Source organism: Monodon monoceros, unplaced genomic scaffold (genome assembly GCF_005190385.1).
Source record: "Monodon monoceros isolate NGI ecotype Baffin Bay Population unplaced genomic scaffold, NGI_Narwhal_1 Super_Scaffold_7, whole genome shotgun sequence".
Lineage (NCBI taxonomy): Eukaryota > Metazoa > Chordata > Mammalia > Artiodactyla > Monodontidae > Monodon > Monodon monoceros.
This window is the reverse complement of record NW_021703784.1, coordinates 38,031,998-38,104,086: the sequence shown is the minus strand read 5'-3', so window position 1 is coordinate 38,104,086 and position 72,089 is coordinate 38,031,998. Positions and strand designations below refer to the sequence as shown.

Genomic DNA, 72,089 nt, shown 5'->3' with positions numbered 1-72,089 from the left:
ACAGGACAATTGGTTTAGAAGGAGGAAGCAGAAACCCCAGACATCAGCCTGGACTGGCGAATCTGGGATAATCTTCTACTCCTTGGAAAGTTCTAAAATCAGGGTGAGAGCCTGTGGTAGGAGGCTCCAAGTCTCTAAGAAGGAGAACACAGACTGCTGTTTCTGACCGGGGTAGAGGGTGAATGACTTAGAAGTACCGGAATCAGGCCTCCAAGGACATCCTCAGGCAAAGAACAAGGGCTTGAGAGAGAAGGTCGTGGTTCACAAGACAGCTGCCGGGGTCAAAGGGAACAGCTGATCAGTCGTTTCAGGGATCGTCTCCCCCTCCATTGCGAGGGACTGTGTTCCTTAACAGTCCTTTACGGAAACCAACGTTAAAAATTATATTGTATTATTTGGTTTATGTAGCAGTCTCAAAAAGACAGAACCGTAGTGGTGGAGAACAGATTAGTGGTTGCCAGGAGTTGGAGGTGGGGCGGAGGATGTGAACACAAAAGGGAAGCCTGAGAGAGTGTTTTGGGGGTGACTAAACTGTTCTATTTATATATTGGATTATGGTGATGGTTGTACGAATCTATGCATGTGTTAAAATTTATGAAATTGTACATCAAAAAGAGTCAATTTTAATGTATGATAATTAAAAATAAAAACAAAAATAGAAAAAAAAGGAATAAAGAAAGAAAGGCGAGCCCTCTGGGCCAGTCGCTCTGTAGTACAGAAGATGAAAATCTAGGTGGACTTCTCCTTCTACAGAGCAGCAGGAGGGGCGGTATTCTGACGCTGATTCCACTTTTCCCTCTTGTGGGAAACTAGCCCCAGCCCAAGGGGAGGTCGGGGAGATCCGCTTCAGCGTCCCCGTCCCGTCAGATTCTCCAGGTGTCTGGGGTACCACTCCACGCACTCCCGCTCCAAGTAGTTCCTGTGCCGCTCCGCCTCACCGGCTGCCTCCCGCTCGCGCGGGTGATGTGAGCCGCCCTGCCCTCCGCGAGCTCAGACCGCGCCGTCGTTCAGGGCGAGGTAACCGGCGCCCTCAGAGGCGTCCTATTCACTGTACCCCGCGGAGGAGGCGCGCAACACGTGACGAATCGCGTCCACCAAACCACTCACGTGTCTGAGACCCTGGCCCCGCCCCCGACCAGCCACGCCCACACAACCCCGCCCACGTTAAGCCCTGCCCACTTAGCCCCGCCCCAAAGCCAGCCTCTCCCGGACCTCTGGGCAGTGATTATAGCCTAAACCAGGGGTCCGCAACCCCTGGGCCGCTGACCGGTCCCGGCCCCCGGCTTGTTAGCAACAGGGCCGCTCAGCAGGAGGTGAGCAGCGGGCTAGCGAAGCTTCATCTGCTGCTCCCCATCGCTCGCATTACCACCGGAACCATCCGCGCTCCCCTGCTCCCCAATGAAAATTTGTCTTACACAAAACCGGTTCCTGGTGCAAAAAAGTTGGGGACTGCTGGCCTAAACTGAAAATGAAACCGGGTGAAAGAAGCCGAGGGCTCCTTCCGGGTGGAAGGGTCTGGGCGGGCGGGTGCCGCAGCCTCCCAGCGAAGCTCGGGGCGACCGCGGTCCATCTGTTGGGATGGGGGTCATGACCTGGAACCAGGCACGGGTCGCTCACAGGCTTCGCTCTGGTTGTAGTAGCCGCGCAGGTGTTCAGGCTCCTGGTGAAATACCAGGGCTCCCGGCCACCGGCTGGGACGCAGTGTTGAAACACTGCAGAGAGTGGGAGCGTGGCGGTGGGGACGCGCTGAGAGCCCCCATCTCCCCACTCCCGCACTGGTGCCGGGGCCGAGGTCTACGCGGCCGGGAGGGGAGGAGAGGGTGAGGGGGGTAGAGAAGAGGGGAAAGGGACAGCGGGACAGAGAGAGGCCGCGACTTTAGGGGTGGGCGAGAGGAGGGGGCGGGACACGGGGGAGGGCCGGGCCCGGGTCCAGGTGGCGGAAGGGTCGGGGCAGAAGAGGCTTTCCCCGGGGTCCTCAGCTCCGGCCAGGCGGTCCCTTAGCTCTCCCTCCACAAATGCCGTTTCTCTCTTGATCCCGCACTCCCGGGTCCGTCCACCCCCTCCCCGTCCCCGAAAGCAGCAAGAGGAAGGGTTAGGGCGCTGTGATCTGGATCCAGGGGGTCTGGGAAGAATCAGTTCCGGCCCGTGCGGACTCTTAACCGAGAATCTCGGTGACCCTGATTGACTTCTCCAGAAATCGGACCCACTATGGGAGTGCGAACTGGGGCAAGATCGCGTACTCTAGCAGGAGGGTCTGACACAGATTGTGAGGGGAAAAAGTGAACCTCCTGGCAGATGCCCCAACACTGAGCTTTCTGTATCTGAAACACTGCTCTCGGATCCTTAGACCCTGAGAGCCACACCCAGGACCTGGTGTTTGCCCCGACCCCTCTCCTGCCTTGAGCATTCTTTGTCACACTGTCTCCCTTAGTCCTGCCCCAGGAGATGACTCATCCATTCTCAAAACATTTTGAATCAATATTATATGTACATAGTCTTAGAATTAGTGAGGACCCTAAGGATAATTTAAAAAAATTTTTTATTGGATTATAGTTGATTTAAAAATGTGTTACAGACCTACTAGAGAATGAACTTGAGGATACAGAGAGGGGGAAGGGTAATCTGGGACAAAGTGAGAGACTGGCATGGACATATATACACTACCAAACGTAAAATAGATAGCCAGTGGGAAGCAGCCGAATAGCACAGGGAGATCAGCTCGGTGCTTTGTGACCACCTAGAGGGGTGGGATAGGGAGGGTGGGAGGGAGGGAGATGCAAGAGGGAAGAGATATGGGGACATATGTATATGTATAGCTGATTCACTTTGTTATAAAGCAGAAACTAACACCATTGTAAAGCAATTATACTCCAATAAAGATGTTTAAAAAATAAATAAAAATAAAATGTGTTAGTTTCAGTTGTACAGCAAAGTGATCCAGTTATACATATACATATATTAATTCTTTTTCAGATTCTTTTCTCATATAGATCATCACATAAGTTTGTTTTCAATATCTGTAAGTATGTTTCTCTTTTGTAAGTAAGTTCATTTGTATCATTCTTAAAAATTAGATTCCACACATGCGTGATATCATATGATATTTGTCTTTCTCTGACTTACTTCACTCAGTATGATAATCTCTAGGTCCATCCATGTTGCTGCTAATGGCATTATTTCATTCTTTTTTATGGCTGAGTAATATTTCATTGTATATATGTACCACATCTTTTTTGTTGTTGTTGTTGCAGTGTGCAACTTGTGGGATTTAGTTCCCTGACCAGGGATTGACCCGTGCCCCCTGCAGTGGAAGTGCAGAACCCTAACCACTGGACTGCCAGGGAATTCCCAGTACCACATCTCTTTTTTTTTTATCCATTCCTCTGCTGATGGACATTTAGGTTGCTTCCATGTCTCGGCTATTGTAGATAGTGCTGAAGTGAACATTGGGGTGCAGGTACATTTTCTAATTATGGTTTTCTCTGGATATATGTCCAGTAGTGGGATTGCTGGATCATATGGTAGTACCCTAAGCATAAGTTTGTTTATGTAGGTTTTATCAAGCAATATTTACCATACTAGGAATAAAACAGTTTTTAAAATTTTTGTTAATTTATTTAGAATGGTATTAATGACCTATTACATGATTTTTTGAGAGATCTATCCTTTATTGTAATATTTGTAATAAAACATAATTGCAGGGACTTCCCTGGTGGTCCAGTGGTTAAGACTCCACGCTTCCATTGCAGGGGGCATGGGTTCGATCTCTGGTTGGGGAACTGAGATCCCATATGCCACATGGCACAGCCAAGAAATAAAATAAAGGTGTATTTTTAAAATAATTGCATTTAACACGGAAATGTGACTTAACTGCCTTTTGTAATATTAACTGACGGTGTAATTGTAATGACGTAGTTGAACTGCTGTTTATGCTTCTGCCTTATGAATGCCAGGCAAAAAGAGTAGAGAACATTTGCCATAAACGTATTTATTCTGAAGGAAAAGCAAAGGTATGCTAATTAGGCATCTGGCGTCAGCTGTCCACTTTGATACTTGCTGCCCTGTTGATCCAAAATGTAGTATTTCTGCAAATATTTTTCCGACTACTTTAAGCATGTCCCAGGTAGTACAGTGGGAACCAGTCACAAAACCATCAGTAAATATTCATCTTTAGTCTTTTGACACTGATTTTTTTTTTTTTTTTGCAGTAACCTCCTATTTCTTTTAAGATTGTCATCTCCTCTCCATAGCTAGCTGCCTTCTGTCTTTGCCTATGGTGAACACTGTTCCAGATTTTTGTAAAATACCTTTTTTTTTGGCTGAACGGTTGTCAATTGTTTGGACTTAACTCAGTGATTGATTCACAGATTCAGGAGAGTTAATGGAACTATACTTTACTCTCTCCATTTACCACTCCTTCCCTCAAATAGGAGTTTTAATTTGAAGATGACAATTAAATGTGACTCAGCTTCTCTAACTGAGCCCGAGACAGAGATTTCTCACTGACCCTGGGCCATGGATCTTGAGTCAAATCACAAACTCATACTGTTCTCATGACAGTGTACCAGGAAGCCACAATCAATCATTAAAAATCATTTTGCCATTTTTGCTTTGAAGTGAATGATAAACATTTTGTGTTTCTATTGTATGTTAAATAGTCTGCTTGGAGTTTTGTGTATATTATTTCTAATCCTCACAAGGTAGATTGTAATTTTCCATCATTCAGTTTTGGAAATTGAAGCTCTAAAGTTTAAGTAACTTAAGTTCAGATTGTTCTTTATGAACTCTAAAACAGCTCTACCTGACCCTGAAGTCCCTTTTGTTCCACTAAGCGAGCCAGTTTGTCTTAAAGGGCTGGGTCTGGGGCAGCTGTGGGCCCAGGGGGTCTCAAGGCAGCAAGCCTGCTGATGGGTGGGGCTGTGTCCCTGCCTAGCTAGCTGCTTGGCTGGAGGGATCCTAGTACTGGTGCCAACAGGTTGGTGAGGGTTGCGGGGTAGATCCCAGTGCTAATAAGCTAGGGAGAGGATTCCAAAATGGCACCTGCCGGCACCAGTGTCCACGTGGTAGAACACGCTCCCCAAAATGGCTGCTGCCAGTGTCTATGTCCCCAGGGTGAGCTCCAGTTGCCTCTTGCCTCTCTGAGAGGCCTTCCAAGATCAGCAGGTGGGTCTGATCCAGGTTCGTTTCAAATTACTGCTTCTGCACTGGGTCCAGGAGCTGTGAGATTTGGTGTGTGCTCTGTAAGAGTAGATTCTCTATTTCCCACAGCCCTACGGATCTCCTAAAATAAGCGCTGCTGGCCTTAAAGCCAAACATTATTGGGGCTCCTCTTACTAGTTCAGGACCCCCAGACCGGGGAGCCTGATGTGGGGCCTGGACCCGTTGCTGCTTCGGGAGAAACTCTGCAGTTGTAATTATCCTTCAATTTGTGGGTCACCCACCCGTGGGTATGGTTCTTGACTATATCATGACTCTACCTTGCCTACCTGTCTTGTTGGGGTTCCTTCTTTGTATTTTTAGTTGTAGAAGATCTTTTTGGCTAGTCTTCTGGTTTTTTCTCATCAACAGTTTCTCTGTAAATAGTTGTCATTTTGGCGTGCCTGCGGGAGGAGGTGAGCTGAAGGTCTTCTTCCTCCACCATCTTGCATCTTGGCCACTCCTCAACCGGGCTCCTTCTTCTTCTTCTTTTTTTTTTTTTTTCACCTTCTGACTGCACTGCGGCAGCTGGGATCTTAGTTCCCCGACCAGGGATCGAACCCATGCCCCCTGCAGTGGAAGCATGGAGTCTTAACACCTTGACTGCCAGGAAAGTCCCAACAGGGCTCCTTCTTAATGAATTTATTTGCAACAGGAGTTGAGCATTTCTGTCTTCTCCTTCTGTACTGAGCCGTGGGGTGATGGCCGGTTAGGAACTGTTTCTTTCTTTGCTACCATCCCATTGAATTCATGAACGCAAGCTCCACTGGTCACCAGATGAAGGCAATCAAGGGGCATCCCTTGGGCAGCAGCCCCTCCCCCCAAACTGGGCACCAGACACATGTACAAGCTTCCCTCTGAGAGATTCTGGCACTCTGGAGCACAGCGGAGGATCGGGCCTGCCCTCCGAGGTCTCTGGATAGAATTCCAGTCAGCCCTTAGATGTGTGTTTAATTAGAAGACTGGTCCTCAGGCCACAGCTGTGAAGATGAGCTAACAGGGCTCTTCCATGGGCTCCTGAGTCCGTTGCCTCTCTGCTGAGTCCTGGGAGTGGTAGCTGGCTAAGAACTGTCTGCATTTATTATAGTCCTATGGGGTCCATGAGCATAAGCCCCACTGGCCACCAGGACCAGGCAATCTAGAAGTGTCCCCTGGGCAGCAGCCACAAAAGTGGGACTCCAGACAACAAGCTCCTCTCTGGGAGATACCAGCAGGCTGGAGTGAGACAGAGGGAGAGCACAAATATGGCACCCAGCAGCCTCTGTCCCTGAAGAACCCTTCGGTATCCTCCAGGTGTGTGCCAAACCAGAATCCTGCCCCTCAGGCCAAAGCTCCAGGATGAGCAAATAGGCCTCTTTCACAGAAAGACTGAGGCTGTGTTTCAGTAAGCTGTCTGTGCTATGCCCTGCTGGTGGTAGCTGGCTAAGAACTGTCCCTCTGTTGTACCAGTCTCATGGGACCCACAAACGGAAGCCCCACTGGCCACCAGAGCCAGGCCATCAAAGAGCCACAGCCACAGAAACCCAGGCAACAGACAAGGGTACAGGCTCTTTTCTGGGAGGTACTGTGAGCTGGAGCAGGGCAGAGGGAGAGCGCAAATATGGCACCCACCAATCTCTGTCTTTGGAGACTGTTTCAGTAGGCCCCTAGATGTATGTTAAATTAGATGACTGTCCCTCAGGCTAACGGTGTAAGTTAAGCAAATAAGTGCCTTTCACAGAAAGTCTGGGCACTTTTCAGTCAGCTGCCTCTGTGCTGGGCCCTGGGGTGGGTGAATCTGCATAGGCAAGTCCTGTAGACTGTTTCTCAGTTCACCATTGCCTTGTAGGTCTCATGGTATTCAAAGCTAGCTATTTTAGGGGTTTGTCTTTCAGGTCTAGCTCTTAAAAATTGGGGTACCAGATGTGGGGTTCAAAGCCTTTACTCCTCAGGGAGAGACTTGAGTTTGTGAGAGTTCCCTCCCAATTGTAGGTAGCCGTGCCAGGGGTGGGGTAACGTCAAGGGTGTGTCTCAGCCTCTCCTGACTCCTTTAGTGTGGGAATTTCCTAGTTTGCCCGATGCGTAGAAGTCACTCAGCAGCTAGTTTGGGTTTTGGTGGTTGTTTTTTCAGAGTTAATTGTTCCATATATAGCTGTAGATTTGGAGTGTCCATACGAGGAGGTGAGCTCAGGATCCACCTACGTGGTCATTTTGAACCAGAACCTATAGTCTTGATAATATCTCTTTGTTTTTTTTGTTGAGAACAGAAGGATAGTTATTTGTGTTCCATGAGGGCAAGTTGTTTTTCCGTTTCTGCTTGTTATGCCCTTTGTCACCTATTAACATTTTTGCAGACTGTGCTTTCTTTATTTTATATTTCTGTTTTCTTCTGTAACAAACCTTCAAAATTTTAAAAGCCACACTCCAATTCAAGTATTTCAACAAATATTTATTGATCATTTACTGGGTTCAAGGAATTGTGTTAAGTTCAGGGTGGGATTAGAGGCCAGGCTGGTTCCTGTGCTGAAGGAACTCATGATTTAATAACTTTGAGGAACTTCCCTGGTGGCACAGTGGTTGAGTCCACCTGCCAATGCAGGGACATGGGTTCGAGCCCTGATCTGGAAAGATCCCACATGCCGCAGAGCAACTAAGCCCATGCGCCACAACTACTGAGCCTGCTCCCTAGAGCCTGCAAGCCACTGCTGAGCCCGTGTGCCACAACTACTGAAGCCTGCGAGCCTAGAGCCCGTGCACCGCAACAAGAGAAGCCCCTGCTTGCGGCAACTAGAGAAAGCCCGCACGCAGCAATGAAGACCCAACACAGCCAAAAATATATAAATAAATAATAACTTTGAAAAGATAAGCTTACCAATAACTATTGTGGTCAGTGCTGAAAGAAAGGTACAAAATGCTAAAGAAGTCAAAGAATGAAAAATGTTTTCTTGGATGTGCAGGAAGCTTTCAAGAAGTAAGAGATATTTGAGTTGGGTTTGAAAAAATAAGGTACCACTATACGTATTTTAATTAGGAAGGGATTTATCTTTTGCGTGTGTGTGTGTGTGTGTGTGTATTTCTTAATTTATTATTTTTAATTAGAAAGGGATTTAATTCAGGAATGTTGGACATGCTGAAACAGTATGTTCTATATCCTTCTGGCATGAGTCCTGGAATAATGCAGAACTGGCCCAGTAAGACACTTACTGCCTCTGGGCCACCACTGGGCTTGTGCTTTCTTGACTCTGGAACCCACTGCCATACAGCAGCCCTAGATACCAGGAAACCAGAGAAAAGGGCAACAGATAAAGTAGCCCTAACTACCCTGACAAAGTCTAGGGTATGGTTGGAAAAAAGAGTCCATGCCAGGGAAACTAATTACAAAAGTCTTTGAAGAACCCATGTCAAAACCAGATGCTATGTGGCTGTATTATATGGGCATAGTGACTCAGGTGAGCAGGGCCTACTCCCCTGGGCTGTTGTTTGTGGGCAGATCTGAATATGATTGTGTCATAACTCTTAGCTCCTTTCCTCATGTACCTGTTATTAGCTGGCCTGGGAGAGCTAACTCAAGGGAAGAAGGGATACCACCTCTACAGTAGTCATGTGCCTCTTTTAAATTCTCATTTCTAGCCACAAGGTAAGGAGTATTTCTCCAGTGGCCAATGCTTCTAAAGGAAAGATGGGTCTGTCATGGTCAGAGTATGGAAGACAAACAGCTGGTTCCAATTAGTCATGGTTTTTACCACCCCTTCCAGGGCGGCTAGGCCAATCTAGGATCTCAATTTGTGCCTGGGACTTATTTTTCAATACTGCAAATGATATAACCTTGTCTAGTTCATACTTGTCTTTAACAGAGATACCTGTTTGGTTGTTAAAACCCTATTAAAGCATAGGGAGAGGAGTGACATCAGCATCACATGGTTTGACTTGTTCCCTTCTTCTCTGCCCTTTGATTTACAACTAATGGGGCATCTATAACTGAACAAAAGTGTGTCTGCACGGTAAAGCAGGACACCACCTGCACATCCAAAAGTGGGTAGATAGGACCTCAGAGGGGGCTGCGAATCCAAGAGAGTCGGTAAGCCTGCCCCATCCCACTTACCACGATTAGGAAAATGGGAGCCTGGAGAGTGCAAAGCTGGGCAGACACCACAGGAGACAGAGAATTTGTGGAGGTCCAGCCTGCCTGATGGGAGAAACTAGCATGCTATCAGAGTGGGAAAGGGATGAGTTTGGAGGCAGAGGAGAGGGAGGACATGGCCAAGGCAGCCCCCTTCCTGAGGGTGACACTGCAACACACTGGACAACTGAGCAGTTGCAGCGGCTACCTCTCCAGCAGAGGAGATGGAAAGCAAAAGTGGTGAGTGACAGACTGCTCTGCTAACCTGGTTGCAGCTGGAGGGACCCATTTCTCTCCAGCAGCACCCAGATTTCTGAGGAGGGACCTCTGTGACTTGGGGGAGGGAGAGGAAAGAGGAAGGAGGCAGACAAGAATATCAAAGGGCATTGAAGGAACACATTTCCTGTTGTATGCTTGGGACCTTCAGCTGGTTGTCAACTATGGACCTCTGGGAGTCCTCCACTCAAGGATTCCCCCTGTGAGGGCTATGGACACCCCCAAAGCCCCAGATGCTAAGCCCACACCTCTCCCCAGTCTGCTGCCAGCTTCTTGTGTGTGCCCTTGATTGCAGCCCTGAGAAACAGCTCCAGTAGAAGAAATCAAAAACTTCAGCAACTTCGCCACCTTCTGGAATACAAAAGAAAGGTTTCTAATTGTCAGCCTATTGAACTGTAAAAACCAAAGTAAATAAATACTTAACTAAGGACAGAGTCCGCTACTTCAAGTGTGAAAGCAGAAGTGCATATTATCAAACACTATGAAAAATAAAGGAAATATGATTTCACAAAAAGAAAATGATAATTCTCCAGCAACCAAATTCAAAGGCACAGAACATTGCTTTCTAAATGATGAATAAATTCATAATTTATGAAGAAATTCAACCAGCTACAAGAAAACTCAGGCAATTCAATGAACCCAGGAATAAAATCATTGAACAGGAATTCTTTACCTAAGAGATTGAAATTATAAAAAAGAACCAAACAGAGATCTTGGGGCTGAAGAATTCAATGCATGAGATAAAAGATGCATTAGAGAGCATAGGCAACAGGGCAGATCAGATGGAAGAAAGAATAAGTGACTTGGAGGATAGGAATTTAGAAATAATTCAGTCAGAAGAGGCTAAGACTTTTAAAAAGTGAAGAAGCTCTACAAGTTATAAAATTTAATTGGAAAGACAAATATAAGAATAATTAGCATACCAGAAGGAGAAGAGAGGAAGAAGGGTGCAGAAAGTTTATTTAGAGATGAGAATTTTCCAAACCTCGGGAAGGAAATGGAAATACAAGTCCATGAAGTTCATAGAACACCCTATTGTCGCAATGTAAAAAGACCTTTTCCAAGACACGTTATAATGAAACTGTCAAAAATTAATGATAAAGAATGCATCTTAAAGGCAGCCTTGGAAGAAAAGAAAGCAACCTACAAAGGATCCCCTATTAGACTATCAGTGGATTTCTCAGAAGAAACTCTCCTGAGGCCAGGAAAGAGTGGAATGACATGTTCATAGTGTTGAAACAGAATAGTTGCCAGCTAAGAATACTTTATCTGGCAAAGTTGTCCTTCATATACGAAGAAGAAAGAAAGGTTTTCCCAGACAAACAAAAGCTGAGGGAGCTCACCACCACTAGACCTGCCTCACAAGAAATGCTGAAAGGTGTCCTTCAGGCTGAAATGAAAAGATGATAATTAGTGACATAAAAACATAGGAAAGTAAAAAATACTCTGGTAAAGGTGAAAAATAAAAAGTCAAAATTAGAAAATTGTAACTATATTAGAATGGTGTTTTCATCACTTTATTATAGTAAAAGGTTAAAGGAGAAGAGCATTAAAAATAACTATAGTTACCATAATTTGTTAATTAAATCACAGTATAAAAAGAGGTAAATTGTGGCATCAAAAATATAAAGGGAGAGGAATAAAAGGGCGGAATTTTATAGGAGAATGAAGATAAGTTACTGTCAGCATAAAATGGACTACTTTATCTATCTATGAGGTGTTTTTTGTAATCCTCATGGTGACCATAAAGCTAAAATCTAGAATAAAGTCACAAAACATAAAAAGAGGGGAGTCTGAGCACATAACCATAGAAAAGCACCAATTTACACAGGTAGACAGAAACAGAGGGAAGAAAGGAACAATAGAGATACAAAATAACCAGAAGGCAAATGATAAGATGGCAATAGTAAGGCCTTATATATCAATAATCACTCTAAAGGTAAATGGGTTGAATTCACCAATCAAAAGGCACAGAGTGGCTGGATGGATTAAAAACAAAACAACCCACCCCCAAAAGAAAAAAACCAAGACCCAACTATATGCTACTTACAGGAGACTCATTTCAGCTCTAAAATCACATATAGGCCCAAAGTGAAGGGATGGAAGATATTCCATGTAAGTGGAAACCAAAAGAAAGCAGGGGTAGCCATATTTATGTCAGACAAAGTAGACTTTAAGCCTAAAATGACAACAAGAGACAAAGAGGATCATTATAATATGATAAGGGGTCAAACTTCAAGAAGATATAACAATCGTAAATATTATATATGCACCCAATATCAAAGCAACAAAATATATTAAGCAAATACTAACAGATCTAAAGGGATAAATAGACAACAATACAATACCCCACTGTCACCCCACCATTGAAGGACACTTCAATACCCCACTGTCAGCAATAGATCGATCATCCAGACAGAAAATCAACAAGGAAATGTTGGAATTGAAACATACTTTGGAGCAAATGGACTTAGATATATAGAGAACAACTTTATATTGTTGTTCTATTTATAATATAGTGTGTATTCTGAACACACATTCTTCTCAAGAGCACATGGAACATTCTACAGGATAGATCATATGATAGGACACAAAGCAAATCTGGGCAAATTTAAGATTGAAATCATACCAACTATCTTTTTTGACAACAATGGTATGAAACCAGACATCATCAACAAGGAGAAGGCTGGAAAATCTACAAATATGTGGAAACTAAATAACACACTTGAATAACCAATGGGTCAAAGAAGAAATCAAAAGGGAAATAAAAATTATCTCAAAAGAAATGAAAATAGAAACACAACATAGCAAAACATGGGATGCAGCAAATGCAGTTCTGAGAGGAAAGTTGATAGCAATAAATGCATATATTAAGACATTAGAAATACCTCAAATAAACAACCTAACTTTACACCTAAAGGAACTAGAAAAAAAGCACAAATTAAGCTCAAATTTAGCAGAAGGAAGGAAATAATAAAGACCAGAGTGAAGATAAATGAAGTAAAGGTCAGAAAAGCAATAGAAAGGACCAACAAAAGTAAGAGCCGGTTTTTCAAAAAGATAAACAAAATTGATCAACCTTTAGCTAGACTGACTAAGAAAAAGAGAGAAAACTCAAATAAAATTAGAAATGAAAAAGGAGACATTACAACTGATACTACAGAAATACATAGGATCAAAAGAGACTACTAAGAACAATTATAAGTCAACAAATTAGATAACCTAGAAGAAATGGATAAATTTCTAGAAATACACAACTTACCAAGACTGAATCAGGAAGAAAAAGAAAATCTGAACATATTCAATAACTAGTAACAAGATTCAATCAATAATGAATATCTCCCAACAGAGAAAACCAGGGCCAGAGGGCTTCCCTGGAAAATTCTACCAAATATTTAAAGAAGAATTATATACGAATCCTTCTCAAACTCTTCTATAAAATTGAGAAGGAGGGAACATTTCCAAACTCATTCTATGAGGCCAGCATTACCCTGATACCAAAGCCAGATAAGGAAACCACAAGAAAAGAAATCTATAAACCAAAATCCCTGATCAATATAAATGCAAAATTTTTCAAAAAAATATTAGCAAACTAAATTCAAGACACATTAAAAGGATTATACACCATGACCAAGAGGAATGTATCCCTGGGATGGTTCAACATATGCAAAATGATAAATGTAGCACATCACATTAATAAAAGGAAAGATAAAAATCACATGAGCATCTCAATAGATGCAGAAAAAACATTTGATAAAATATTTATAACATCCTTTCATGACAAAAATCCTTAACAGATTGGGTATAGAAGGAACATACCTCAATATAATAAAGGCCATATATGACAAATCCACAGCTAACATTACACTCAATGAAGAAAAATTGAAAGCCTTTCCTCTAAGATCAGGAACAAGACAAGGATGCCCATTCTCACCACTCTTATTCAATATAGTACTGGAAGTCCTAGTAGAGCTATTAGATAATACAAAGAAATAAAATACAGCTAAATCAGAAAATAAGAAAAAATTATCACTATTTGCAGATGATATGATTTTTACATAGAAAATTCCAAAGACAACAAAAGAACGGTTGGAACTGAAATCAACAATTTCGGTAAAGTTGAAGAATACAAAATCAACATACAGAAATCAGTTGCATTTCCATACACAAATGATGAAACATCTGAAAAAGAAATCAAATTATCCCATTTATAATTACAATCAAAAACAATAAAATACTTAGGAATAAGTTTAACCAAGGAAGGGAAAGACGTATACAACAAAATCTACAAGACTTTGCTGAAAGAAATTGAAGAAGCCACAAATGGAAAAACATCCTCTGTTCATGGATCAGAAGAATTAATATTGTTAAAATGTTTATACTGCCCAAAGCCATCTATACATTCAACACAATCCCTATCAAAATACCAATGGCTTTTATCACAGAAATAGAAAAAGTAACCCTAAAATTTGTATGGAACCACAAAAGACCTCAAATAGCAAGAGCACTCCAGAGGAAAAGAACAAAGCCAGAGGTATCACACTTCCTGATTTCAAACAATATTACGTGTGAAGCCATAGTAATAAAAGCTGTGTGGTACTGGTACAAAAAAACATATGTGACTACATCAAGCTTAAGATCTCTGCACAGCAAAAGAAACAATTAACAAAATGAAAAGTCACCCATGGGAGAAGATTTTTGCAAATCATATTTGGATAAGGGGTTAACATCCAAAATATATAAAGAAACCATACAACTCAATAACAAAAAAGCAAACAATCTGATTGAAAAATGGGCAGAAGAACTAAATAGACATTTTTCCAAAGAAGACAGGCAAATAGCCAATGAGTACATGAGAAGAGGCTCAACACCACAAATCATGAGGGAAATGCAAATCAAAACCACAGTGAGATATCACTTCACACTTGTTAGAATGGCTATCATCAAGAAGACAAGAGATAACAGTTGGTGAAGATGTGGAGAAAAGGGAATGCTTGTATGCTGTTGGTGGAAATGTAAATTGGTTCAACCACTATGAAAAACAATATGGAGGTTACTCAAAAAATTAAAAATAGATCTGCCATATAATCAAGCAATCCCATTTCTGAGTATATACTCAAAGGAGATGAAAACAGGACATCAAGGAGATACATGTATTCCCATGTTTCTTGCAAAATTATTTACAGTAGTTAAGATATGGAAACAACCTAACTGCCCGTCAATGGATGGATAGATAAAGAAGATGTGGCATATGTATACAATGGAATATTATTCAGCCTTGAGAAAGGAGGACATCCTGCCATTTGCAAAAACATGGATGGGCCTTGAGCACATTATGCTAAGCAAGATAAGTCAGACAGAGAAAGACAAGTACCATATGACATCACATACATAGAATCTATAAAAGGCCAGACCCATAAAAACAAAGATGAAAATGGTGGTTATCATGGTAAGGGGATTGAAGAATAGGATAGATGGTGTTTAAGGGTACAAACTGATAACAAGTAGTAAATAGCCAGAGAGATATAATGTACAGTATAGTGAATATAGACAATAATATTGCATTATAATCATCAAACTTGCTAAAAGACTAGAACTTAAGTATTCCAACTAGTAAAAAGAAAAAAATAATTGTGTAATGTGATAGAAGTGCTAATTATCATTACAATGACAATCATATTACAATATACAAATGTATCAAATTAACATGTTGTACACCTTAAATATGCACAATGTTACATATCAAATATATTTCAGTAAAAATATATTAAAACCACAAAAGCAAAGAAAGAATGGAAGACAAAAGTAGGAACAAAGAATAAGTGCAATGAAAAGAAAACAGTAATGAATATGGTAGATATTAATCCAACTATGTTAATAATCACTTTGAACATCAATGGGCTAAAGCATCAACTAAAAACAGAGATGGTCAGAGAAGATCAAAAAATGAGATCCAACTATATATATATATATATATATATATATATATATATATATATACTGTCTACAAGAAACCCATTTTAAATATAAAGACACATATAGATTAAAAGTTAAATGAGTGGAGAAAATTATACCATGCTAACATTAATTAAAAGAAAGCAAGAGTAACTGTACTAATTTAAGACAGAGCAGACTTTAAAGCAAGGAAAGTTATTAGGGTTAAAGCAGGGCGTTATGTAACGATAAAAGGGTCAGTTCTCCAAGAAGACACAGCAAGCCTTAATGTGTATGCACCTAATAACAGACCATTAAATTACATAAGGCAAAAACTGATAGAACTGCAGGGAGAAATAAAGGAATCCACTTTCATAGTTAGAGACTTCAACATCCATCTCTCAAAAATGGACAGATAGCAGGTTGAAAATCATAAGGATATAGTTGAACTCAATAACACTATCAATCAACTGTATATAATCGACATCTATGGACTACTTCATCCAATAACAGGAAAATACACATTCTTCTCAAGCTCTCATGGAGCATTCACCAAGATAGACCACATTCTGGGCCATGAAACTCACCTTAACAAATTAAAAATAATAGAAGTCATACAATGTCTGCTCTCCAACCACAATGGGAATAAAGTAGAAATCAGTAGCAGAAAGATTAACTGGAAAATCTCCAAATACATGGAGATTAGACAACACACTTCTAAATAATACACAGGTAAAGGAACAAATCCCAAGAGAAATGAAAAAAACATTTGAACTAAATAAAAATGAAAATACAACTCACCAAGATTGCAGGATTCAGTGAAAGCAGTGCTGGAGGGAAATCTATAGCATTGAATGCATATATTAGAAAAGGAGAAAGATGTAAAATCAATCGTTTAAATTTCCACCTAAGGAAACTAGAAAAAGAATAGCAAATTATATCCAAAATAAGCAGAAGAAAAGAAATTAGAGCAGAAATCAATGAAATTGAAAGCAGGAAATCAATAGAGAAAATCAACAAAACCAAAAAGTTTCCATAATTAAATAAAATAAGCAGACATACCTGCACTCACACAGAAGGGACTACTGCAAAGGAAATCTGACCCGGAAGACCTGCGTCTACCCTTGGCTGTTGATCTTGGGTATGGGATCCACCTTCATCCACCTTCTGCACACTTCTGGTGGGGATTGGGAGCCAGGGGCCATCCATAACCCTCCTGATGTAGTGCCTGAGTAGGCCTCCACATCAAATCACTCAACTTGGCAAATGCATATGGATGTGACAGCAGGGCTGCCTTATGCATTAGATGCAGTAGGCACAGTGTCTAAGGCCCACAGTACTTTGGGGGGTGGGGCACAAGAAAATGTTTGATTTCTTTTAAATTAGAAAAGGAAACAATTTTTTTGTTCCAAGAAAATGTTCTAATATATAATATTAATCTTTATATCATCTAACTTATAAGATATAATTTTTAATATTTTTAACTGAAAAAGGAGCCCACCAAGTGAAGGTGCTTATGACCAAGGAAAGTCAAAATGGCAGCCTGCAGTCATTGGGGTGAGTTTTCTTGCTGAAGATGGAAGAATTTTCCCATGGAATGAGTGCTTGGGTGAGGAAGGTGTAAAGGTAATGGCTAGAGAACTAGGGGAGAAACTAGGAAATAGAGAAGCTCTCCACTGTAAACATTTTTCTTTTGTTTTATCTTGTACATGTGGGTAAATAATCGTAAATCCTTCCTGGAGCACAATGGGACTACACACAGATAAACAGAAACACCTCTGCAGCATGGAATACTTAGTGCTTGTAAGTTCATGTCTCCAGAAGGAGTTAATTGACCTTTAGAGCATTTACTGTAGAGCAGGAGGTAGATAAAATGTTTGGGGATGATTTCCTTCACAATGGCTAAGCAGTTAACATGGATAATGGGAATTTTTCTTTCTCTCGATATTTTAATAACATATTTCTTACAATTTGTTGAGAGAGAGAGAGAAAAAGAGAGACTGTTCACATCACAGATAAAAGAAGACTGAGGCGTAATAACAAAATGCAATGTATTATCCTGTCCTAACTGTACTTTGGACATGAAAAAATGTTTTAAAGGACATTTGGGGACAGTTGTCAAAAGTAACTATTGACTGTAGGTTAGACAACAGTGTTTTATCCACGTTAAATTTTGTAACTGGATTGTGCTTATATGAGAAATGGAAGATATTCTTTTTCTTTTGCCCCGAAAGACATTTATTTTTCTATCACATTTCAATAATAGCTTGGTTGTGAAAGTACAAAAATGAAGTTCTTTTCTTTCAAAACAATATCTATTGTTTTCTTGCATTCAAGTTACGGTTACAAAATCTGATGTTACTTTTACACTTACTTTTTAAAAAAAAAAATAGGGGTATGGTTGCTTTAAAATGTTGTGCTAGTTTCTTTTGTACAACGAAGTGAATCAGCTATATGTATACATATATCCCCTTCTTCTTGGATCTCCCTCCCACCCCCTTATCCCACCCATCTAGGTCACCACAGAGCATCGAGCTGAGCTCCCTGTACTATACAGCAGGCTCCCACTAGTTATCTGTTTTACACATGGATGTGTATATATGTCAATCCCAATCTCCCAATTAATCCCACTCCCCCTCTTCTCCCCACCTGTCTGTTCTCTACGTCTGCATCTCTATTCCTACCCTGCAAATAGGTTCATCTGTACCATTTTTCTAGATTCCACATATATGTGTTAATAGGCGATATTTGTTTTTTTCTTTCTGACTTAACTTCATTCTGTATGACAGGCCCATCCATGTCTCTATGACCCAGTTTCATTCCCTTTTATGACTGAGTAATATTCCATTGTATATATGTACCACCTCTTCTTTATCTATTCATCTGTCGATGGACATTTATGTGGCTTCCGTGTCCTGGCTATGTAAACAGTGCTACAATGAACATTGGGGGTGCACGTGTCTTTTTGAATTATGGTTTTCTCTGAGTATGTGCCTAGTAGTGGGATTGTTGGATCATATGGTAGTTCGACTTTTAGATTTTTAAGGAACCTCCATACTGTTCTCCATAATGACTGTATCAATTTACATTCCCACCAACAGTGCAAGAAGGTTCCCTTTTCTCCACACCCTCTCCAGAACTTATTGTTTGTAGATATTTTGATGATGGCCATTCTGACCAGTGTGAGGTGATACCTCATTGTAGTTTTGATTTGCATTTCTCTAAGGATTAGTGATGTTGAGCATCCTTTCATGTATTTGTTGGCAATCTGTGTATCTTCTTTGGAGAAATGTCTATTTAGGTCTTCTGCCCATTTTCGGATTGGGTTGTTTGTTTTTTTGATATTGAGCTGCATGAGCCGTTTGTATATTTTGGAGATTAATCCCTTGTCAGTTGCTTCATTTGCAATATTTTCTCTTCATTTGCAAGTATTTCTGGTGGCATCTTTAGGATTCTCTATGTATAGTATCATTCATCTGCAAACAATGACAGTTTTCCTTCTTCTTTTCCAATCTGTATTCCTTTTATTTCTTTTTGTCCTCTGATTGCCGTGGCTAGGACTTCCAAAACTATCTTGAATAATAGTGGTGAGAGTGGGCATCCTTGTCTTGTTCCTGATCTTAGAGGAAATGCTTTCAGTTTTTCATCACTGAGAATGATGTTTGCTGTGGGTTTGTCGTATATGGCCTTTATTATGTTGAGGTAGGTTCCCTCTATGCCCACCTTCTGGAGAGTTTTTTTCATAAATGGGTGTTGAATTTTGTCAAAAGGTTTTTCTGAATCTATTGAGATGATTGTATGGTTTCTATTCTTTAATTTGTTAATATGGTGTATCACATTGATAGATTTGCATATATTGAAGAATTTTTGCATCTCTGGGATAAATCCCACTTGATCATGGTGTGTGATTCTTTTAATGTGCTGCTGGATTCTCTTTGCTAGTATTTTGTTGAGGATTTTTGCATCTATGTTCTTCAGTGATATTGGTCTGTAATTTTCTTTTTTGTGTGCTATCTTTGTTTGGTTTTGGTATCAGGGTGATGGTGGCCTAGTAGAATGAGCTTGGGAGTGTTCCTTCCTCTGCAACTTTTTGGAAGAGTTTGAGAAGGATAGGTGTTAGCTGTTCTCTAAATGTTTGACAAAATTCACCTGCAAAGCCATCTGGTCCTGGACTTTTGTTTGTTGGAAGATTTTTAATCACAGTTTCAATTCCATTACTTGTGATTGGTCTGTTTATATTTTCTATTTCTTCCTGGTTCAGTCTTGGAAGGTTGTACCTTTCTAAGAAGTTGTCCATGTCTTCCAGGTTATCCACTTTATTGGCATATAATTGCTTGTAGTAGTCTCTTATGATCCTTTGTATTTCTCTGGTATACACTGTAATTTCTTTTTCATTTTTAATATTATTGATTTGAATCCTCTCTCTTTTTTTCTTGATGAGTCTGGCTAAAGGCTTATCAATTTTGTTTATCTTCTCAAAGAACTAGCTTTTAGTTTCATTGATCTTTGCTATTGTTTTCTTCATTTCTATTTCATTTATTTCTGCTCTGATTTTTACGATTTCTTTCCCTCTACTAACTTTGGGTTTTGTTTGTTCTTCTTTCTCTAGTTGCTTTGGGTGTAAGGTTTGGCTGTTTGAGATTTTTCTTATTTCTGGAGGTAGAATTGAACTGCTATAAACTTCCCTCTTAGGACTGCTTTTGCTGCATCCCATAGGTTTTCAGTTGTTGTGTTTTAATTGGCATTAGTTTCTATGTATTTTTTTATTTCTTCTTTGATTTCCTCAGTGATCTCTTGGTTATTTATTAGCATAGTATTTAGCCTCAATGTGTTTGTGTTTTTTACAGTTCTTTTCCTGTAATTGATTTCTAATCTCACGCTGTTGTGGTCAGAAAAGATGCTTGATATGATTTCAATTTTCTTAAATTTACCAAGGCTTGATTTGTGACCCAAGATGTGATCTATGCTGGAGAATGTTCTGTATGCACTTGAGGAGAAAGTGTATTCTGCTGCTTTTAGATGGACTGTCCTGTAAATATCAATTAAGACTCTATGGTCTATTGTGTCATTTCAGGCTTGTGTTTCCTTATTTATTCTCTGTCTGGATTATCTGTCCATTAGTATAAGTGGTGTGTTCAAGTCCCACACTATTATTGTGTTCCTGTCAATTTCCCCTTTTATGGCTGGTAGCATTTGCCTTATATCTTGAGGTGCTCCTATGTTGGGTGCATAAATATTTATAATTGTTATGTCTTCTTCTTGTATCGATCCCTTCATCATTATGTAGTGTCCTTCCTTGTCTCTTATAACAGTTTTTTTTTTTTTTTTTTTTTGCGGTATGCGGGCCTCTCACTGTTGTGGCCTCTCCCGTTGCGGAGCACAGGCTCCGGACGTGCAGGCTCAGTAGCCATGGCTCACGGGCCCAGCCGCTCCGCGGCATGTGGGATCTTCCCAGACCGGGGCACGAACCCGTGTCCCCTGCATCGGCAGGCGGACTCCCAACAACTGCGCCACCAGGGAAGCCCTATAACAGTCTTTATTTTAAAGTCTATTTTGTCTGATATGAGTATTGTTACTCCAGCTTCCTTTTGATTTCCATTTTCATGGAATATCTTTTTCCATCCCCTCACTTTCAGTCTGTATGTGTCTCTAGGTCTGAAGTGGACAGCATATATATGGGTCTTGTTTTTGTATCCATTCAGCCAGTCTGTGTCTTTTGATTGGAGCATTTAATCCATTTACATTTAAGGTAATTATTGATATGTATGTTTCTATTACCATTTTCTTTATTATTTTGGGGTTGTTTTTGTAGGTCTTTTTCTTCTCTTGTGTTTCCCACCTAGAGAAGTTTCTTCAGCATTTGTGGTAAAGTTGGTTTGGTGGTGCTGAATTCTCTTAGCTTTTGCTTGTCTGTAAAGCTTTTGATTTCTCTGTCAAATGTGAATGAGATCCTTTCTGGGTTGAGTAATCTTGATTGCAGGTATTTCCCTTTCATTACTTTAAATATATCCTGCCACTCCCTTGTGGCATGCAGAGTGTCTGCTAAAAAATCAGCTGATAACCTTATAGGGATTCCCTTGTATGTTATTTTTTGCTTTTCCCTTGCTGCTTTTAATATTTTTTCCTTGAGTTGAATTTTTGTTGGTTTGATTAGTATGTGTCTTGGCGTGTTTCTCCTTGGGCTTATCCTGTATCAGGCTCTCTGTGCTTCCTGGACTTGGGTGACTATTTCCTTTCCCATGTTAGGGAAGTTTTCAACTATAATCTCTTCAAATATTTTCTCAGACCATTCCTCTGTCTCTTCTTCTTCTGGGATCTCCATAATTTGAACATCAGTGTATTTAATGTTGTCTTGGAGGTCTCTGAGACTGTCCTCACTTCTTTTCATTCTTTCTTCTTTCTTCTGCTCCTCGGCAGTTATTTCCACCATTCTATCTTCCAGCTCATTTATTCGTTCTTCTGTCTCAGTTATTTGCTATTGATTCCTTCTATTGTATTTTTCATTGCAGTTATTGTGTTGTTCATCCCTGTTTCTTTAGTGCTTCTAGGTCCTTGTTAAACATTTCTTGTATTTTCTCAATCCGTGCCTCCATTCTGTTTTTGAAATTTTGGATCATCTTTTCTATCATTACTCTGAATTCTTTGTCAGGTAGGTTGCCTAGTTCCTCTTCATTTATTTGGTCTTGTAAGTTTTTACCTTGCTCCTTTGTCTGTAGCATAATTTTGGTCATCTCATTTTTTTTTTTTTTTTTGATGGGTGAGGCTGTGTTCCTGTCTTGCTGGTTGCTTGGCCTGAGGCGTCCAGCACTGGAGTCTGTAGGCAGTTGCGTGGAGCCGGGTCTTGGTGCTGAGATGAGGACCTCCAGGAGACCTCACCCAATTAATATTCCCTGGGACCTGAAGTTCTCTGTTAGTCCAGAGGTTTGGGACTTGCTGCGCCCACCACAGGTGCTCAATCTCGACCCCTGGCCTGGGAACCAAGACTCTGCAAGCCATGCAGCATGGCAGAAAAAAACAAAAACAAAAAAAGCAACAGGGGCTTCCCTGGTGGTGCAGTGGTTAAGAATCCACCTGCTAATGCAGGGACACGGGTTCAAGCCCTGGTCCAGCAAGATCCCACATGCCACAGAGCAACTAAGTCCATGTGCCACAACTACTGAGCCTGTGCTCTAGAGCCCGTGAGCCACAGCTACTGAGTCCACGTGCCACAACTACTGAAGCCTGCTCACCTAGAGCCCGTGCTCTGCACCAAGAAGCCACTGCAATGAGAAGCCCACGCACCGCAATGAAGAGTAGCCCCTGCTCGACGCAACTAAAGAAAGCCCATGTGCAGCAATGAAGACCCAATGCAGCCAAAAAATAAATAAATAAATACATAAATACATAAATAAAAAATTAGAAATAGTGCCATTAATTTAAAAAAAGCGATAAACAGAAAAGATCAGAACAATAATGAAGAATAAAAAATAAAATAAAATTAGAAAAATAAATAATATATTAGAAAAAATAACAATAAAAATGAAACAGCGGGGTGGGATAGGGAGGGAGACGCAAGAGGGAAGAGCTATGGGAACATATGTGTATATATATAACTGATTCATTTTGTTGTGAAGCAGAAACTAACACACAATTGTAAAGCAATTATACTCCAATAAAGATGTTAAAAAAAAAATGAAACAACAAAACAAAACCAAAAAATAAATAAGGAAAATAAAATAAAGAAAATTTTAAAATAAAAATAAATAAATAAAATTTAAAAATAAAAGAAAAAAATTTTTTTATTAAAAATATAAAAAATTCCCTGGTGCTCGTCTATCTGTGTCCTTGACTCCATGGTGAGCTACAGCTTACCCCCGCCTCCCCAGTAGTCCTCCAAGACCTCTAGGTAGGTCTCTGGACCCGCTTGTCAGCCCCACCTCTGCCTGTGTTCCTCTTGCCAGTGTCTGTCCCTTGAGCTGGCCCAGAGCACACATGTCTGAGTAGGCCAGCTGGGGTGCAGGCTTCCACAGGTGCACCCACAGGGATCGGCACAGCCAGAGGAGGCCTTGGAGGGGAGTGGAACTCAGAGGCTTTGGCAGAGGTGGGTCTCAGGCCTGGGACCACACAGCTGGAAGAGGCTTTGATGCAGGTGGGGGTGGGGCTCAGGTCCGGAAACTGCTTGGCTGGAAGAGGCTTTGTCGGGGTGGCACTCAGGCTGTTGGAAACCCTGCGGCTCATGGAGGCCTTGTGAGGGGCGGTACTCAGTTCCACTGGGATCCATGTGGCTAGAAGAGACCCCGGCTGGGGCAGGGTTCAGGCCTGGGAGCCGTGTGGCTGGAGGGGGCCCTGGGGGTGGGGTTTCAGGTCCAAGACAGCAGCTGGCTTGCCAGGGCCAAAGCGGGTGGCTGAGATGCTGGCTGCATGTCCCTCAGATCCCCTGAAAGTCCCTCTCCGTCCCTGCTGATCCCCTCACTGTGGGATTCCCTCCAAGCGTGGGAACCTCTGCCCTCCTCCAGCCCCACTCAAGGGTGCCGGTCCCACCCTGCCTACACTTTTCTTCCTCCCCACGCACTAGTTGGTCGTGTGGGGATCCCTCCTGTCCCCTTAGGTGTCCAAGGTCTCCCACCACTGCCTAGTAGGTGCCCTAGTTGTGAGGAGATGCAAACTCTGCATCCTCCTACCCCGCCATCTTTCGGAAGATATTGTTATTCTTAACAAATGCACACTAAAATATTAGGGGGTCAAAGGGTATTATGTGTACAACTTTTTTGTAAATGGGTCATGTGTATATATGTGTGTGTGTGTGTATGTGTACACGAAGAGAAAATAATAAAGCATATATGTCAAAATATTAACCTGTGAATCTTGGTGAAACGTTCTTTATGCTGGTCTTGCAAATTTCTGTAAATGTGATATATTTCAAAATAAAAAGTTAAAAAATGAGACTGTTCAAAATTAATCCAGTAAGTATTGCTGAAATAAGGTCCAAAGAAGACAACACACTGATGCACTAATTTCACAGGTTCAGCCATCTACACCTGTGCCTGGGAAATTAGTTTTGTACTAGCAGGAGCCACAGATAAACCACTGAACAAATAAATTAGCTGATCTGAACATGTCTGCACTTATAAGTTGTCATTATTTAGTGTTTTCCTAATAAAAATCATTTAAAAAAATTAAGGTACAACCACAGGACTGAATAACTGATTTTACAGCTGACTTGGAGGATGAGTTTAGGTAAATATTTTAATTTATTTTTCATCATTGATAAAATTCAAATACCCATGCTTAGGTCCACAGTGGGCATGAAATATGTTTTAAGTGAGTGAATACTATATTCTCTCACTGAACTAGACTAGCCTAGCTTCCCTCCAAACAGAACCTTAGATAGCGGCTTGCATGCTGGTAGTTTATTTTGGAAAGTGATTGCAAGAAACAGTGGAGAGGGAGTGGGAAGAGTGAAAGAGAGAAGGATGATGTCAACTCAAGAATGCATTACCGGGGCTTCCCTGGTGGCGCAGTGGTTGAGAGTCCGCCTGCCGATGCAGGGTCCACGGGTTCATGCCCCGGTCCGGGAAGATCCCACATGCCGCGGAGCGGCTGGGCCTGTGAGCCATGGCCGCTGAGCCTGCGCGTCCGGAGCCTGTGCTCCACATCGGGAGAGGCCACAACAGTGAGAGGCCCGCGTACCACAAAAAAAAAAAAAAAAAAGAATGCATTACCGAGGTGATCACCACTGTGACATCTGATACTTGATCCCACTCAGACCCTCTGTGAAGCCGTAGAATGCACCACAAAACAGTTTGCTCAATGGATGGAGGAGGGAGTATTTATCCACCATCTTCCACGCCACATTGGCTAAGCATTGCCCCATGATATGTCAACTCCTTTGCACTTCTAGGTTTGCGCATGTGTCGGAATGGCTAAGTGGGTTCCTCTGGGCATGTATCCTGCAGCAGCAGAGATGCCTCAGGACAGAAGCGAGAGAGGTATGGTGCAGCGGAGGTTATGCTGTGTGCAGATGATCACCACAGAAACAGCTGGAGTTAAAAGGTGGGCAGAGGAGAACGTGAAGGGTGGCACAAGACCAGAGTTGTCTGTGCCTAGAACATCATGGCCAGTATGTGTACGTGAAGGGATCTGACACAAATATGAAACATGGCAAAAATTGTAGTAAGTGAAGTTTTGTAAAATGTGTCCATCACACATTCTTATGATAAAAATGTCAAAGCAGGCAGTTAGCTAGATATGAGCAGAGAAAGGGGATATGGGCCAAATGGCAGGAACCCACACATCTTGTAAACAACGGGGGTCCTTGGGGAGGCAAAGAAGAGCAGGAATCTCCAGACTGACAGGGAACCACACATTTTGGGGTGATAAATGTCTGGGAGGCAGACAAAGGAAGGTGAGAAAAGGTGGGAATCTCTGGCTTCCAAATGTAACCTTTTGCTCATTATGCTCTCATTACAATAAAATTAGCCTTGCAGGTAAGAAGTACCCATTGAGCACCTCCACCATGACACTTCCGATCAAGACTAAATAAGGACAAAAATCCCTCCCCATCTCAGGAAGGTGGAGCTGAGATAAAAATCAGGGAATATGACTCCCAAAACCTTCCCTCCCCAATGAATATTTCACCTCTTCTTTTCTACACCCCACATAACCAGCTTAAAGAAACTCAGGTCAGCTACTCACCTGAGTTTGCCTGCTCTCCCCTTGAGAGCATACTATCACCTAAATAAATCCTCACTTTGCTTTCTTGACCTCCCTGTCTCATCTCTGAATTCTTTCTGCCATGAGACAAGAATGTACCCTCTGGTATTGATAATAACTAATTATCCAATTTTTATTACATGCCAAACACTACACTGTCATTATTATTATTTCACTTAACCCTTGAAACAAGCCTGAGAGGTAGCCATATCAAAGTGGTTCTTAATCTGGGGCAATTTGCCCTCCAGGAGACATTTGGCAGTATCTACAGACATTTTTGGTCCTCACAAGGAGAAGAGATACTGGTGTCTACTGAGTAGAGGCCAAGATTACTGCTAAACATCCTATAATGTATAGGACAGACCCCATCAAATAGCAAATTATCAGGCCCAAAATGTGAATAGTGCCAACGTTGAGAAATCCTGGCATAACTTTATCCCCATTTTACAGTTGAAGAAACTGAGGCTAAATGAAATTAAGTACATTTTCTTGAGTCAGAAAGCTAGTAGGTGATGGAGTTGGGATGTAAATTCTAGTCTGTCTGACCCTAAAGCCCATGTATGCTTGTAACCATGCCATACATTCCCTATTACAGGGAATACATAAGTGCCTTTAAAAATCATATGTGCAGGGTACAGTGTGAATGATTTTTATGTCACATATAGTAATTATAACAGGGAGTTGAAAATGCAGTTAACGATTGGAAATAACTGATATTTCTGATTTCATAATGAGTTAGTATTTGGAAAATTGAAAGGATTTGACTGTTTGAAGTTGCCTACATGTGTTCTCAGCATTTCTCATCACTCTTAGTGTTCTCACATCAGTACAAGTCAAATTTACCAGGAGGTGGTCAATTTGGAAAACATGAGGTAAAGATTAGTTTTATATTCAGAAACAAAGCACAGATTTTCAAAAGTAGATTCCTTGTCCAGATTCTGTTTTCCACCTGCCCTACTTTTTAGCATGCAGTTTATGATCATTCAGAACTGTCAGGCTCATTCGTTTTCAAAGAAATGTGTTATTCATTAGAGTGGCTTCACTGAGCCAAGTCCAAGACTGGCCATCTCTGTCCAAGGCCATCATACCTCTTGCACTTGCCAGCCCTCAGGGATAATGATTTCCCAAGACAACCGAATAAAAGAGTATTCTGATGGGAAATAAATAGAAAGAAGAGCATGGCACTTTACACAGGACTGGGGCTTTTTTCTATAGTACAGGCTGTATCTAAAGTCAGGCAGATCACATTTTTGGAGGGAGATGAGTAAGAGATGAGGGGATATGATGTGGGCTTTAAGGTAGATAGACCAGAGTTGGAATCCCAGCTCTGCCACACAAACTGTAGTGCCTTGGGCGAGTCACTTAAGTGACTCAAGAATTTCAGCTATCACAGTCACTTTCAACATTGTACAGGAAAACTTGATCAACATGATAAGACAAGAAAAAGAAATAAGAATAAAAGGGATGAGATAAAATTACTATTATTTGTAGATGATATAATCATCTACATGCAAACTCAATGAAATCAAAGGACAAGCTATATGAACTAAGGAGTTCAGAAAATTTGATAAACAGTATCAACTTACAAAAATCAATATCATGTATCTATATTAATAATAATTAGAAAATATAATGAAAACAAGATATACTTCAAAATACTAATAAAACTATAAATTTCTATCAATTAAACAATACACAAGACTTTTATGAAAAAATTAAACTCTATTAAAGGACATAAAGAGAAACTTGAATAAATGAAGAACTATAACACTGTAAGAGAGGCAGTTCTTCCCAAACTAATTTATATATTCCATACAATGCCAACTAGAAATTAAGGAGTTTTAAAGAAACTTGACAAACTTATTTTAAAAATTTATATGGAAGAATACAGTTGGCAAAAAATAAATGAATTGAAAAAATCAAAGAATAAAGACTTGCCCCACCAGATTTTAGGAGTAATATAAAGAAATAGCAATTACAAGTGGTAAAGTACTGGTGCAGAGCAGATATAGATAAGTAGAATAGAACTAGAAAGCACAAAATTAGATCTAGGTATATATGAGAATTTGTGATTTGCTGGTCGTGGCTGCACAAACCATTATATACATTTTAATAGATGACATTCGGGGAAATCGGCTCACTATAGGGAGATAAAGTTAGATCCCTACCTCACATTCTACATATCATATAAATATATATATATATAAATATAAATAAACTCGAAGGATACAAGATAGCTAATGTGAATAGTAAACTTATAAAGTTAATAAAAGAAAATGTCATATAACATCCTTGTAAATTTAGGGCAGGGAAAATTTTTTTTCAAGAAAACCCCAAAAAGCACAAACCATAAAATTAAAAATTAGTAGATTTGACTCCATCAAAATTGACTTTTGATTAGATAAAGACCTTCAAAGTTAAAATTAATAATTCATAAATAGGGAGTAGATATTTGCTATGTTAAGAAAAAAAATTCTTCCAAATCACAAGAAAAACATGAGAAATCCAATTTAAAACAGCAACGGATATAAACAGATAATTCACGGAACAACAACAACAAAAACGCCACATCTATCACATATATGAAGAGGTGGTTACCCTTTTGTGTTTTCTTTGGCATTCATGCACATTTTAAAATAAATTCTCCCCATCCCCCAGTAGGTGAGTCAGATATTTCCCAGAAACAGCATTTACATGACATATTCAGAGACATCTAGAAGCCAGGAGTAGAAGTGAGCAGATAATACAGACAAACGGTAACAGTGTGATGCAACCTTAAATACACATATGATGGGCAAAAACTAGAAAGCTGGATAATTCCAAATATGGCGGGGGCTGTGGATGAAAAGAGAAGTCTGGCCGCAGCCCTCACACCGCCTCCCGCCCACGTGCTCCCCCCGCCCCTACCACGGGACCCTGGTGGGCTGTGCGCTTGGCTCCACCCACTCGTGCGCCTCGGCTGCCATTCCAGCCCAGGACCCAGAGAGCCGCTACTTCCACCGCTTCTGTCGCAGCCTTGTCATCTGGGTACCGGTGACAAAATACCCTCGTTGAGACTTGGCTGCCTTTGAAGTCACTCTGGGCGCATCTGGAACATGAGCGGCCGGGCCCGAGCGAGGGCGCGAGGCATGGCCCTCAGCCCCAGCGCCGCGGAGGTGGGGCGCGTCCAGGCCTCGCCGTTGGTGCGTAGAAAGCTTAGCAGCTGGCATTGTCTCGCTCATTCCTACCTCTGTTTCCTTCGTGGACACTGCCTTCCTCGGCAGATATCTCTTCCTCTCTGCTACGAAGTAGTGGCTTATCTTCTCTTTGAACTTTGAGTCCTTCCAGGGTTTCTCACATTTTTTTTCCCCTGTTGGGGAGCTTATCTGAGTAAGATATTAATATAGATATTTCGGTCAGTGAAAAGTGTTGAAAATGGGAGGCAAGTATATCATTAAGTTTTAATTACTTCTTTCGTTTGTAAGTCTCCTCGTGAAAATGGCTGTCCCTTCAAAGGTACCATTATGTGGTATATAATCTAATATGATTTGTCTCGCTAATTTATATATAAAAAGAAATAATCTCAGACACAAATGAAGTTTAGAATCAACCACTGTTTCTTGAGCAACCACTGTGCATAGGGCTCCTTATTAGACTTAGACAACTAGGTTGAATTGAGTGGCAAACCAGCAATTTTTGAGTGATGTTACATTTAGTATTTGGAGCAATACTTAGCAAAAACTCAGTATTTGGAGCAATATCTTAGACCAGAAGTGTTCAAGTGAGTAGTCTATGCCTTTACTCTCATAGAGAGGTCTTCTCTTGGTATCATCCATTTTTTTTTAGCAGGCTGATTTATACCTTCTTGAACAGAGAAGTAATTACCCTGAAGAGAAAATATTAATGGTTCCCTTCACCTGTTTTGTGAACTTTTGTTGGAGCAGTTTATTCAGGAGAGTCATCATCTGAGCTGGTGGCCCAGATCCTCTGGGCTCAGTTTATTTTCTTGCTACAAGTATGTTCACATCAGAGGCCCCATGTCTGAAGGCTACAGGAGCATGAGGTCTGCGATCACCTGTACCACCTTCCAGAGGAGCTCTGATGAGCTCCTCGGGTGCAAGGATCACACCTCTGCCTCTTTCCACCTCCAGGGGCTAAGGGCTGTATCTGGCTCACAGTTGGCACTGAAATCAAAGATTGATGAATGGGGAGAACCGTAGCTCGTCCTTATCTTTATTCTGAATTGGGCAATCTTTTCTCCTCTCTCAAGCATCTTACCTGCCAACATTTTCTTTTCCTAGCTCACGGTAATCAAATGACATAGGACGTGATACCATTCTCATCTTGTGATAAAGTTTTGGTTTATGACTTAACATCTTAAATCTGACCAAATATTTTTTCCCCATTTTAGCCTCTGTCTGTTGCTCTTAGTGACAGTGAAGCATCTTCTAGCAGTGACCACGTGGGAACCAGCAGGATTTCACAGAAATGTAAGTGCAGCTCTGTCGGTTCCATCCAGTTCCATCCCATCTGAATGGAATAGGAGTGACTCTACTAAGCCTTTCAGCAGCAGACTCACTTCTTGAGCATCTTATCTTCCTTTTTTGAAGGATCCCCCTGTGTTTGTTGTGTTTCTTTGGGACTTCCAAACACAGAATCTGCCACTGAATTTCCTGATGGTGCTTAGCAGTTGGGAACCCCCAGATATTAGGAAACCAGTTTTTCTGATTCTGTCTGTTTACTGAATAATTTTGAAAACGTATTTTTAAATTCTTTGTGACACGTAAATGCCAATACCATTGCCTTTCAGGGATGGTAGTAACCTCACATGCCTGTTGCCCCTTCTCTCTTCTTCCTTCCCCGCCCACGGTAGACCTCACCATTTGGCGGTGGCTCTCTTACCTGCAAATCCAGGTTTGGCCTCAAGATACTTGTCCACGTGCTAGTCCAAGTAGGCCCTACCACACAGTATAATTTGGCATGCCCGATGCACTAATTTGCTAGGGCTGCCGTGACAAAGTACCACAGACTGGGTGGCTTAAACAGTAGAAATGTCCTATAATTCCAGCCCTACTGCCACCATTCAAGTGTTATTCCAACTTTTCTTTGGGAATTTCCTTCGCATCTGCTGTGCCTTCTTGTGACTAGCAAGTGATGGAAACTCTTTATCCTTTGAGGGTAGACTGATTTTTTTTTTTATTTTTAAAAATTGTGGTAAAATAGGTATAATATAAAGTTGACCATTTTAACAGTGTTTAAGTGTACAGTCCAGTGGCATTGAGCACATTCACATTGCTGTGCAACCATCACCACCATCCGTCTCTAGAACAGTTTTTCATCTTACAAAATTGAAACTCTGTACCCATTAAACAAGAACTCCTCATTTGCCCCTCCACCCCCAGACTCTGGGAACTACCGTTACATGGTAGAGTGAATTTTTAGAAACCATCAAACATCTTTTGAAACCAAGAGCAGTAAATGATACGGACAATCTAGTGAGAATAATCGAATTTTTAAAAAATTAAATAAATTTTGTGATTTTCCTGGGAGACTCCAACTCCACTGAGAAGGGTATGGACAGCAGTTTTGGGCAAGTGGGTAGCGCCATTTGGGGTAGTTGCATACGGTGACTGTATCAAAGGACAGTGGTCAAGTCAGTGTCCTAGAGGTTTGTCATACTATTAGCCACATTACTTTGTAGTAATAATTCTGTAATATAAAATTTATATTTTCACATTTCAAAGTGCCAAAGTTGTATCCGAAAAATTAGCATCTTTTTGTACTCATTTAAAAAAGAAAATAGTCATCAGGAAACAGATTTTAATTTCCCATTTTCTAGAACCTAACAGTAAGTGACACGTCCCAAGGTGATGTGCTGACTTTCCTTCTCAGGGGAATGATGTAGCATAAACACTGATGGCAGTGTATGGGCATTTCTCTTCTTGTGATTGAGAAGGGGGAAAGGTTCAGCCCCAATCTGTACAGAAGTTGATGTGGCCAATCTTAGTCTGTAATTCTTTGGGTGTTACACAAGAGCTACAGGAGGGAGACCAGCCCTCCATAAATGGGTGTGGAGTGGGATATAGGGAGATAGAGCTTTCTCCTTAGCCAAGAGGAGAATCAGGTCAGCCCCAAATGTTATGAGGTAGGACTAACTCAGAGTCTGTTATTTCTAACAAAACATGCCATGCTTCCTTCACAGTTTTCAGTTTTCAGGCTGCAGACTTCTGTACAGTCATGACTGTTTTCAGCAGTGTGGGCCAGTTTTATTAAAAGCTACAAAAATCTGAGCTTTGGTTCTAGATGCATCTTTTTTCCTGGCTGCGCCGAGCGGCATGTGGGATCTTAGTTCCCTGACCAGGCATTGAACCTGGTGACCTTGACAGTGAGAGCTCGGAGTCCTAACCACTGGACTGCCAGGGAATTCCCTCTAGATGTTTTTTTTGTGTGTGCGGTACGCGGGCCTCTCAGTGTTGTGGCCTCTCCCGTTGCGGAGCACAGGCTCCGGATGCGCAGGCTCAGCGGCCATGGCTCACGGGCCCAGCCGCTCCGTGGCATGCGGGATCTTCCCAGACCGGGGCACGAACCCATGTCCCCTGCATCGGCAGGCGGACTCTCAACCACTGCACCACCAGGGAAGCCCTAGATGCATTTTTGATATGATAGTTGTAAACGATATCACTAGCATGAAATGTTATTGATGTATGTAATATTAATAATATATAACATTTTGGTGTTCTCTTCATATTTTAGGTGAAGGTGGTCTATCTTCTGGTGATGCTGGATGTACCTTCAAGGAAAGAGTTGGGAAAATCAGACGAGAGATGATGGATTTGAGTGTCTGTACCAGAGAGAAATTGGCCCATGTGAGAGACTGCAAAAGAGGTACCCAGTCTTCATGTTACTTATTTTTAAATTTTTATTTACTTATTTATTTGGCCATGCCATGCTGCTTGTGGGATCTTAGTTTCCCGACCAGGGATTGAACCCAGACCCCCTGCAGTGGAAGCACAGAGTCCTAACCACTGGACTGCCAGGGAATTTCTTACTTTTTTTTTTAATGTTACCAAATTTTGCTTAAGAAATTTTAATTTAAATTTAATAAAATATACAAGTTCATATATTGCCTTAAAAGATATGTATTGAACATCTGCTATATTCAAGCATTATCTAGGCACTAGTTGCTTTAGCCTTAATTCTCTTTCATTAATAGGAAGAGTAGCATTTTCTCCAGAACTACATTTCACTTGTTGAAAACCTTTTCTCCTTACACCTGAGGTAGGGGTCAGCAAAGATGCTTTGTCTCTTTCCCAACCTTTTTCCTATATGGGGAATAACCTTTCTGGACTTCAGGTCTAAAAAGAAAAATGTAGCCTCTTTGGGGAATTCTTTAGGGAGATTCTGGGCTTACCCCTGAAATTTAACCTAGGATTGCATGTGTATTTTCAGGAAAAGTAGGCCTATTGTTTTCATAGGATTCTCAGAAGGCTTTGTAACTCCCTCTAAAAGTTAAGACTCACTGATGCAGGTCAGTCTTTTTCAAACTCTTTCAAACCATGCAGCAAAAATAAGTACATAAATTGTTCTCCAGCATACACACACTACACAAATGCAACTGAAACAAAGTTTCATGAAACAATGCTTGCCCTTCCTATGGGCAGCACACTCCGATCCATTCTATTGTATTCTAGTCTTTCTATGAAACGTGACGGTTCACCTCACTTACTTTCATAACTGCAGCACTAATGGGTCATGATTGCAGTTGGAACACACTGTTGTAAGTGGTCTTAAAGGGTATTGCCAGCTCTGATATTCTAGATGACTTCTCTTTGTCCATTAATATGAGCAGCTAAAATATGTTGCCATGTCCTCTGGGAGAACAAAAAAAAAAAACCCTTTTCTTTAATTAAAATAGCACAAAGATTCCTTGTTCCTACTGGATATTTTCACGTCAATGAAAAAACTATTGCCTGCCTTATCAGTACACAAAAGATGTTGCAGCCATGAAGCCGCTGCAGCCGCTCCCACGGTGAGCCCTGAGGGAACTCAGGATGGAGACAAACGGGGCGCCGGCTGCCAAGTCTTCAGTCACAGCAGCCACCCTCCAGTGATGCACCCTAAGGAGACTCAGGGTGGGAAAGAACAGGATACTGGCCCCAGATAGCTGAGGTGCATATCAGAGGAATGACTTCAGTGAGCCCAGACTCTTGCATCTTCCTGAACATAGAAAAGCGCTAAATTCATTAACTCGAGACATATGGTTTTACTTAATTAAAAGTAATCTTATGATGTTCCGGTCTTCGTTGCAAAAACTCCTATATATCCTGGCTCTTCCCTTACCTCTTGGGAGCAGTCCCTCAGAACTGAGCTGCTGTGTCCTGGGCTTAAGCCCTCAGTTTTGTCCGCTGAATAAAACGTAACTCTTACCTTTTAGGTTGTGCATTATTTCTCAGTATATACACAGGTCAAAACTGAGGGAATACTACGTAAGGTATACATGATACTTTTTCTTCCTCACCACCTCAGGGCTCATGTTTCCACCTCCTCCACCAGAAAGGCAAATAGTGACTATTTGATAATTCTTTCCTATAAGATGAACACTGGATGATTCCCTCCAAGGAGAGGTGAGAAGTACTTCCTTTGTGCCCTCCTAGAGTCTGTCCTGGATGCAGTTTATGCCATCCTGGGCACTGACCAGCTACATCGTGGCCATCTCTGAATTTGTCCTGTAGAGTTTGAAGAGGTGAATAAAAATTCTGTAGGGGATGGAATTCCTGGAAGCCCACATGGCCTCCCTGTGCCTGCAAAAAACAGAAGCCCAGAGCCCTGTCTGTTCTCACACAGGGAAGATGTAAAATTTTTTCTTCCATCCCCAGTCGCCCCCTTATCTCTGGGGGGGCCTTTGCTGGGACCTACAGAGCCATCTAATCACTGAATGAAGTGATTTCAGAATTTTCCAAAGTATGGTGAACTTTTGATTATCTGGATTTCCAAGAGGATGGGGGTTGTATTCATGATAAAAACTGGAGAGTTTCTTTATAATCTGAGAGCACCATAATTCCAGAGCAGCATCTGAAACTTACTGAACTAAACTTGGGTCCCTTCCCCCATGCTCAGTAAAGCCAATCTACTGACATTGGGCTGTGGTGAAGGAAAGTGCAGCGTTTATTGTGAGGCGCTGTACGAGGAGTCTAGGACGGCTAGTGCTCAAAAAGCCCAAACTTCCCGAAGGGTTTCAGCAAAGCATGTTTAAAGGCAAAGTGAAAGAGGGGCGCCCCAGGGTCTGTGATCAGCTCCTGCACAATTCTCTGGTTGGTTGATGGTGAGGTAACGGGTTAATATTATCAATCCTTAGGTGCCAGTAGGTCTGGAGGGAGCTCATGGTCATCAAGTAGTTAATTTCTTCCATTTGGTAGGGGTTTTAGCATCTGTAAAACAATTCAGGAAATGTACACTAGATACTATTACCTACATACTTCAGCAAGGAGCTAAAGCAGAGGATATGGGGGAGGCCCCATGGGGTCCTGCTTGGTTACAAAATGCTTACTTGATCGATTTGAGAATCAGCTGGAAGGCAAGCTTTGGAAGGGGTCCTGGGGTAGTTGAATTCAGATGTTTCTTTTCTCCCCAAAACAAGAATGTCAGTGTCTGCTCTCAGGTTCTTATGAGGCCTGCCTTACACAGGATCCTTTTGCTTGCAGGGCTCCAAAGGTTATCAGGCAGCTGGTTACTAGAGCTTACCTTGTGTCACTGAACAAGAATCCTTGCTTTCTAGCAACAATTATGCATATGCAAATAAATTTTTTGAATGCTGTGATTAATATGAACACGGTGGGTTTTTTTTGTTTTTTTGGTTAAAACATGTTTTTTCTTTGTTTTCTTCAGGTTCCAGTGGAATACCTGTGAAACTGGTCACAAATCTTTTTAATTTAGACTTGCCCCAGGACTGGCAGCTATACCAATATCATGTGACATACAGTCCAGATATAGAATCTAGAAGGCTGAGAATTGCTCTGCTGTATAGTCACACGGAACTTTCCAACAAAGCAAAAGCATTTGATGGTGTCATCCTTTTTCTCTCGCAAAAGCTAGATGAAAAGGTATGGTACTTTTAATTTTTTAATACACACATGTGTGCACATATTTATACTCCTTCATGTAGATTTTAGAGGTTAGCTGATTTTCATGACAGTTGGAATGAGTATGTCACTCACTCCTTTTCTCTTTCCTATTCCCATGCCTGAGAGCGAAAGACTTCTTAATTAAGACCTCATCAGGATTGATTTCTTAATTAAGAAGCTGATGGTCTGGCATTTAAAAAAGAAGAGCTGTAATACAAACACTGCTTTTTCAACCACTTTTTTAAAGGCAAAGTGTCCTTGAAATAGGAATCCTTTTCAACTTTGCCCAAATAGGCAAGAGTTTAAGTAACAGGGACTTCCCTGGTGGTCCAGTGGTTAAGACTCCGAGCCCCCCACGCAGGGGGCAGGGGTTTGATCCCTGGTTGGAGAATCCCACATGCTGCAGGGTGTGGCCAAAAAAAAAAAAAAAAGTTTAAAAAACACCATTTAGCCTATGGCCTAAGAGCTTTAAATTTACTCTACATTTTTTTGCTCCTGCACATTGTGTCCACGTGTCCAAAGAACTTTACATCAATCCTGATTCTAAAACTGTCATTTCTTTCATGACTTGTTCCATCATATGAAATAGGAGTTATTTATGTCAATCTTAAGGATATGTTTAATGGTTATGACCATTGGATATGGCAATTGCAAGATTCATAGCCCTTTATTTTATTATTTTTTTACGCCTTCCACATTTTTAGCCCTAAAATCAAGGTATTGTTATTGAGGTTTTTATCATACGCTTTGTTCTAAAGCAGTATGAAAATTATGAGAAAGAACTGGTTTCTGTATGAAAAATTAAAACAGAGTATTGGATTAAAACTTGACGCTTCTATCCCTTGGAAAGCTTAATTTTTTTTTTTTTTTAAGTTCAGCATTTTGAACACCAAGAGCATAAATGTAAATTTCTAGATTCCATGTGTATCTTTGTTAATTTCCTCAAGAAGTATGTTTCTGAGCACTCTTGGAACCTTTTTCCTTTTATGAGACTGTGAGATTTATAGGAGCTACTTGAGTGTTTATTTCATCTGAATATGGAGTTTAAAAATTACACCATATGATTAAATTTAAGGACTTGGAAAATCTGGATCTGTAAACTTAGAAACATTTTTATTCGTCATGAGTCCTTATTGATCCCTCAATATTTTGTCCTATGACTAGATGTTGATAGCATGCTAATATGGCCTCTCATACTTAAATGATATATTTCAAGGGCATTACTATCATTAAAGATCTTGTTCTTCTAAATACATTTGTAGTAACAGTTTGGAAATTTGGATATATTAAAATCATATAGCCCCCTTGAATGGTCCAGCTTTCTTCAATTTTACCTAATGAAAATGGAGGAATTTTACTCTACAGATGCTAGGAATAAGTGAATATTACTCATTTCTCATTCAAAGTGAGCATGTAGTATACGCCACACATCTTCTTATTGTCGGGCATGGAGTCTAATGAGGATGCAGGGAGTAAATAGATGGTGAAAACGTGGTGTCACAGATCAGACCTGTTGCTTCTGTCTTCCAGACACAGGGGATACTAGATTTAGACAGAAGAGTCTATCAACATATGACCTGCCACAGTAATGACAGTAAAAATGAGATAGTAAAAAGAAACTGTCCTAACAAAGGTTGCTAGTCTCATCTTTTTCTTCTGGTCTTAATACTGCCTCAGGCTTAATCCTGTGCTCCCATCCATCCCCTACACACTTTATAGGATGCTTATTTTCATGGAAAGAGCCCCTCCACTGATTCACTCATTGCACCCCCAAATAGTGCAGTTCTAGAAGTCCTGTTCTGCTGCCTCCTGGCCTTCCACTGTCTTTCAGACCCCATCTGTGCATCTGTGGCCACGACCCAGGTTGCTGTCACCGGTCACATCTATTTGCCACTCTCATGCATTCCTTCTGCACTTATAAAGAGCCTACTGTGTACCAGGCAGGGCGCTGGCACCTTGGAGGAAACCAGGATAAATAAAACAAGGTTCTTGTTGTCAAAAACATTTCAATTTAGTACTGAAGTTATTTACAAATAAATTCAGTGCAAGATAGAATGACATAAGCGGCATAATAATAATTAGTGGTTTTGTTATGCTAGCATTTATCGAGCATTTACGAGGCGTTAGGTGCTCTGCTTGGTTGTTCTCTGGATTAGCCCCAGCACAGCTCTCTTGAGATGAGCAGATCTATGTTTTATGTCCCACCTACCACTGGACTGCATTTGATGAGCACTTACTCTGCCAGGCTGCTGTATGCATGAACTCATTTAATCCTCTCATCACCCCTGGAGCCTTAGAGAGGTGAAGTGTCTTACCCAAGGTCTTCAAAAAGAGGTGATGAAAGGAAAGGTTATTCCCAGCAGGGCACTTCAGTGGGAATGGTCATTAATTTATCTCCTGGGCAGGATTTGAATTAATGAAGGGGGAGATTGGGGAGGACCAGAGGAGCAAAGGCACAAAGATGGGAAGTGAAAGGCATAGTTTAGAAACTTCTGGTTGTTCAGGCTTAGCTGGGAAGACTTGCAAGTTATGGCTCCAAAGGTAGGGCGAACTTTGAATGTCCTGCTGAGGAACAGGAACTGTCCTCCGTGGAGCACTGAAGCCTTTGAGAGAGAGTTTCCATAGAGCCATGTTACATTTCAGTGCCTCTGATCACATCCTATTGAATGGCTGACAGAACAAAGTGGGACGATTAATAAAGTGCCGCTGGAATAATCTGGGCAGGCTGTCGAAAGAACTCGAACGAGGTACAAAGCACTGCTACGGATAGGGATAAGATCCATGAATTATCCTATTTAATCTTCATTATCCTGGTCTCACTCCCACGTTAGAGATGGGAAAAGGTCTTAAAGAGCTGCAGTAACTTGCTCCGCATCATGCCGGCTGCAAGAGGCAGAGAACCAGGGTCTGTGCAGCTGCCCATCACGTGCTCTTGGGCTCGGTGGTAAATATTGGTATTGGAACAGCTGATGTCGCTGGTGTCGAAGGGCGAAGACTTGCCAACCCGTTAAGATAAGTGGATGGAGAGGAGGAAGCGAAAGCGCACTCTGAGAGTGAGGGTGTGGGATGCACAACAGGCGGGAAGCGAGGAGGAGTGGTGTTTGGTGGGGGAAGCGCAGGGGGTGCTGCCGATTTTGCTCTTTGGTGGCTGTTAGGAATGGGGTTCCTGAATAAAGCTCTGAGTGGGGACCGTCTGCTGCCAGCCACTCATCCCAGCATGCTTTGTGGGCTTACGCCTTTGTCCTGAGATCCTGGCAGCAGTCTGAGTGCTGCTCCCCCATCTCCTGCCCATTAGACTTCTAGATGTTGATAAGCTCTTCCTGCAACTCGCCACCTCTGACTTCTCTACAGTTTTATCTGAAGCAAGAAATGCCTCAGTGAAATATTTCATCCCCTGTGAAAGGATGCATTTCTGTTTGTTTCCCTGAAGTGAACTATCCCTGCCCTACATTCTTGGTTCAACCTAAAAGCCATTAAAACGACACTTTCATCATGGAACGTAGGGGTAAAATACATAAATGCCTGCTAATAAACTGACCTCTTGTAATTCCTTACCCTTCTGAAAAACCCTTGATCATAGATTTTTACTGACTGATTTGTCGTTTTTTATTCCAGAAATCTATCCTGAGCCCTCCCTGATCTGAAGAGCTTTAAATGTAGTTAGGCATCTGGTATAAAGACCTGTTCATGCGTTCATTATAATTGTTAGAACGTTGTTCCAGATTATAAGAACCCTAGGGATTTCTCTAGACCTTACAAAAGTTAATAAAATCAGATTTCATATCTGTTTAAACTTTCACCATTTTCTCCTCTCTCTTTCCACATTTATGTTTCCCTCTCGTCTGTTCCCTATCCTTTGCCTTCTTCTTCTCTGTTCCTCTGTTTTTTTGAATGAACTTTTGAAGAGGCTTCCCTCTGAAATCCATGAACCCAGGATGGGCAGGAAAGTTCATTAGTAGGCTTCTGGGCATCCATGAACATCTGAAAATGGGTACATTATATACATTGTTGCTGTATATACACATGTGACATTTTCTTTGGAGAATGTCTGTAACTTTGATCAGACTCTCAAAGTAGGTTGTGACCTGTCTTCCCACTCCCACTCCCCAAAAAGGTCAAGAACCGCTGCTCTGGATTCTCTTTGGATTGAATGTTTGAACTCCGAGGCCGGTTTTGATTCTCTATTAAGAAGTTCGAGAGGAAAGAGATGTGTTGCTTTTCTGGTATTAGCAAAATACAGCGAGAAAAACCTTCCAAACGTAACATAATCATTAGATTATTACATTACTAACACCTGCAGTTTTGTTTTTGTTAATGCCTATTAAGTTGGGACGGCTTTAGCATATCCACATTCTGTGCACTTGAGGATAATCCGTAGAGTGCATTTTAAGTACTTCTTTTTTCAGGTCATGGAATTGTCAAGTGAAACTCGAAGAGGTGAGACTGTAAAGATGACTATCACTCTGACGAGGGAGCTGCCGGCAAGTTCTCCCGTGTGCATGCAGGTCTTCAGTATCATCTTCAAGAAGTAAAGTGCCTTAAGTGTGAATCTAATTTAGGCTAATGATGTTTGTCATCGTAGAGCCTGGATATTAAAAGTATTAACCATTTTGTAGGCAGTGTGCCAGCAGCAATGTCATCTTTAGGGAAATTTCCCATATCCTTTCATGTACTTGTGCAATAATACACACCACAGTCCATCACGGCCTCAGACTGGCACCTCTGTTACTATCCAGTATCATCTGCATGGAGACAAAGGACTCAAGGGTTGTGATGTCTCAGTGGCTGCAGGGCAGGTGTCTCTTCCCTTTTCTTCTTTTTCTGTGCCCACTCGCAGCCTCCACCGCCAGACTTAAAAGAGGCGTGTGTCTGGGTTAGTAAACTGAAGGACTGGTTTTTCTCCTGGCTGATTGATTTTAGGTGTGAAAGGCCATCACCATTTGCTTTCTGCTGTCACTTGCCTCTCAGCCCCCTCTCCGTCCCCATGTGTCCCTGGGGGCAGAAGGAAGGTTGTCACCAAGCTTCTCGGTGTTCTTCAAACTGACCTGAGGATCACTTGCTTCCGTGTCATCTTGGATGTTGGGTGGGACTTGACAAAATGCAGATTCCCTAGCGCCTCACTGGACCTAGTGAATAGAATTTCATGAGTGGGGCCTGAAAATCCACATTTTTAGCAAGCTTCCCAGATGACACGTGGGAGCACGAAAGCTTGAGAACCACCGTTTTCCCTGCTATGGGTGTGGATCACTAGCATGATGTGTTAAAAACCTAAGATTTGAGCCCTTCACTCAACAGTGGCCTCTGGACAGGATGAGGACAGGGGAGTTTGGGGTTTTGCTGAGTAGGGCACGTAAAGGAACTTTCATCACACAGATAACATTGTTTTCTGATTCTAGTCAGACATCTTGCCGAGCATCTTTAGATCATATCTGGGCCTCAGCTCAGCACTGTAAAATGCCCTTCAGCAGCCAGTCTTGCATGTGCCCCCCTGATAGGGGACTATTTTAAGTCAGCTGACGTTTGCAAGGTGCTTTGCAGTGACAAAGCTCTTCGTGTGGTGTTAGAGCTTCCTTGATCCTTACTCGAGAGCCCTGAGGCAGGTGTGATTAAAATCCCCATTTTACAGATGAGGGGACTGAGGCTCAGATGACATTGGACAGCCAAAAATCATACAGTTGGGACCCCTGTTTTCGGACTTGAAACTCTCCTGTTTCCCCCGTGCATGGGGCAGCCTCAGATCAGTGATGTGTCACTTTACAAAGGTGACCAGGATTAGTTGCTGAAGAGACAACCTTGTCATTTGGTAGCGCTGGGAAGCCTGAATAGCCCCGTTAGCAACAGCCTCCTCGGGAATGTAACTTGGTGCAGCCGCTATGGAGAACAGTATGGAGGTTCCTTAAAACACTAAAAATAGAATTACCATATGACCCAGCAGTTCTACTCCTGGGTATATATGTGGAGAAAACTCTAATTCGAAAAGAGACAAGCACCCCAATGTTCATAGAAGCACTATTTACAATAGCCAAGACATGGAAGCAACCTAAATGTCCATCGAGAGATGAATGGATAAAGATGTGGTACATATATACAACGGAGTAGTACTCAGCCATAAAAAAGAAAGAAATAATGCCATCTGCAGCAACATGGATGGACCTGGAGACGATCATACTCAGTGAAGCAAGCCAGGCAGAGAGAGACAAATATCATACGGTGTTGCTTATATGTGGAATCGGAAAAAATGATACGAGTGAACTTATTTACAAGACAGAAATAGACCCACAGACATAGGAAACAAATTTATGGTTACCAAAGGGGATGCGGGGGGAGAGAGAAATTAGGAGTTTGGGATTAACATATACACACTACGATATGTAAAATAAACAACAAGGACCTACTGTATGGCACAGGGAACTATATTCAATATCTTGTAATAACCTATAATAGAAAAGAATCTGAAAAAGAATAGATATAACTGAATCACTTTGTTGTACACCTGAAACTAACACAACATTGTAAATTAGCTATACAAAAAATAAGAAAGAGGCCAGAAGAGCCTGTGGACATGGCTTTTCTCACCTCATCCACACCAACCAGAATGTTACAGTCACAGTCATAACTGGAAAGTGACCACCTCCTTATTGCAGTTAAACCCAGAAAGGTAGAACTAATTTCAATTGTGTCATTCCCAAACATGAAGTGATAGTTCTTGTATATACACTCATATGTATATTTAGCAGCTAAACCTTCCAGTATTATAACAATAAGAGTTCTGGACTTTTCTACTATTTTTCTTTCAGCATGCGTACAAACTTGGAAGTATAGTGTTATCAACGGTTGTTTAACAGATTTTAAAAATATATACTTGCAGGATCTTAAAAAAGTTGTCCATGTACCAGATTGGACGGAACTTCTATAAGCCTTCGGAGCCAGTGGAAATTCCCCAGCACAAGTAGGTTTGTTTATGTTTTCTGTTACTCTGAAATTGTTATAATGTGAACAGCATAATTTATGATGCAATATTATACCCTTATGCCTCCTATGAGAGATTCTGTGGTATGAAAAATAATGGATTTTTTAAATTTTCAAGTTCTTTATAGAATGGTGAATGTCAGAAGCTAGCAGCCTGTTTTCTTATATTAGTGTGCTAGGTCATTATCATAAATCCTAGAAGGAATTCAGAAACTGAGTTTTCTGTGTATGACAAGTTGTAATGAGAGCAGAATAAGCTCTATTATGTTATACCACATAGCTGGGACTCTGTAATCTTGCTGATAGAATGTTAACACAGCCAGGGTGGTTGATTGGAAATTATTGGGTAAGCAGATGTCAGACACACAGGCCGGCTAAGCTGCCCTAGTGAACTGTTAGGAACACTCGCAGAGTTTTTACCCTAAACTGGGAGGTAGATGCTGCAGGGAATGTGATCGGCTGTGTCTTGAACTGGTTGTTACTCAGCTCTCCAAAATAAGTAGCTGTGCCAAAGACAGAGGCAGCCAGTAACCCAAAGACAGACATGAAACAGATGGAGAAGTTCGGACAGTCCCTGCCTTACAATATTTCAATTTACAATATTTCGACTTTATGATGACATGCAAGCCGTGCACATTCAGTAGAAACCATACCTCAAATTGTGAACTTTGACCTTTCCCCGGGCTAGCGGATGTGGAGATGATACTCGCTGGTGAGGCTGGGCGGCGGCAGCCACGGCTCCCAGGCAGCCACCCAATCTCGAGGGTAAACGACCGACACACTTACAACCATGCTGGACCCGCACAATCATTCTCTTTTTCACTTTCAGTACAGTATCCAATAAATGACATGAGATATTCAACACTTTCTTATAAAATAGGCTTTGTGTTTGATAATTTTGCCCGTCAGCTAAAGTAAGTGTCCTGAGCACGTTTAAGTTGGCTAGGCTGTGATGTTCGGTAGGTTAGGTGTATTAAATGCATTTTCTACTGAGGATATTTTCAACTTATGGTGGGTTTATCAAGATGAAAACCCATCATAAGTTGAGGGAGATCTGTACAGAAAAGATAGAAAGTGGAGGCAGGGAGTTTGGCTTCTGCCGGGTAGAGGAAAAGGGCAGGGTTTCTGTATGTTAATTCAGTGTGTCTGAGTGGTCTGTCTAAAGCATCCTATTCATTCACCCCCGTCACTTATCTCTCCACCTGGATTAGAAATCCTCGTGGGCCCAGTGTTGTGCTGAACTAGAGCTGGTCCTAGTGCATATGCTTGTCCTGAAAGCTGGCATGAGTATCACAGCAAATGAAGTCCACAAAATATAAACTGAAATGATTTTTAAAAAATATTTGTCTTTTCTTTCATGCCGTTTCCATAACGTTTTCTTATTCAAGACTTCAGACTATGATATTCATAAATGTGGAAAGGGGATGTAGCCACTGCTCCAGTTTTCCTTGTATGTCTGTACGTGATATGACTTAGATTATTTCTTAATCTCATTATTAAGTGTAGTCATTGTCTTCACCATTGAGTCAGTGTGCTTTTCTGAACCTAGATGTTTTCATGCTGGGATGGATCCCCCATAAACATTTTAATCCTACAGCTGTACTCTCAACCAGAGGCGATTTTGCTCCCCAGGGGGACATTTGGCAATGTCTGGAGATATTTTTGGTGGTCACAGTTTGGGGGCTGATACTGGCATCTAGTGGGTGGAGGCCCGGGGTATTGCTAAACATCCTGCAATGCACACGAGAGCCCCTGACAAAGAATTTTCCAGTCCAAATGTCAGTAGTATCAAGGTCAAAACAATGCAGCTCTACAGGAATGTATTTTATCCTAAATATATGTTTAAAGACACTCCAGCTGGAAATAACTGAAGTGTTAAGGCAGCCACTGAAAGAAATCAGATTAAAGAAAAATTGTTTCATGAAATCTAGAGAATTGAAATGTAAAGTTGCCATTTTAAAATGTTTATTGTTTTCCTGATATAACATTTAAAACATTTAAAAAATTTTTATTTATTAAAATTTATTTATTTATTTATTTATTTTGAAGATTGTCCCTTTGGCCTGGGTTTGCCATTTCTGTGTCACATTTTGAAAGCAGGCTCCTGTTTGGTGCTGACGTGAGTTATAAAATACTCAGGAATGAGACTGTTCTAGAATTCATGACGGATCTCTGCCACAAAACTGGCATGTCCTGCTTTACCCAGACGTGTGAGAAACAGCTGATTGGGCTCATTGTCATTACAAGGTAAAAGCCTGCATTTAAATAGACTCTTCTCTAGAGAATGCATTATGTATGCCGTGTGGGAACAGGGCACTGGCCTGAGCCCAGACCTGATCAGTCTACTGACCTGTTATAGACCTGACCGTTCTCAATTGTCTAGAGTGCAGGCTTCCTCGAGGGGCATGCTTGGTGGTCCACAGTCTGACCTGGTCCTTCCTTACCTCCTGCTGTACCCTCTCCCCTAACCGCCAGTGGTCTGCATTTTGCTGCTCCAGCCCCTCTGTCTGGTTCCCCCACCCCCATTTCTGCCTTTTAGATTTCTGCTCCCACAAAGTCCAGCTCAAACGTTACTGCTTTTCTGAAGCTTCCACCTTCCACCTGTCCATTCAGTTGGAATTATTCAGTTCCCGCCCCTGTGGTGCTCCCCAAACCCAGTGCTTTTTTTTCTTTCTTTCTTTCTTTTTTTTTTTGGCCACACCATGCGGCTTGTAGGATCTTAGTTCCCGGTCGGGGATTTGAACCCGCGCCCTCGGCAATGGAGGCTCGGAGTCCTAACCACTGGACCGCCAGGCAATTCCCAAAGTCCAGTGTTTGTAAGCCACCTCTTTAGAGCCATTTTATTTCATTTTATTACATCACAGTGTAAACAAGCAGGACCCTATGGGGCCTTCCCAGGCAGACCTCTGCCCCATATCCTCTTTTTTAGCTCCTCTCTGAAGTACCCAGATAACAGTATCTGATGCACATTTCCTTCACTACAACCCGACGTGTCAGTAGACTGGCTTTACTGTGCATGGGCGAGCAGACCCAAGTTTGATTCAGTAACAACAGGACAGAACATCAGGTCCGTGTCTCATCTCTGCTATAAGATTATGAGGCCGTTAAGGCTGAGACCTTTCAAGTCTCTAGGTTTGTCTGTGTATACATTTGTCATCAATGCACATTTAAACTGAATGGGACATGGGCAGTTAGGTGACTTCGTGAGGACCAAAAAGCCCTGCCTATGCAGCTGCTGGTCCAGGGACACTTCTTTTAGAGGACGCACTAGTCTTCTCCTAGTCTGGCTTGGAATTTCCACTTGAAGTTGTTTTTCTGGGTTACAGAGTAGAGAGGTGGTGCGGATTGAATTCCACGCTGCCCCCTTATTCTCCTGTCGTGATCTTCATGGATTAAGTTATCACACTATTTCAAAGTCACCCTGCAAGGTACCCAGAGCCCAGAAGAAACCTGACAAGGAGGTTTCTGTCCCAAGGCTGCGGTGGCATGAGAGAATGTTCCAGGCCACACGGTACCTGATGAAGGGGAGAAAGAGCTTAGAAAGATCTTAGCCGACCTGCTTTGCAGTTTTGCCCAGGGCCAGTCCTAGATGGGAGATGAAGCAGGCTTCCAGAATTGGGTGGTCCATCAGCCTGCTTGGGGTGCTTTTTATCAGAAGCGCTAGTTGGGAGTTCAGAAAATCTTAGTGGCACCAGAAGCTGATGGGAAAGTTTTGAGCCATGCTTCAGCCTTTGAACATTTAGGAATGATTTACCTGAAGTGGCAGTGTATCTCAGTGAGAAAAGCACGTGGTGGTCTAATGACTCTCCCACTGGTAGAGGTCCTCCTGTGAACGGAAGAGTTAATTAATGCTCTTCTCAGATAAGAGCTGATCCTTTTTTTTTTTTAAAGTGGCTATTCTTGAGTTACTATCTTTCATAATTTCTGAAATTCTTGAGAATAATACTTTGAATTAAAAGTATAGTGAAGGGCTTCCCTGGTGGCGCAGTGGTTGAGAGTCAGCCTGCTGATGCAGGGGACACGGGTTCGTGCCCCGGTCCGGGAAGATCCCACATGCCGTGGAGCGGCTGGGCCCGTGAGCCATGGCCGCTGGGCCTGCGCGTCCGGAGCCTGTGCTCCGCAACAGGAGAGGCCCGCGTAACACACACACACACACACACACACAAATAAAAAGTATAGTGAAAGAGCCACTTACCTTGTAGGATTTGGGAAAAGAACTTAAAGATTTCTTGCCTTTACCAGATACAATAACAAAACCTATCGCATCGATGACATTGACTGGTCAGTGAAGCCCACGCACACCTTCCAGAAGCGGGATGGCACCGAGATCACCTATGTGGATTACTACAAGCAGGTGGGACTTGTCCTCCTTCATCCTCATCTCCCTTCTGCTTAGCTCAGAAGAGGGTCCCTGTTCCTTTCCAATCCAACAAGTCCCCCAGTCTGTCGGGCTGAGTCTGCCTCTGACATAATTTTCTGACCTGTCCCTTCCCCTCCATCTCCACCGTTCCTGTATTGGCTCAGACCCTCCTCCTGTCTCCTGTGGTCCTTCCTGTAGTCTGAGTTACCTCCTTTAAAACATATCTGATAATGTCACTTCCCCGCTCTCTGTTGCTTTAGTCAGATCTAAGCTCCTGGGCAGAATTCCCCAGGTCCTTTATGATCTGGCCACTCCCTGCCTCTTGAGTCTCATCACTTACCATCCCCTGTTTCTTCTTGGGTTCTGCTGTGCCCACCATTCATGGTTCCTCGAGTCAGTTACCCCCCTGTGCATTTTCACATATGTTGCTTCCTCTTCCTTGATGCCCACTCATAGCCAGCTGGTCACTGAACACCCTTCAGTACTCAGCTCAGCAGGCAACTCTTAAGGGAGCCCTAGGACGCTCTCCCCTGGGTCCCCTCCCTGCACTTAGCTGCAGCCGACTATCACAGAAAGGACATGAATGGTCTGACTCCCCTCCTCAACGCTGAGCTCTTGATTTCTGGATGCCCAGGGTAGCATTTAGTAGGTACTCAAACATTTATTGATGGACTCTCCTGCTGACTCTGGGAGCTTGATTCACAGTGATGACAATTTCCTCATCCCCACCATCCAACTTCGGTTCCTTTCAGAGGTGCCTTCTCTTTAATGTGCAGTCGTATTTCAGTCTCCAAAATCTCACTGTTTTAACAACAAAAACAGGAAGCAAAAACCCTGCCTTGACCTTTCTATACCTTCAGGAAAAGCGATCTCTTTTTCCTCCTTAGCTCATTTCTTTAGAAGGTTGTCTAAACTAGCTCCAAGCACCTCTTCAGTTCTTCCTTCCTGAAGCCTCAGTAGTCTGGTACCCGGTTCTGCTGCTATGGAAATAGCTCTCCAAGGTCAAATTCAGCTACTGTTCTTATTCGGAGGGGCTTTTGGTGGCTTTGGACACTAGTAACCACTCCCACTGAGCTGAACTCCTCCTCTTCCTTGGCCCCTCCGCACATCCCTGGTGGTTCTCTGCTAGGTTTCAGGTGGTTCTTTCTCAGCCTCTTTTGACATCTTCCTTCTTCATTTCCCCCAGACATTAAATGCTATTATTCACCATGGTCCCCTTGCAGAGGATCTTTGCTTCATATTTTGAGATTGTTCAAATATGGTATTTTTGCCTTGCCCTCATTCCTAAATTATATCCTCATGTCCGTTTCAGACTGTATTTGCATGAATATCCTGCAGGCATCTCACACTAACATAATTCAAACTGAATTCATTGTCTTTCCCACTTCCCTCTCTCCTTGGGAATTCTGCCTCTCAGGAAGACATTTTGGTCCTTCCTCATCTTTACCGCCACCTCCTCGTTCGGTTGTGTAAGCGCTGAATCGTCCACGCAGAGCTTTTAGTCCAGTTCCTGCAGGTGATGAGCACTTCCTTTCTTCAACTGTAGCATCACACAGTTTGACCTCATCTCCCACGGCACTCCCACCATGCACCCCATGCTGCCATCACCCCAGTCTACTTGCTGTCACTCAGCCTTCGCTCATGTTCAAGAGACATTGGCATAAAGCCTCACTGTACCTTTCCTCTTCAAGGTCAATGTCATCTCGTTAGTGAAGTCCTCTCTGACTTTGCTCCCTGTCACACTCACAGAAGAGCTAGCTGTTCTCTTCCGTGAGCACGTGTAGAACATTCCACATTGCTTCCAGAACACGTCTTCCTTAGAGAACACGGATGGCATTTGACATTTGGCAAAGCGTCTTGTGCAGAAAATGTGCTCCATAAGTGTTCGTTTATGAGACACAAAGTTTGTTAAACTTTTTTTTTTCTGCACAGTTAAATTCATTTTTCTTTGATGTATTTTAGGACCCGTGACATTTTGAAAAGGGAATCATGATAAAATCCCACTCACTTTCCTGTGTAATGAGTTGTGGTTCACTGCATATATATTAGGGAGAAAAGAAAGAAAATGGTGTCAATTTCTAGAATGTCCTCCTCTCTCTCCTAGGAAAGGAATGCTAAATTATTATGCAGTCAACTTTCAAAGTGGAAGACACCTTGATATTGACCTTTATATTTCTCTATTTTATCTTACCATGAAAAATATTTTCAAACGCTAAGAAAATTGGGGCACAGGAGAGAGTAAAGTTCAGCTGATGACGCAGCTTAGTGGGTAGACTTCTGGCCATGTTCCAGGTAAATGGAATATCCTCTTCCTGGAACATGTCCCAGTTTTGCTTGAGCTGTTCCTGGAACTTGTAATACTCCCACGTTTTCTTCAAGGTTCTCTCTTGGATTCTACTTCCTTCACGAAGCCTTCCCTGATTTACCAGCCAGAAATTGTTTTCACTACCACCCTGTTCCCTACTCCTCGCGAGGGACCCAGCCCTGAGTGGCGTAACAAGCAGAGGTTCGCAGGTCTTAAGGGATGAATCCTGGCTGTGCTAATGTACAGTTATGGGACCTTGGGAAAGTTACTTAATTTCTGATGCTGTTTCCTCATCAGCGAAGGGGATGATGATAGTATTTGACTCATCGTGGTTAAGATTAAAGGAGGAAATGAATTAATTTACCAAACAGAAATAGACTCACAAACATAGAAAACAAACTTACAGTCACCAAAGGGGAAAGGGTGGGGGATAAATGAGGAGTTTGGGATTAACATATACACACTACTATATATAAAATAGATAAACAACAAGGACCTATTGTATAGCACAGGGAACTATACTCAATATCTTGTAGCAACCTATAATGGAAAAGAATCTGAAAGAGAATACATACGTGTGTGTGTGTGTGTGTGTGTGTGTGTTTGTATAACTATCACTTTTCTGTACACCAGAAACTAACACAACATTGTAAATCAACTACACTTCAATTAAAAAAAAACATAGTACACATCCATTAAAAAAAGACTAAATGAGGGAAAATATAAGTGCTTAGCATATATTATTTGTGCTACTTGTCTACTTTGCTTTGTAGATAATGTAGTTGTGTGTAAACGTAGGAACTGTGCCTCTTTTATCTTTGTATCCCCCGCTGTTCCTGGAATATAGCAAGCACGAGATGTGAATTAATGAAGTCACATATAAAAACTCTCTGTGAAGCCTTCTCCAAGCTTTTCAGCCATAGCATTGTTGCAATGATCACATTTCCTGAATTGTTTTTAATGACTTAAAGTCCTAATTGAATAGAGAAGCACTCACTGCTAGCTTCCTTAATTATAATTATTGATGTCAGTGTCATATAGTCGCCAGGCAGTTGGTAAATTATAATTCCAGTTGTTCTGTCATCAGTATTGAGTAAGTTATACTGGGAATGAGTGTTCATTGGAAACTTTGCCGTTGGAAGGTAAATGAACTCGTGGCAAGGTGAGAATGTTGAAATTCAAGTTTACAAAGGGAAAGGGGGTGGGGTAGGAACTAATGATTGCTGAGGACTCATTATAAACCAGACGCCACGCTAGTGGTTTACATGGGACACCTCTGAGCTACCGTTCTCCTCATGTCATAGATGAGGAAAGGTAAGTAACTTCCCCAGTGTCACAGTCCACGTACGTATTGATAGAAGAGCTGCGGATCAGATTTACATTTGTTGGAGTTCAAAGCTGTTTCCCTATAACATCATGCTGTCCTAGGAGTGAAGGACAGTTGTGCCCTTTTGGGAAATCTGAGATTGACTCAATATAACCCTTGCCTCCAACTTGTGTATAGGTATTTTCAAAATGAACACAGGCACTTAGAACCGGTTAGTTATGCATGGGGCAGTCTGCCTCAGTCTCCAACGGTGGAAATGCTGCAGTAGGGTCATGGCATTATGGATGGAGCCAGCTGAAGGCTATTCTGTCTCTGGATGAAACTCAGAAGAGAGCAAGGAAATGAATGAAAAAAACCCAACAGTATTGCATTATAAAAGATAATAGAATCATGAAACTGACCCTGAGATATAAGAGATAGGTCCTAGGAAGGAAGTAGAAATGAGTACGTAACCATAGGGATTAGTAGGAACTTTCTTTCCTCTATTGAACGGATTTGCTTATCTATTCATTTGGGGATTACCTTGCTGCTCATAAGCAAGGATGCTCGTTTTACAGTGTTTCCATATTAACTTTTCCCTCATTAATCTTGCATCCTACAGCAATATGATATTACCTTATCTGACCTAAACCAGCCAGTGCTTGTTAGTCTGTTGAAAAGCAAGAGAAATGATGACGCTGAGGTTCGGATGGCCCACCTGATCCCCGAGCTCTGCTTTCTAACAGGTGATGTTTATGTTTTTATACTCTGTCAGGCTCTCAGTCACAGATTCCTGATGCTTTGCGGTGGGTAGAACCTCCTTAAGTTAGCTGAGTGCCGGAGGGCTAATTTAACCCATGGAGGATGAGCCTTAAGTTATTTATTTCATCACAGAGGAAGTGGAAGGGTAGAGTGCTCGTTGGAAATTGCTCAGCACGGTGAAAGCTATCTATTTCCTTTATCTCGTGTATTCTATTTGTTAATTTGATGTTAAAATGGTCCCCAGATGTTTTCCTAAAACCAAGCTGTTCTTCCGCACTTTTTGAACTTCACTAGGCTAAGAAGCCACACGATTTACTTTTCTTCAGGTATATTCTTTGAGTGGTGCCAAAATGCTCCTTATTTTCTTTTTGCATAAGCTTCCAGAAGGTAATCTTCGCTCTCTAGTAGAAGCTGAATAACTGTCTCAGGTGCTTTTAATCATGCTCGTCTGATCACCAGGGTGAGACTAAGGGTGGACTTCCTACTTTTTACACTTTGTATTGCTCGGATCAGTTATCATGTGTATGTATTTCTTTTGTGATTAGAAAAGTTAACAAGGACATCATCCCTGCAGGGAGGGATGCCCGTTCTTAGTGGTACTAATGACATCCCAGGTCTGCACAGTCCCCATGGTGGCCTCTAGCCACACGTGGTCACTGAGCACTTGACACATGACTAGTGCGACTGAGGGACTGGCTGGGGAAGTGCTGTAAGTGTCAAATACAGACTGGATGCCTAAGACGTAGTATGGAAAGAAAAGGGAAACTACCTCATTGACAAATTTTTCATATTGGCTGCATGTAGAAATGATAATATTTTGGATATATTGAGTTAAATAATATATACTATTTGAATAACTGCATCTGTTTCTTTTTGGCTTTTTTTTAATGTGACTACTATAGAAAATTTTAAATGACACGTGGCTTGCATTGCTGTCAGATGGTGCTATCCAGACGGTGAATCTGATTCAGTTTAAGTGAAAACTTTTATTACCCTGTGCCTGAGATGGGCTGGGGTTACATCAAGGACTGTCCATTTTTCACTTTGTTTTCATTCACGTTGAATAGGGCTGCCTGGCGAGGCAAGATCTGATTTCCGGCTGATGAAGGCTGTGGCTGAAGAAACGCGCCTCAGTCCTTTGGGAAGGCAGCAGCGCCTGGCCAGGCTCGCAGATGATATCCAGAGGTACAGGGACATCTCCACAACCAGACGCTTCACAGTATCTCTTTAGTGATAAGTTTGTTATCAGCAGTGATAGCTCACCTTTATTGAGCACTTAACGTGTACCAGGCAGTGTGGTAGCACTGTCCATGTATTGTCATGTTTAATTTTTACATCAGCCCTGTGAAGTAGTCAATTAGTCCTACCTTTTGCCAATAAGGAAACCACAGCTTTAAAAGATTTCAGAGTTTGCTCAAGGTCACATGTTATTACATGTCAGCACTCGGAGTTGAAGTCTGGTCTGTCTGGCTCAAAGTCCCATTTTGCTAACCAGTGAGCCACACTGGGAGCCTTTCCATCCCTGCGTGTCCCCCATGGGTGCAGTCTTCCTGTAATTCTCTTGAGCAGGGAAAACAATGGTGAGTAGAAATAGAAGTCAGGAGCCCTAAAAAAATCAGTCTGAATAATTAAGTTGTAATTTTATCTCTAATGATTAAAATTCTTTAGAAAGTAAGTCCTTGAATGATTTAAAACTCAACTCTATCAACAGAAACAAGGATGCTCGTTTTGAGCTGGAGACCTGGGGCCTGCATTTTGGATGCCAGATGTCTCTGACTGGCCGGGTTGTGCCTTCAGAAAATATAATAATACAAGACCACATAGTAAGTGCAGTGATTTTATTTTCATTTAAAAGTATTTTCTTGAATGTGTGTCAGTTTGATCATATGCCAGAATGACTAGTGGGCTTAGAATATTCATTTGGTTTTTCCATGGCCATGTCCCTGCCTTTCCTTTGTTGTAAACCTCCAGGTCCCTCTGTTTTCCTTTTTAATCCGAGTGTACTTTTGAAAGGCTTAGCGGCACCCAGCGGACATAATTTAGGTCAGTCACTGTGATGTGGTGTCACATTTAAAGATGAGTTAGAAAGCGGTATTTCAAGCCATTGCAATCAAAACATGCCAACCTATTATTGCGTGTTGTAGTACTCTTACATCACTTAAAAAAAAAAATCTATGGTACCTGAGAAAATTCTTTTAACTGCTGAAGATTAATTCCAATAGACCATATTTCCTGGTACCTCAGGTTTTTTTTCCCCCGAAGTAAAATGCTGCTCAGTTGGCATAAACATGAAGAAGTTTGCACAGAGCCCATCCCAGCCACGGCATTTAGGCAGAGAGGCGTTCTGAAACCTGGAGAGACAAATCATTGCTTCTTTGGGGCTTCCATTTAAAAATGAACCTATCTTATGCAAAAATTGCACATTCTCTTTCTACTTTTTCCCTCTGTTTTGCCCATTTTTAAAGCCAATTACATTTCATTTTTAAAGGCACTCTTCTTGCCTTTATTTGATGTAATAAGTAAGCCAACATGTCAAAACTAATGACTGAGCAAGTGAATGGTTTTTTGTTGGCAGAATGGAGATTTTTCTCATCATTTCTTTTTGATAATCTATCCAAGCAACCGAAACCCTTATTGGAGAAGCTGAAGAAAAACTACTTTAAATGCAGAACAAAACAAAACTTTGTCAAGTCCTAAAATGTAGACCCCCATTAAGATCTTGTTCAGGAGTCAGTAAAGAGAAGCTCAGTTTCCGTTCCACACGTGAAGTGAGATGGGAAATATTTAAAATGGTCTGTCTCATCATCTCTAGGTAAAGTCATATTTGTCAGAGATTTGTTTGCATATTTTGGCCTGGAAACAGGTCTCCATAGGAGAAGGGGCACTAAGGTGGAGAACCCGCCCCCTAGAGGCGATGGTGGGTGGGCTAGAGGTGGCTGTGTCCTCGACTTCTCAGCTGATCCTGCTTTCTGGAAATTGGGTTCGAGGAACTGAGTACACTAAAGGTTCACAGGCTTCAGAGTGGCCCGTGCCCATTTGTCCTGGGCCCCCTGCCAGCCCATAACAGGTAGTGTAGGTGAGAGAGCTGTGGCTCTCTTCACACTGGTGGTAAAGGGAAGGAATGAATCCTAGCTCCAGACAGAAGCCTTTATGGAGGCCTAGCTCTTCCCCTTCATTCTCAGGCTAAGGTTGCTTCCTGAAGTTGAGTCCTTGCCTGGCCACCGTGAGATTGGCTGGGGCCTGGAAGTCAGAGTGCTTGCTGGAAAGGGCCCTGGTTGCAAAGACAAGAGCAGTATTCTAAACCTTCAGTGCCACCAGCTGGCTCCATGACCCTTTTCAGCCATGTCTTTGGAACCTGTAAAACAAGGGAATTGGAATGCTTCTTAAATGGTAATGTGCGGATGAATCACTGGGGAACTTGTTAACATGCAGATTCTGATTCAGTGGGTCTGGGATTGGGCCCAGGACTCTGCATTTCTAACGAGCTCTCAGGAGATAGCCATGCTGCTACAAGGCAGCACTTTAAGTAGCAAGAGATTAGATTGCAGTGTTTTTTTTTAATTCTAACAGTGACTCTTCCTGGTTTACCACACCAAGAACATTTCCATTTGATTCCAGTCCATGGATATAAACAGAAGGCTAGGGACCAGTCTGAAGTCTCCCCTCTTCAAGGCAGGGAGCTTGTTTTTCCTGGTCACCTGGGGAACCTTCCAAAGAATGAGAAAGGAGCTTGTGTCCTGGCCTCATCTTTGCTCCTAGACGTATCTACTCTTGGCATAATGTATAGTCTTTGATTGTAGGGTTTGTTAGTTTCAGTACGATGACCTGCATTGTGTCAGTCATCAGCATTTTCTATTTGAGATATCTAGGTACCTAAAGCAAAGAGACCAAACTGGACAGCCAGTAGCCTGGCTTTTACATTCATAGTAAAGGTCGTAGACTTTTAGAGCTGGAAGGGAACCTAGAGATTTGAACCAGGCACCTTTCCTTGCCCACAGCAGAGCCCCGTGAAGTAAAGGGACTTGCCAAGGATCTGCAGGCAAGGAACGGCTAACCTGGGATGATGCTGAGATACATCCACTCCCAGGAAGCACATGTGTTGTGTTCGGATGTGCAGCGCTTGTACCTGTGTTTTAAGTCTGAGAATAGCAAGCTGTACTAAATAGTCCTGTTCTGACAAATATGAACTATTCCACACTGTCTTTTTAATTTAATTGTTCTCTGAGTAAATTTGTTCAACCCTTTCACAATCATTATTTTTCTCAGTGTCAACCTGTGTCTGCGGCTGACTGGTCCAAGGATATGCGAACTTGCAAGATTTTAAGTGCGCAGTCTTTGAATAAATGGTTGGTTATATGTAGCAACAGAGCTGAACGTGTGACGGAGAGCTTTTTGAGCTGCTTGAGAAGAGTTGGAAGGCCCATAGGATTTAATGTGAACCACCCCAAAATGTGAGAAGATGCCGAAAATCATCCCAACTTTTTTCAGATATTAATTTGGTTTGGTTAAAAGATAGGAGGTGATGGCTGATACAGCTACAAAAGTTTTTTTTTTTTTTTTAATGTCAGTAAAGTTTCCTAATGTAGAATGCCAAGCAGTTAAAAGTAGATAGATTTGGCAATGATTAAATTTTTATCCAGTTGAAATGTATTTTATGTTGGTCTTTATAAAACTTTATTTTCATAGTTCTTCCTAGGCAGTACTCTCATTATCTCAGCGTCTTTCCAGTACTAGTTGGGGTATAAATCCTTAATAAATCCATATAGTGCCTCCTCAGGTTCTTTTCTTAATTCTTCCATATCACTTACTTATAAAACTGAACAGCAAACAGGATATTAACAAATGTTGCATTTCCTGACTTATTTGATAGATTTTATGTTTTAAAATTTAATGTAAGAATAGATCTGAAATAAGCTTTTCTTATTCTGTTCCTGTAGCATAAGAGTCATCTAGATAGTTTCTGATAGAACCAGGTCACTCATTTAGCCTTTGAACACTTATTGAGTATCTGCTACTACATACTAAATGCTATGCTATTTGCATGGGATGAGATAAATATGATGCTTTCAATTTAATAAGGGATCCATTCATATACAGCCACGCTCCAAGTCGAATATTGTTTCGCTTTGGAAGAGCCGTAAAGTTGGTCATACCTTACTTCATTGAGCTCGCTATGCATAAAAAAGAGCAACAGATACTTCTTTTTCTTTGTTGTAGTGGAGGTGCAAATGTCCTAAATTGGCAGGGTGGGAAGTTATTCTTTAAACACATGGTTACTAATTAATTACATCAGCAGCATAAGCATTGTTGAAAACCATAGCTGTTCCCAAAGTCTCATTTTACACTGTAGTATAGAATTCTTCTCTTATCAAATCTGTTAACAAATCGCCTGGTTTGAGTTTCACCTGCTCTAATTTCTCTTAACCCATGAGGTAATAAGGCAGGAAAAGATTCATGAAAGAAGCCACAGTTTCGGAACCTGGGCTGGCATCATAGGCTCTTTCTCACCCAAATTCCAACAAGCCCATGCCCGTGTTCGGTCCTTGGCCTGTTTTATTTGAAAGCTCATATTTTAGTCCATCCTTTTTTTTCCCTATGAAGTATCCATTTACTTACTAGATTTATATGTGTAGTTTTCTTCCATCTGAAACAACGTTGATGGCCACTCCTGTTAGAACCCGCAAGCGGCAGACAGTGGTCCTGCCACCTGCTGGTCAACTTTCAAAAGGCCACTGGGTATTGGGAAAGTCCCATTATATTTACATATGAGAGGCTGAACCTATGTCAAGAAAACAGATCTAAAAATTCTTCTCCGTGGCAATTTTTTTCTGTAGCATCTGGCCCCTAATATAATGTAACCACAGAACTGATAATTGATAAGTATTGATACTTGTCCACTGATTGATTGATTATGGCTAAATATTCCAGGCTCCACACAGTGTGCCATTAAGGAAAAAAGAAAGGTTTTAGTATGAATCATACAGATTAACTAAACATCTTGATCTCATTAACCTAATGATTTTTATTTTAAAGTTCCCAGGGAGATTCAGAATTAGAGAATTGTTAATGCCAGTTTAACTTGAACTCTGTTTCAGTCATTTGATATTGAGACTTGTGTTTCAGAAGTTCACTTTCAACTCCATTTTGAACAACAGAATTGTTCAAATAGCATCTGTAGGGACTCTATACAATGGGGAAAATTTCGTTTTTCACCAAACTATTTTTTAAGTTAATAAAAATGGTAATGAAATGTTCCTGGTGTATCATGTGTGGGAGAAGCAACTTTAGACTCAAAAGCTTTCACTTTAATGATTTTTTTCCTCAAATTATAGTCTGTTATAAAAATCAACTAATATTATTTTTAGTTCTATATGATTATGTGCTACTAAGAAGGGAACTATGCATTTTCAAAATTAATTTTTTTTCTGTAGCATAAAAGTACAAGAAAATCCAGCTGCATTTCTTCACGCTATACAGAAATATGTTGATCCTGAGGTTCAGTTGGTAAGTATAGGATAATTTTTGAGGTATAGTTTTAATTTTTTCTTCATATCTAATAGCCTTGAAAGAAGGAATTTGAACATGTTCTTCCATGATATGTTTGCAAATTGCTGTGCATTTCCCCAAGCACCCAAGAAAGTATTTATCTTGATATTTTAATCAATATTTTGTTTTCCTTTCATGTTTCTAATATTAATTTTTAAATACTTTTTGTTACTCCTGTATCAGCCTCTTGGATGTCTACATATTTTCCAACTTACTGGGAGGATCATCTTTTACTCAAGATTTAAGATAAATTGACTCCCATCTTATCCCATAAGTGTTGGGGCACCCTGTGTTCTCCCCATTGTTTCAGGAGATTCTTGGAAGGTTTAAGTGTTTCCATGTCACCTATGGCCCCATGTCCCTGCCTCCTCTGAATTCTTGCCCCCTTTCATGGGTGCCTTTTCCTCCTGCATTGCATCACCCTGAGGGACACCCACAATTGCTTCATTTCCCAAAGTATTGTGTGTGTGTGTGCGTGTGGTGTGTGTGTGTGTTTGTGTATGTGTGTGTCCTGTGTGTGTGTGATGTATTTGACTTTGCTGAGGGTTGGGGCCAAGGCATGGTTATGTCACATGTCAACATTCCAGACAAGTTAAAATTGACATCCCTTTCTTAAAAAATCTCTCAGTCATTCCTATTTCTTGGAAATGTTCTCTCAGTCTCCCACAGTACTGCAGTGCTTTTCTGTCCCATCTCCTGTCTGACCCCCCTAGCTCATTCATCCCAACTCCTAACTTTCCTACTTACAGCGCATGCAAAGCAGCTTAGCTATCTCTTTGTTTCCACAAAAAATGGCCCGTAAGGATGTTATAATACAGGAAGTTATCATCCTAAGAGCATTTATTTTTCACTTTAAAAAGTAAAATCAAACTAACAGAAAAGTTGCAGGAATAGTACAAAGAACTGTAATATACCATTCACCCAGATTCCCCAATTTTTGACATTTTATTATATTTATGATTTTCTATCATTTTCCACCTCCCTCCCTCCCTCCCTCCCTATCTATCCTATTTTTTTCCTGAACCATTTGAGTGTAAGTTACAGGAGTGATGCCCATTACCTTTTAAAAAATACATTTGCACACATTTCATACAAACAAGGCCACTCTCCTATGGAACCAAAGAACAACCATCAAAATCAGGGAGCAGTACAACTAGCTAATCCACAGACTCCACTCATATTTCTCCATTTGTTCCCCAAATGTCTTCTCTGTTAAAAGGATCTAATATGTTGCCCTTAGTTTCCCTGTCTCTTTAATCTCTCCTTCAGTCTGTAACAGTTCCCTAGTTTTCCCTTGACTTTGATGACCTTCCAGTTTTGAAGAACATAAACCAGTTATTTTATATAATGTCCCTCAATTTGGGTTTGCCTAATGTTTCCTTATGATTAAATTCAGGTTATGCACTTTTGGCAGGAGTATCACAGCAATGATTCTGTGTTCTTACTGCATCTTACCGGGGGGACTCCATTGATTTAGATGGTTTCTGTCAATTTTCTCCATTGTAAAGTTACACTTTTTCTCTTTGTAATTAATCAGGTTTTTTTCTTTTTTTTTTTTTTGGTAGGGAGATACTTTGAGACTATGAAAATATCCTGTTCTTCATCAGACTTTTCCCACTAGTTTTAGAATCCATTGATAATTCTTGTCTGAATCCATTACTACTCTGATGGTTGCCAAATCGTGGCTTTCTAATTTTGTACTTCCTTCTATAATTATTAGTTGGCATTATAAGGGAGAGCTTTCTCTTCTTCCCATTTGTTTGTTTGTTCACTTATTTACATCAGTATGGATTCATGGATTCCTATTTTATTTACCAGCTTATAGTCTATCACTACTGTTATTTATTTCAATATCCAAATTGTCCTTGGTTTTGCCAGTGGGAGCCCCATTCAGGCTGACTTGTGTGTCTTTTTGACACCTTCCCAACTTTCTTGGAACAATTCCTTACTGTCTGGCACAATAAGACATTCCAGGTTAATCTAAGTTTTGCTGTCTAACTCTAGAATCGTATGTTTTCCCAATGAGCCCTGATTCCTTTTGGTAGAGAACAGTATTTAGAAGCCAAGATCTGGGCACTGGGTGTGTTTATTTGCTACTGGGGTGTCACTGCCCCTAGGCTTTTCCAATGGGCAAAGCTAAGAAATATGTATATGTATGTGTGTGCATATATATAAATACACACTTGCATCTATTTTATTACTATATGTAGTTATGTATATATTAAAATATTTTATTAAAATTTTAAAGATTAAAAATGTGTTCACGCCTCCAGTTGCAACCCAGTGCCACAGGAAAGTGTTCCCCCTTTCCATATTTGTACCTCATCTCTCTAATAGTGAGAAACATGGCCCTTATTATTCTCCACATACTTGCTTCTTTATCCGTGGTGTGTTACCAGTCTCACTTGACTCCCACCTTCTTTTGGTCCTGGTCCCCATTGGGCTATTCCTTGTTCTTCCACCTACCTTGCTTAGCCCCAGACTCATGGGATGGAAGGCAGGAAACCCCCCCTAAGACAATTTTGCTGATAATTTAAAAATATTTTTCCCAACTTTATATAATTAAGTGTAAATAATTTTAGCCTTTGACATTATGATAATGAACAGTCCTATAGGTGAAAAAAATCACGTTTTCTGTTAATTATGACAGTGCGTATCTTTTCTGTAATTTGGGTGTTTTGAAAGTAGAGAGTAAAATATGGGAAGGAGATGGAGTTAGGCCAGGAGAGGTCCTTCTGTGAGGGAAGTACCTGATGGGAAGTAGAGGCAGTGAGAGAGAAGGGTGGAACTTAAAAATACCAGAGCACCTGAAGCTTCTTTTTCCTTATTTTCCCTCCCCTCATACCTTACACTCAAGTCCAGGTTAACAAAAAAATGTGTTGTTGCTTCTTCCTCTTATTTTGCCTGTCCAGCGCCTAATGGGAAAAAGACCACAATTTAAGCTAATTCTCCACTTTGCTTATCTGTGGATGAAGTTGGGGAGGAGGCAGTGGGGATGATAGCTGGAGAGCTACAGGGAAGGATCACTGCAGTAAGGGAGGCAGCTGGAGGAAGAGCTAGGATGGAAGGGAATTTGAGGAGTCTGGCAGAATCAGATTGGCAGAGAAGCAAGGAGGAGGGAAGAGCCAAGGGAAGTGGTAGGGTTGGAGGGAGGCTTTGCAGAGTGGATGGCTGATGAGAAGGCATTTCAAATGGCTTAGATTCATTGCTCTTTAAAGGCCATTTAAGAGAAGGACTGTAGGGGCAATTCCCTGGTGGTCCAGTGGTTAAGACTTGGTGCTTTCACTGCCGTGGCCCATGCTCAATCCCTGGTCAGGGAACTAAGATACTGCAAGCTGTGTGGCGTGGCCAAACAAAAAAAATAATAAAAAAGAGAAGAACTGTGGGTATGTTAATATTTGCTTCTTGGGAACTTAAGGGCAAAAGATGTTTGCATCCATATATTCGTGTTTTTTTAAAGCTTCCTCTGAACATAAGTAAATGAACTTTCTTTTCTTCTGTTTTTTTTTTTTTTTTTGACTTTCAGGTAATGTGTATTCTGCCTTCTAATCAGAATAGCTATTACGATTCCATTAAAAAATATTTGATCTCCGACTGCCCAGTCCCCAGCCAGTGTGTGCTTGCTCAGACGTTGAATAAACAGGGAATGTTGATGAGCATCGCCACCAAGATTGCCTTGCAGATGACCTGTAAACTCGGAGGCGAGCTGTGGGCTGTGGAGATCCCTGTGAGGAACCGTCACTCTTTTTCTTTTAGTCATCAATCTATCTATTAATGAATTTTAAAAATTAAATCAAAGTAGGAGGAGATCTTTTCACGTGATCCTAGAAATATTTGCTTTGTTTGTTGGGTTGGTTGGTTGTATGTTTGTCTGCTCTGGGCTCCGTTACACCAGCCACTGGGAGGGTATCCAGAAGGTGAGGCGTGGCCCCTGTTCTCATGGAGCTTCGGTTAAGCTAATAACAGAATCTTTCATGAAACAGAATCTAGTTTGGCATCGACTTGGAGGCACTTGATTTGGAGCCTCCCAGCCGTGGTTTAAAATCTGTGCTCCATGGCCTCTGCCTTTACCTGCTTTCAGCAGGGTGATACTTTGCAGAGTAGCCTTGAACCCTGGATGGGACGCCCCCACTAGAGCTTGGGGAACCGGCAGAGCCTGTGATACAAACCTCCAAGTCGTGTTGGGAACTGAGAAAATCTTCTCCTCTTTCCTGAGCTATGACCACCATGGGAGGAAGTGAGGAGGGTGAGGAATGAGGGAATGTTGCCTATTCCCTTACCCAGGATGTACAAGGTTACCCCCAGCTGCCCCTCCTGGAGGACATAGACAAGTGAGGATTCCTTAGAGAGCTGAAGAATGGGGAATGGAATTTCCCTTCAGATTCCTTCAGCCTCGAGACAGGGGAGAAATGGACAGGCCACTTTACCAGAATCTCTTGAGCCAGTGATGGCCCTTGCCCACCCCCATAAAGGATGGTGGCCATTTTTTTATTACAATGAGTCTCTTAAGCAAAGTATGTACTATATTATTCCCTCCATCTTTTTGCTTTTTGTTTTTCTTTGAAGCAGATTCTTATTATTCCCTTCATCTTTAAGTTTCTCTGGTTTCTGGTTTAATAATCTGCCTCATCTCGACCTTGATCTCCCTGGCACATAGCTTAACTTAAATAATTCAATAACTAGGGACAGTCTTTTAAAAACTTCATAATACATCATAGCTTGGGAAAACACCTCATTCCATTAAATCATGAAAAATTTTAATTTTACAGTTAAAGTCCCTGATGGTAGTTGGTATTGATGTCTGTAAAGATGCATTCAACCAGGGAATGGTGGTGGTTGGATTTGTGGCCAGTATTAACCCCAGAATCACCAGGTACTTTTAAAATTACCCTAACATATTCTTCAGTTATTTAGACTATTACTTGTGGTTTAACTAAAGACTTTACAGAAAGGAATAGTTTGTATTCTTCACTCATTTTTAAAATATGGACACTTATGGTCATAAATTATACTTACATCTATAAATGTGATGGATAATATTGGGGTAAAATGTAGCTTCATTAAAAAACTATTTTTATACATACATCAGGACAAGCTATTGCTCGTATGCAAATCATATTCCCCAAATGATGGCCGTGTAGAAATTCTTGTGCATTTGTTTTCTGAACACCTGCACTGTATTGGGCTCCATACTAGGAAGTTTACATACACGATGTCAAGCAGTTGAGAATCAGATTGCCTGGATTTATATCCTGATCTGTCACTTACCTATTATGGTAAATGCTCAAGACATGCTTGCTGTTATTGTTGTTTTTAATGCTCGCAGAAACTTGATGTGGTGGTTGTTTACACAGCTATTAAAAACATAGGCAAGGGGCTTCCCTGGTGGCGCAGTGGTTGAGAGTCTGCCTGCCGATGCAGGGGACACGGATTCGTGCCCCGGTCCGGGAAGATCCCACATGCCGCGGAGCGGCTGGACCCGTGAGCCATGGCCACTGAGCCTGTGCGTCCGGAGCCTGTGCTCTGCAACGGGAGAGGCCACAGCAGTGAGAGGCCCGCGTACCGCAAAAAAAAACCAACAAAAAAAAAAATAGTCAAGGATGAGGGATAACACATTAAGCATTGACTCATAGTACATGTTAAATTGTAGTTCTTGGAAGTGTTTCAATATTCGTAACTAAACAATGTGTTTTGAGGCTGTTTTGAACCGTGTTTTCTTCCTAGAATTAAGCTATGTGATTTACTCCTCTAAATTGTGATCAGGTATATATTGGGGATTGTGGGAGACAGGAAAAGCAGCAATGTAACTGCGTGCCTCTGACTTCAGTCCAGGTTGTATGAGATCCCTGTTCTGTATGTCACTTCCTTAATCAAGCACATAAGGGACTTCCGGCTTGTTAGCAGCATTTCTAATTGCATCATTATTATTGCACAGATTTAGAGAACTGGAATAATGTGGACACATATATACCACTAAGTCATGATCTTCATTTTCCAAGTGCTTTTAATGAATAATTTTAGCAAGAGAACTTGCTTCTGAAATCTAAATAAGTTAATCATGTTAAGATTTCAATTCCCAAAAGCTTACCTATAGAAATGATGTTTATGCTTGAGAAATCTTTGAATATTTTTAAAGTAGATCTGCTAAACTAATAAATTCCCTTAGAATAATAATGTAGTGGCCTCTATTTATCAATGCTTATTATGTACCAAGTGCTGTGCTAAGTACTTTACATATATTATCTAGTTTAATTTTTACAACAACCCTATGAGGTACTAACTACCTTACTATCTTATAAATTTCCTTGGCACAAATGAGGAAACTGAGGCTTAGGTTCACATAAAAAAGTCACATAGCTGGTGAGTATACCAGCCAGGATTTGAACCCAGAGACGTCTGATGCTAGCACTGTGCTTTAGTTTCTCGTATCAATAAATTTTATTTGGGGGGGGGGGCGGTGAGGGAGAGCATTTTAATATAATTGTAATCAAACAGTGTATATAAAATTATGAACATTAATTTACTTATGTCTATTTCTTAATACTAATGCATGCTTAGAATAGAAATTTTGAAACTGAACTTTACTTTTGTTCTTTGCTTACTTTAGATGGTTCTCCCGCTGTATGCTTCAGAGAACAACGGCTGATGTTGCAGATTGCTTAAAAGTTTTCATGACTGGTACTAAAAATGTAACAATGGGGGTGGGCTCCAAGCACTGTTCTTTCAGACCCAAAATTCATAAGCCTCTAGCAGACCAGACAGGTGGAAACAGACTTCCCAAGCCTGCCTGAGTTGACTGCCACCCACTAGGAGACCCTGAAGTTGTGGCCTGACTCAAGCTAACAGACAGGCTCTGTAGAATTTACATTTGTGTCTGTGTGTGATAAACTAAAAGCCAGGAGGAAAAAAAGTTTGTAGCTGCTGGTGGCTCTTGCAAGCAGTTTGAAGGTCAGAATAAACCTACCCTGGAGGAGCAAGGATTATGACAGACCAGCATTAGGTCTAGAAATAGGAGAGAAGCTTTTGGGACTGGGATGGGGATGCTGACAAATCAAGTGTGGCGTGGCAGGAGAAGATGGGAAAGGCAGCAGATGGGGAGGGTGCCCTCCTTACTATGGGATGCAGTAGAAAGAGGGGGTCTGGGGTTCCCATGCCCTTTCCAACCCTGGTCTGAATCTGGCTTGGTCATTCCCTAGCGTTGCGACCTGTGCAAATCACTCCCCGATTTGCATCGTCCCAACTATAAACTTCGGGGGGTCATAAATATTTGTTTCCAAAAAAGGTGAATTTGGTGACATATTTTGGTAGTGGACTTACATATACGGTCATCTTCTATCAAACAAATGAATTTCCTGGACAATAAACTCTCCTAAAACAATGGTGCCGTATATGCATGAAAAGAAATATTTTATCATATTACTTTCCCCTCACTTCAAAACCTCAGTAGCAGTTATGAAAAACTCCTGTTGGGCAGGAGTCACTGTCTGGCCTCTGCTCTTCAGGCAATTTCTTAGAGCGAGGGGACATTTTTCAGAGTTCGTATTGTCAGCGAGAGTGATGGGTGAATCCACGTGAAGAGATGCTTTTAGAGGAGCAGCCAAGTCGTTTCCTTATGTTTTCATATTTATGCTCATTAGAGAAGAAATTTACATAAAATTATCCAGTCTGTCCTTATTGAGAGGATTTATAGATTTAAAGAAACTAAATTAGTATTAATATGGGTTTGGGAAATTTGTATGTCTATTGCATGAATTAAATTTTAATTTATTGCTTAAATATTAAAATTTTACTAAAGAGATATGCTAAGTTTGAGAATACATTATGCCATAGAAACTGTAATGATTCCTTAAATAGCAGAGTTGCAGGAATGTTCTGGAAAGGTATCCATTTTTATATTATTGCAAATACAACCCAAATTAGGTATTACCCTATCTTATCATGGTCTGAACTAGCAAGCTATTTAAATGTTGAAATATATGGGAATGTTATTCTTTGTTGGCATCAAGCAAGTCATTCTTTTCTTACTAACACCAAATCCTGCAGGGGCACTGAACAGATGGTACACGCATAACCAGGGTTTGCCAGGACGGATAATTGTGTACCGTGACGGTGTAGGGGATGGTCAGCTAAGAACACTCATTGAATATGAAGTTCCACAGCTACTGAGCAGTGTGACAGAAGCAAGTTCAAATACCAGGTATCAAATTAGTATCCTTCCCCCACTTCCAGTTCTAGCATATTCATCGCAACTATTAAAATTACTGTATGCCAGCATCTCTTTTTTTTTCCATGCAGTTAAGTTTCACTGCATTTCTGCATTATGCAAGTACAACCAACCCTAGATTGGAGGGTAGTTGGGATGGTATTATGTAAATAGTCTGGGTGGTATGAGATTTTGGGGGCCCTGGGTCGGGGCACCAGAAGAAGGCGGGAATCCTCCAGGGTCCTGACACTGAGATTCAGCAGGAAGCCTGCAGGGCTGCTGGCAGGTGAAGATGCTTCACACCTATTAACATGCTAGGGAAAAAAACAAGCTGTGGTTTCAAATTTGAGGCCTAAATCAACACACAGGGCAAAAGCCTCTGACCTGCAGGCACTGATGTGCAGCTCAGGTCCGCAGAAGGTGCTGGGAGCGGTGTGTGTGCTGTGAAAGCTGGGCTACATATGAAAGCCAGACCATGCTAAACACCAAGAACCTTGCTCTGCTGTCACACTTCTAGATTCAATGTCTTGGTATGTTTTCCTCCATGACTGTGTCAAGTGTTAAGTGCAAGAAAAATGTTAGAACTAGAAAATGGAGGAGGATGACGATCTGAAATTGGCTTCTTAAAATCCTCAGAAAGCATCTTATTCTGTTGTGCATAGAGCTTGGTCTGTAGGGTTACACCGTCATCACCACCGTCAACCAAAGTGTCGCAGCCACGAGCCCCAAAGGAGCTGAGCCTTGACCTCATTAGTAACCATCAGAAAGGAGGGAGAGAATCATAGTTTGGAGGCAGAACCACCTTTAGCTGTATCCAAAATATCAGAGCCAAAATCTCTCATTCCCCGCTGACCTTGGGTTAGTTAGATTTTATTAAGAATCACCTCCATGCAATTTGGGGATCACAGGAGTAAATTTAGCAGCTGACGGTGCTAAGGAGTTAGTTCTCCTGCACTATAACATCAACTTTTAAAAAGTTTCAAGATTGAAAACATTAATAATATATTTTTAAAATAATTAAAACACTTAGGGCTTCCTTGGTGGCGCAGTGGTTGAGGGTCCGCCTGCCGATGCAGGGGACACGGGTTCGTGCCCCGGTCCGGGAAGATCCCACATGCCGCGGAGCGGCTGGGCCCGTGAGCCATGGCCGCTGAGCCTGTGCGTCCGGAGCCTGTGCTCCGCAACGGGAGAGGCCACAAGAGTGAGAGGTCCGCGTACCGCCAAAAAAAAAAAAAAATAAAACACTTAAAGTGAAATTTCAGTGACCCTTGCATCCTAGAGGTTTCTTCCATGATGGGTGAATATTTGGATTTGGATTTTACCAAATACTTAACACTTGGTCATTTAGCATTTGGCCCATATGTGTATGTGGACCGTCCATCGATCCTCCCAGGTGCGTGTTTTGCAGGATTCAGAAGCGTTGATTTGAAGAATAAGAGGAACTTCTGGTTCTTCCTTTGCTATTCAGAAATTGAGAAGAGTGAAGGTGAAAACAGAGAGATGATTGCTAATGGGAAGAAAATCTTGTCTCCACGGATAATTCTGAAAAATCTTTCTTTAGAAGTGCTGATTGTAGTTCATTGTCCTGTGAGCCATTCTTCCCTGTCCCCCTTCAGTGATATAAATTGGTCAAACGACTGAGCATACCACGCTTTTGCAACAAATGAAGACAATCCTTGATTTAAAAAATTGTTTGTGTCTCTGGGGGAGGGGAGATTGGGGGTAATTTTTCTTTTCTTTGTTTTGCAATGTTTCGCTGATCAATTAATTTATTTCACTTTAAGATTACCAAATATATATATATAAATAAATAGTTGCATGGCTTGGTTTAGTTCTCTCCATATTTATTTATTTATTTTTTAATTTATTATTTTGCCTCTCTTGTTCCAAGCCCCAAACTGTCAGTGATCGTGGTCAGGAAGAAGTGCATGCCACGATTCTTGATGGAAACAGGCCGAACTCTGCAGAACCCACCTCTTGGCACCATCGTGGATTCAGGAGCAACGCGGCCTGAATGGCAAGTCTGTTAGAAAATCCGTTTTTAACAGAGCTTTGAGTGTGTGTGGTCAGGTTCGGTCCTGTTCTGCGAGCCTTCTTTCTCACAGTCCTTCTTTTCCCCTCAGGTATGACTTTTACTTGATCAGCCGGGCTGCCTGTCGGGGAACCCTTAATCCCACCTACTATAATGTCATTTATGATGACAATGGCCTGAAGCCCGACCACATGCAGAGACTCACATTCAAACTGTGCCACCTCTACTACAACTGGCCAGTAAGTGACAGCTGTTTATTTAGGTACAGAGTGGTACTCAAGGCGCCTACCAGGGAATTGTCACCCGATTCACCTTGGTGTCCCAACCCCTGGCACAATGCCTGATTTTCCACAAAGGAGGGATGAATGAATGAATGAATGACTTCTTAAGTCCACAGTGGATGAAACCCACTCTATCATAGGCATAAAATAGCAGTAACTCTATAATGCATTAGCATTGATAATTTTCCTAGAAGACTTTATTATATACATTTTCTTATGCCAGCCTGGGAGGAAATCAGGGTATTGTTATTTCCAAGTTACAGATGAGGCAATTGAAGACAACTCAGGTGTTGTGTCTAGTGGGAAAGTAACAGGCTTGGCTCTGTTCTGTATTCCTGTACGTTAGGCCCAGAGCTGCTCACCAAGTCCAAAGCCAAGATTTTCTCTGAGCCCCTTGGAACATCAAGTTGTAGGAAACTTAGATCAGCCCTAAGCATGTGGCTCGCAGGTCCCAGCACCGGGAAGCCAGACTGGCCCTCTCTGCTCTCCCATCTTGCTTAGTGAATTTAAGTTCCCAGGAGAAAGGGTGCCCTTTGTTGATTGAGTTTGGTTCCAATTGACTTACATTCTATTGTGTATAAAACTAGTGGATGAAAAAACTCAGGAAAAAAATATCACTTTGAAGAGGAAGTTATCCTCTTAATCATTACCAATACTTTTTCCTCCTTAGGGCCTAATCAGTGTTCCAGCCCCGTGTCAGTATGCACACAAGCTGACCTTTCTGGTGGCACAAAGCACTCATAAAGAACCAAGTTTGGAATTAGCCAATTCTCTCTTCTACCTGTGATGACATGAACCACGGGCATCCCTAGCGGAGGTTTCTGAGGAGTCGTTGGTGTACTTCGTACAAATCTGCCGTGAGCTCGAGGCTGTGACTGGGGAAAGGAGATTCAGTTTAAACTTACGGAAAAGAAAAAAAAAAAACCAAATAACTGAATCTGAAATGGTTCAAAAGAAATGTATGTTGTTTTATTTTAAAGGTTACTTGTTTGAAGTGAATGCTCATTGTGGTGTACGGAATTAAAATGTACCATCACCTGAAAGTAATACTACAAAGCTAAATAGCTTCTAAGAAGATAAATGTTTGCATGATGTTTTGATGGTAGGCAAACGGGGTCTACGTCCTACACTAAAATTTGCAGAAGTTTTCTTAAATTATGTTACAGAGCGTTTTGTTGAGTGGTTTAAATAGTTGTTAGAAAATAAAGAACATTCAGAGCGTCACATGTGTGTTTACTGTTGTTCGGATTTCAGTTAGCATTTCATGTGAATTTCATTATTTAAGGGTTTTCAGCAAAGACTCTCACCCAGTAGACCACTTCACCATCACTCTTTGAGTTATATTTCTAAAAATGAATATTCCACTTATTCTCTCTTTTTGAAAACTGAAGTGTAGTTAATTTACAATGTTGTGTTAGTTTCAAGCGTACAGCAAAGTGATTCAGTGATATATATTCTTTCTCAGATTTCGCTTGTTCTCTTAGGGAATTTTATTTCTCTTAGGGAATTTTATTTCACTTAGAAGCAACTGCTCTCATTGACGACCTTGCTTCCTACTGCACAGAAAAGACAGACGCCATGAGGAGAGAACTTGCACAGGCTACCATCCCATCTACCCACCTAAGGGCATCTCTGTGCATAGACCCTGCCCCTCGCCTCATTATCATAAATAAACCGTATCTGCGCTCCTGTGGAAGGCCCTCCTCTGGTGTACTAAATCCCGCTCCCTCTGCTCTATCAAGAGCACTGCTTTAGCAATCCTCCCCTCTCCCTTCTGCATCGTCAGTTTCCCTCTCGCACTGGATTATTCCCATCAGCATTGTAAATATACTCTTATTTCTTCCGTATTAAAACAGAAACATTTGCCCTCCAGCTCCCACCCCATGTCTTTGCTCCTCTTTACAGAAAAATGAACCCAATTCCATACGCCACTCAGAATTTCACCACAACCACGAGAGCAAAATTGCTTTTGTCAAGGTGGCCAGTGACACCGATGGTAAATCCGATGGTTAATTCTCAGTCCTCATCTTCCCTGACCTGTCACAGCATTCGACCCAGTTGGTCATTTCCTCCATCTTGAGACACTCCACGTGGCCTCTAGGATAACACTCTCCTGGTTTCTCTCCTGTTGCGTCCATCACTCATTCTCAGTTTCCTTTGCTGGTTTCTCCTCATCTTCTATCCCTTTCACAAGACCGCCCCAGGGATGAGAATATTTCGATGCAGGAAAGTTCAGAGTTCCAGATTCTTCTCCCAGGGGAGAGAGTGTGTGAAAGGCTGCGGTGAAGTGCGAAGCAGAGAGCAAAAGGTTCTCTCTGAGGGATGAGGGGAAGCAGACACCAACGCAGAGATCATTTAAGAGAGCACAGTCTTTTCCTGTTTGAGAGTTTTGTCCAGGCCGGGCAAAAATGCACCCACCATGGGTCCACTCCGGTAATAGTAACAATAACCTTTTGTGGGGTATAAGGGTGGAGGGGGGGTTAATACATTGCAGGCACAGTGCCAAGCACTTTACATACACATTTACTCTTCACAACAACTATATGAATTAGGCACTATAATGACCATTTTACAGGTGGTAAAACTGAGCCGTGTGGCTAACCAAAGTTTATGAAATTAATAATTGTGGAGCTAGAACTTGTCCCCAGGTGTGTTTGACTCCAAAGCCTGAGAGGTGAACCACAAGACTCTACTGCCTTAATAAAAGATTTTTAAAAAAACTTCTCCCAGAGTTCTTAGATGAGGCAGTGCCTTATATGCTTTAAAGTTGGCCTTGAATAGCAAGTCTTAGAGGCAAGGCACTGTATAAATCCAGAGTGGTTGTGTTTTTGTGTTGACGATGTGGTTTTCTTCCTTCCAAGTACAAGGATGATGTAAAGCGCCACCAGCTAACAGCCGGCTTGTATAAACCTACATGCAGCACGTTGATGAGACAAGCCACAGGCCTGTAGAGTTCTTCATCCTTTTACCTATTAAGCACTGTCCAAGGTAGTGGCTCTTTACCATTTTAACCCACCAGGGGGCACAC

The 72,089-nt window shown here is 41.6% G+C and overlaps 1 protein-coding gene across 1 annotated transcript; it reads left to right on the top strand.

The window, feature by feature from the left end:
- Positions 1 to 29,292: 29,292 nt before the first annotated feature.
- Positions 29,293 to 70,276, top strand: PIWIL4 (piwi like RNA-mediated gene silencing 4). The gene is made up of 20 exons (XM_029208721.1): positions 29,293 to 29,379; positions 30,588 to 30,666; positions 32,930 to 33,061; positions 36,062 to 36,276; positions 40,704 to 40,825; positions 43,166 to 43,246; positions 45,316 to 45,513; positions 47,509 to 47,620; positions 51,860 to 51,983; positions 53,067 to 53,184; positions 53,711 to 53,822; positions 56,266 to 56,450; positions 58,431 to 58,503; positions 62,072 to 62,272; positions 63,315 to 63,418; positions 65,153 to 65,223; positions 66,589 to 66,742; positions 68,640 to 68,765; positions 68,872 to 69,019; positions 69,732 to 70,276. The coding sequence occupies exons 1-20, from the start codon at positions 29,293 to 29,295 to the stop codon at positions 69,846 to 69,848; spliced, it is 2,559 nt and encodes an 852-aa protein (XP_029064554.1). The 3' UTR covers positions 69,849 to 70,276.
- Positions 70,277 to 72,089: the final 1,813 nt, after the last annotated feature.

Excerpts from the sequence above, each read along its gene's own strand:
- PIWIL4 (XM_029208721.1), top strand. The coding sequence starts at position 29,293 with ATGAGCGGCCGGGCCCGAGCGAGGGCGCGAGGCATGGCCCTCAGCCCC. Across the intron at positions 56,451-58,430 it reads AATGTGAACCACCCCAAAAT|CATAAAAGTACAAGAAAATC; the intron begins GTGAGAAGATGC and ends TTTTTTCTGTAG. Across the intron at positions 62,273-63,314 it reads TGTGGGCTGTGGAGATCCCT|TTAAAGTCCCTGATGGTAGT; the intron begins GTGAGGAACCGT and ends TTAATTTTACAG.